This window comes from Dasypus novemcinctus, chromosome 23, assembly GCF_030445035.2.
Source record: "Dasypus novemcinctus isolate mDasNov1 chromosome 23, mDasNov1.1.hap2, whole genome shotgun sequence".
Taxonomy (NCBI): Eukaryota; Metazoa; Chordata; class Mammalia; order Cingulata; family Dasypodidae; genus Dasypus; species Dasypus novemcinctus.
Window position 1 is genome coordinate 63391443 of NC_080695.1, and position 72089 is coordinate 63463531.

The 72089-nt window shown below is 41.4% G+C and overlaps 1 long non-coding RNA gene and 1 pseudogene across 1 annotated transcript; one reads left to right on the forward strand and one right to left on the reverse strand.

The window, feature by feature from the left end:
- The first annotated feature begins 2189 nt into the window (after nucleotides 1-2189).
- On the forward strand, nucleotides 2190-33042 carry LOC111764700 (uncharacterized). Its single transcript, XR_002797250.2, has 5 exons — nucleotides 2190-2410; nucleotides 17538-18139; nucleotides 21291-21340; nucleotides 21804-21920; nucleotides 26990-33042. It is a non-coding gene; the product is annotated as an uncharacterized lncRNA (long non-coding RNA).
- On the reverse strand, nucleotides 25943-26642 carry LOC101414229 (ras-related protein Rab-9A-like; annotated as a pseudogene).
- Nucleotides 33043-72089: the final 39047 nt, after the last annotated feature.

A 72089-nucleotide genomic window follows, 5' to 3' on the forward strand; every position in this document is an offset into this window, starting at 1 on the left:
CACTTTATCTTTGGTAGAATCAGTAGGTCAAGATCCTCTTTGTCCCAAAGACTGGATCATTTTGGCTATGGCTTGCCTAACAGAGGACAATTTTCTTTTATGGAAAGGTAATTGGTTTAAAGAATGCAGTGCTCAGGCTGAACGTAATCAGGCTCACAATATTGCTATTACCTTGGACTTGATTATGGGCACTGGAGCCTATGAGCCTTTGCAACAAATACAACATCCTGCACAGGCAAAAGCGTAAATAAAGCCCTTGTTAGTGAAATCATGCTTATAGGAAAACTCTCTGTTAAAGTGTTAACTAAGATAAGAAAAATATTCTGGCAGCAACTGTGCAACCCCCCTGCTGCCTACATGATGATGTGGCTGTGGGTTGGTGGGGGCTGGTAAAATTAAGCCATTGGAAGAGGAGAAAAACATGGCAACACTGATGTTCTGTTTTATTTCTGTGCTGATTCTGATTGGGCCTATTTAGCCAAATTAATAAAATTTGTACAAAATTTTTATCAAGGTGTTAAAAGGAATTTTCAGTTTTGAATCAACAGCTTACTCCTGAACTTCAAGTCTCAGTGTAGTCTTAAAGAGTAGGAATCAAAAAAATGTGTGTTAACTATCTGTCTAAACTGATAAATAAAAAAACTTAACTGCATTTATACTGCTCAAGTTATCCTAACTCGTTGCTGATTACTAATAAAAGTGTTTCCAAGAACAAGCTTGCATATTATAGGCAACATGATTCCAGAAGAAATCTTAAAAACAGTAAAATCTAAGATTTGAAATGATGGAGAGCTTAAAAACAACAATACCAAAAAGTAAGAATTATGAGTCAAATTGTAAACTTTATGTTTCTGTTGATGTGCTGTACTTGTTTTTGTGTTTGTCTGTTTGTTCAGTGTCAGCGTATATTTTGATACCTCCAGATGGTAATGTAAATTGATAAATAAAAATTTCTAAAAGAGCTCTACTCAAACGGCCAAAAATTATATAAGTGCTTATATTAATACATAAGTCTAAATGTCAATAAGATCTCTACAATGATAAAAATTGTAAGTCTTGATTAATGAAATTACTATAAGTTTCTTCATACACAATAGTTCTTGCCTAAATTGAAATGAATAGTTTCTTTTTCTTCACAGGATAAAATGAAAGATATAAAACTTAAATGAATGTTTATGAAGGTATAAAGTTTGTGGGAGTGCTGACTAAAATTTAATGTTTATTTAAAAAAGTGTGTTTTATCCTAAAAGAAGATGGCTAGTTTTCATAAAATCAGAATGAACCTATGCAAGACATGACTTGAAAACATGTGGCAAGTTGTAGAAGCTATTGTAGTAACTTTAAGTAAGGGAATGTGTTCTGTGAGGATAAAATTTGTTTTAAAATAAAATAATTATAATCTATATGGTTATAAATAATTATAAGAAGTTTGTGAAAGCATTGTTTGAATTAAAGTGTTTAAATGGCTAATTCCAAGAAGTCATTATTAAACAAAAACTGAATTGATAATAACAAAAAGTAATTTTGTAACAGGAAAACTTGTTGGCAACCAGCATCCCTGCCAACTTGAGTCTAAAAGACTTTCTAGTATTGCATGTTACTAGGTATTTGAAATAAAGAAAAGTGATATTTGCAATTAACCAAATTAAGTCATTGTTTTGACAAGCTTGTTTTGATATGGGCTATGTGTGGGGGCTCTGTGTTTCTTCATGAATAACCTGGGCTGTGTGTGTAAACTTTCTAAAACTTAAGATTCCAGCATAAGCCATGTGTGTATACAAACAATAAGAACTGCCCCCCCCCCCCGCCTTTCATAACCATGCCAACCACTCCAGTCTGCCTACTTCCTGGAAAGCCAATTAAGTGATATAGTCTCTATAGGCTTTGGATATTCAGGGAGGATGCAGACTAAAACATAGTAATTCAAGCTTACCTGAAATGTGGGGGATATGTGGTAATTCAAGTTTACCTGGTACTCAAGCAAAGCATCATTTGACTCCCCACTCCTACAACCTCTATAAAAGGGACCCTAGAATCCTATTCTGGGCTTGGGTTTTGGACAGGAGTCCCTGAGCCCAGCCAGTTGTAATAAATCTTTTTCCTTCTCAAAAATATTCCTGGCTCCTGGCCTTCAATATGCAATCCGTGACTTTCTGCTTCCACAACATTTCTTGGGGGTGTGTCCAGGATTGCAATGAAGGCCAGAGGTGGCTGCACTTCCCTGCCCCTTTCAGACTTCTCTGAGGAAGCTGGGAGGGCTCAGGTGAACCCCAGATCTGTGCACCCCTGGACTCCTTTCAGTCCAGAAAGAGGATGTGGACTCTACCAGAGTCCTCCCAGGGAAAACTGGATGCACTGGAAGTTCTAAAAGGAAATTCTGGGAATGAAAAACACTCGGCACACCAGACAGGTAAGACCTCCTGGGGGGCATAGTGTCAGAAAAACCTAACTTCAAATGTTAGAAGGGGAGCCTGATCAGCTCCCAAAGAAGACCCTAATACCTCCAAAAGTTCAGGGGGAAGCCGTCTTCTCCAGGTCTGAAAAGAAAAGAAAAAAAGCCTCATGCTTGGTTTTAGTTTTAACTGCGGGTTGGCATCTGGTTTTGCCTTCATTAAAATGGTCATGGTTTGGTTACAGTGGGAGAGGCAGTGGTGGATTAAAGTTCTGCTCGCTCCCTCACTTTAAAATTTAAAAAAAGGGAAAAACAACCTGCTGTTGCTTGCGCCCTTATTATAGCTGTTCTCTTTCTCTCTTTCTGCTGCCATATAAAATAAGGCATCGGTATCCCAGTGCTTTCCACTAGAAGCATCCTGAAAAATCGGTCTGGATTTGGAAAATCTTAGTTACAGAAAAATGGATTGGTTTTGTAATAAAGCTTGGTCTGAATATGAGTTAAACAGTGGAAAGTTTTAGCCAGAAATAAGTCTTTGTTTTGGTGCTGGATTGCAAATGAGCTTGTTTTAGAAACAACTGGACTAGGCAAAAAGTCCTGTTAAAAGTTTGGCATTAGAAGTTCCCCCTTGCTAGGATTGCAATAATGAAAAAGCTGTAACTTAAAAACGGCCATACCAGAAAAATGGAAATTATAAGTCAAATTGATGGGCTTTGTGTTGCTGTCTGTATGCCGTGGCTCTTTAGTGTTTGTCAGTTTATTCGATGCCAGTGTATGTTTTCATGTGTCCAGATGGTGGTATTGAATTATGTAAAATAATGGACTTTGGTTAAGCTGGAACCCCTCCCCTGCCACTAGCAAAGGAGAATAATTAATAGTTTATAAAGCAGACTGTGGAGCCTGAAGGTGTGCACGTTCCGCTCTCTTGCCTCTGAACCCATTCCTGCCCTTTGTGCACCGCTCTTGCCATTTGCCAGGGCTTGGGAATTCTCCACATCCACATCTGTGCTGTGCACCCAGGCTTGTAAAATCTGACCCCAGTCAGGATGGCTGGGTCATAGGGCAGTGGCTTGAATCACAAGTGTTTTGAATGCCAAGACAGAGGTCCCCCGGGAAAGCATCAGGCCCTGCAAAGCTTCTTCAAGCCATTTTAGCAGCCAATCTTTGTCCTCAGGCTTGCCTGCCACTGCCTTCTCCTGCCCTATCCCCTATGGGGGTGCATGACAATGGCAGAAAGCCGAAGGCTTACCCCTCCCACTGGATCCACACCTTTACAAGCAGCATTCCTATCTAACCACACTCAGCTACCTGGAAAAATGAAGTAAGAAAGCTGTGGGCAAAAGCCAAAATGGATGCCACGGAAGTTCCTTTCCCAGGGTGGTCACAGGATACCCTGCATAATTTACCTTTACCTATGTTTTACCTTTCTACTTCTTGCTACTGAATGTCTCTTTGCAGTTTGGTGTCAGAATGCTTTGGAATGTTTTTAAAACTGTAAAAGTAAAAATTCCTTTGTCTAGCAAGAAGGTTATTGTCTCAGAACTCCAAATCCTGTTAGCTAGAGCAATTAACCTGTGATCACTTAATAGACTTCTTTTTTTTTTTTAAGATTTATTTTATTTCACGCCCCTTCCCTCTCTCCCCCATTGTCTGCTCTCTGTGTCCACTTGCTATGTGTTCTTCTGTGTCCACTTGCACCCTCGGTGGCACTGGGAAATTGTGTCTCTTTTTTGTTGTATCATCTTGCTGCATAAGCTCTCTGTGTGTGTGGTGCCACTCCTGGGCAGGTTGGTGCTTTTTTCACGCAGGGCAGCTCTCCTTGCAGGGTGCACTCCTTGCGTGTGGGGCATCCCCACGTGGGGGCATTGTACTCCTTGGGTACAGCAGCTCTGAGCGTGGGCCAGCTCACCAGATGGGTCAGGAGGCCCTGGGTTTGAACCCTGGACCCTCCATATGGTAGGCGGATGCTCTATCAGTTGAGCCATGTCTGCTTCCCTTAATAGTCTTTTGATAGCTGGTTTAACTGGAAAACTAACAGACAGTAAAGTCATAAAACTGAAACTACATCTAAGAATTCTGAAATAATAGGAGAAAAAGCACAGTTTGGCTTGCTAGCTTCAAGTTAAAATCTAGTCAGCCTGTCTCCCAAGTCTAAGACTGCCCTGGAATGCCTGGTGGCAGGAGCTTTATGATAACCTGGAATAACGGGAATCGGAAAGCACCCTCTGTACAGAATCCTGAATTCCAGTTAAACCTGCGTAAGGAAAAAAAAATAGATAAATCTGAAACCCAGAAACCTCTGTTGGTCTCCTTAAATAAATTAAAAAAGCAAAACAAAACAAAACACCTCATGTGCCATCAATTAAGGTAAAAAAATTCCTAGAAATGCTAAGTATATAAAATTTTTCTGTTCTGATAAGTGCATAACCTTGTGTTCAACTTTAAAATCTGTATTTAACTCTGTCAGTTTGCTTGTGCCTAGAAAATCAGATTTGGGGTTCACCTGTTACAAGTTGGGTAATGGTAAAAGGTAACCTAAAAATCAGTCTGTGCTGCTAGTGAATTTAATGCATAGCTCATGAGTGAAATTTATTTAATTGCTGGAAAAGGCAGAAAAACTGCACAGAGCTGTTGCTAATAAAATTGTTTTAATTGCATAATTAATAAATAAAGATGCCCAAATTAATTTTAAGTAAAAACTTTCTAGAAATTAAGAGTTAAAATCATTGTATAAGTACCTTTATATATATACGTAAATTAATAACAAATTATTACAGTGGAGTAGATGTAACTTAAATTTCATCTATTATAATAGTAATCTTAAACTAATTTACTTTTGTTTATTACTACTTCAAGTTTATTTAGTGCTTACTATAGTAATAGTAATTATAACTTAAATTTGTCTTTAATTATAGTTATTATATATCCAACCTCACCTATCCTTAGACTTCAATTATTGTGATGGTAATCATAAACTGAGTTTGCTTTTGCTTATGGTTACTGTCAGTCTAGGCTCATTCCTTGCCTCTGCTTATGGTTCTAAGACAAAGAAAAATTGTATCATAGCATTAGAAACATTTTGGTTATAAGCCATTAACTAAGAAAGCCACAAAGGGGGAAAATCACCAACCCCTAGACTGGAGAAGCCAGCAAAAAAAGACAAAAGCCTTTGAGAAAATCTTTCAAGTGTGGTTTTACAGTGAAACTTGTTTTGTAAAAAAAAAAAAAGTTTTAAGCAACTAAGTTGTGTTTCCATGTCAAACTATTCATGTCTGCCTATTTGCTCAAATTGTTAAAATTAAATATGCAGTTATATATGTGATAAATATTCCTAGAATCCAAATTAGACTAAGCAGTATGGAAAAGTCATATAGAAATCTGAATATAAAAACTATTGGAAAAGCTATGAAAAAATCCTTACTAAATTATAATTAAAGCAAATTAAATAATTATAGTATATTCCAAAGTCTAGAAGTCAGTATGCTTTTAAGATTATTCAGTTTTAAAGTTTTAACAAAGACAAGAAGTTTTAAACCCCTGTAAAGAAAAAAGAAAAAAAAAAAGAAAAGAACATTTTTTGTTTAAACAATAACAGTTTCAGCTTATTTAGCCTGAATGTTATCTCTTAGGTTTGTAAGATACCAGGTTAATAAGTTAACATTATATGTATTAAATCTTTAAAATAGTAAAAACTGTAAGTTCATGTTTAATAAAATTGAGTTAAAAAATGTAAATCTGCCCTCTTCTAAGTGCATAAGGTAAAATCCATTGGTTGCTAATTATAATTTAAAGTAAATTAACCGGTGTATGTAACTGTATTTAAGTATAAAAAGTTTGTAAGAACATCTTCCAAATTAAAGCATTTGAAAAAAGCCATTATTAATTAAAAATCTAATGGTATTAATTTAAAAAAAACTTTGTAATAATAAAACGTGTCTAAAAGTCACCTCAATGTGCATATTCAAGTGATGGTAGAAAAAAGTTTCTTTGATTCCATTAGGAACCTTCAATTTTCATTTTAAAAATAAAAAAGTGGTTTTTCTTCAACTGCTAAAATAAAATACCTGTGTAATTAATGTCTTCATGGTAAAGTATGAAAGTAAGAATCAAAATACTAAAAGTTCATTTAATATATGACACATTGTATTAAAAGTATTTAAAAGATACATAAAAATCAAAAGATAAACTTCAACATTGTCAAAGTCTCTTGTGCATTCAAACCCAGTGTCTGATATATGCAGGGTTCTTCTCCATGTGAGTTATTGGCTATTTTGGTCACAGACCCCTAAAACAATAAAATTATCTACTACACCTCTGGTTGTGCTCCTGAAGTGGATGAAAACTACTTGGCAATTTCGAACTCCTGCAGCAGCCAACAGTAGCTAAGTATAGCCAAATGTACAATAAATATTGTCTCCAAACTGGCACTGTTTCATAGTGCCAGAGAGTGCAATTGTTAGAAAGAAAGCTGTACCTATAACAAAACAAAAGCTTACCTGATTGTGGAGGAGAAAAGAATTTTATTAACAATCTTGTAAGAATGGGCACATGACCTGGATAAAATGGCCAGCATGCCAAACAACAAGAAACAGTGATATTTATAACCTAAACCTAACACATGGGTTCCTCCCCTCTTTCCCATTGATTGGGTACTTCAGAGGTTACAGCCTATCTTAGAGATCTAACTAACTTATGTGTTTTCGCTTTGATTCCCCACTCCCCTCTTCCCTACACTCCAGCGGGCTGGGCAGGCTCAGTGCTGCTTTCATTCTCAGCATGCTTTTCAAATTTGGTGCCATTTCCACTCTTGGCCCCACCCTCACTTCTCACCATTGGCCCTTCTCGCTCTGGCCCTGCCCCCACCACTCACCATTGGCCCTCCTTGTTTCGGTGCCACTTTTCAAATTCCTGGTACACCAAAGCTGCTAGAATCCCTACCCTCCCTCCTCAAGCAGCAGGACTGGCTCTGGCTTCCACTTTGTGAAAATTAAACATAATCCACTATGCACCAGGCCAGTAAAATCTGCTCCCTAGTTTCTCTCTAGAGTCAACAGTGCTGCAGCTTCTGTGAAGAATATACAAAGTAGAGCAATGAATACCAGAATACTATAAGTAGGACTTAAACACAACTGGCACTATAGCTTGCTCCCATGGAAAAATAACCTGTATGGTATTACAAACTTGAAGCTAAAGCTATTAATTGCATCTCAAAAAAATAATAATAATAATAACTTATCCATTGAGTAATACATTAATTAGTATTAAGTACTGTACCTATATCCTACTCTAGATATATGTCTGATAACTATGGTAATGCTTCTAGTAAATCATATGCAGAAAAACATGTTAAAAGTCCTGATCAACTTCATTTTCTGAATAGTTTTTAAACATGGGTTCTGCTGTCCAGAACAAAGACTTCTCCTGGGAGCAAGGAAAAACCCCAGATATTCCCTAAGAACTTTATCATTGAGCCCTCACTGGGGAATTGATAGGTGGGATAATCAATCAAAACTGCAAACAGCTGAGACTCCTCCCATGCTCTCTTCATACTTTCCTGCTTCCTTCCCTTAATAATAACTAGAGTACGCACTTTAATAAATGATGTGGTAAGAACACAGACAGCCATTGACTCCATGGCTCATGACTCCAACAATAGTGATGCCAAAGCTTAACAAGTTAAGCTGGCATCAAAGAGGGGAATGATATGGGCTATGTGTTGGGGCTGTGTGTTTCTTCATGAATAACCTGGGCTGTGTGTGGACTTGCTAAAACTTAAGATTCCAGCTAAGCCATGTGCGCATGCAAACAAAAAGAACTGCAGTCCTGCCTTTCGTAACTATGCCAACCACTCCAGTCTGCCTAGTTCCTGGAAAGTCAGTTAAGTGATAGAGGCTCTATAGGTTTTGGATATTCAGGGAGGATGCAGATTAAATATGTTAATTCAAGCTTACCTGGAATGTAGGGGATATGTGTTGATTCAAGCTTAGCTGGTACTCAAACAAAGCACCATTTGACTCCCCACTCCTACATCCTCTGTATAAAAGGGACCCAAAAATCCCATTCTGGGCTTGGGTTTTGGACAGGAGTCCCCAAGCCTGGCCGGTTGTAATAAATCTTTTTCTGTCTCAAAAATATTCCTGGGTCCTGGCCTTCAATAAACGATCAATGAATTTTTCTGCTTCCACAACAGTTTAGTGTTAATGGTAATTGTATATTGTAAGAGGTTTGATTGGAAACAGTTTCCAAAATCATTTTGGTAACCTATGTATGTAGGATGTATAGAATGTGTTTTTAGGCAGTGGACTTGGCCCAGTGGTTAGGGCGTCCATCTACCATATGGGAGGCCCACGGTTCAAACCCTGGGCCTCCCTGATCTGTGTGGAGCTGGCCCATGCGCAGTGCTGATGCGCGCAAGGAGTGCCGTGCCACGCAGGGGTGTCCCCCACATAGGGGAGCCCCACATGCAAGGAGTGTGCCCCATAAGGAGAGCTGCCCAGTGTGAAAGAAAGTGTAGCCTGCCCAGGAATGGTGTTGCACACACAGAGAGCTGACAACAAGATGACGCAACAAAAAAAAAGAAACACAGATTCCCATGCCGTTGACAACAACAGAAGTGGACAAAGAAGATGCAGCAAATAGACACAGAGAACAGACAACCAGGGTGGGGGGGGAGGGGACAGAAATAAATAAATAAATAAATCTTTTTAAAAATGTTTTTATTATTAAGAAAACAAAATAATTTTGTCCTAAGATAAAATGATTATTAAGAAAGAGTAAAATGTGGGAAAAAACCCAATGAATACAGAAAATGGAAATTTGTGGAAAAGAAATTTTTATGGTTAAAGTTGAGTAAGATTTGATGCGTCTATCTATAAAGTTTTAAAAGCTTTAGTATCAAGTAGTATACTGATACAAAGTTAAAATCTTATTCTTTCTCAGTTTCTCAAATAATTAGTCTGTTTCAGGAAACGTTTATAAAGAGTTTTTCTCCGTAATAATCAATATACAAAAAAAGTCTGTTTTATCAAAATAGCTTCTTGTAATTTAACCTTATCCTTTCCTCGGTTTTCTAAGAAAAAGCAAGTCTTGTCACTTTTGGAGGAATGTAGTATTTAAACCTGCTTTCTCGAAGCTGGATCCTGAAAAATATCTTTTTATTTCAAACTATTGCAAAATATTTGTTCTTTTATCTTAAAAAAATTAAAGTAATAAAATAGTTAAGTTCCTTTGTTATGTTGTGGATTGAATGGAAAATGTGTAAAAGTGTTATAAGTGTTAAAAAAAATTCTTTAACCCTCTGTTAATTAAAGTTGTATGAGTAAAAGTTTCATGTAAATACTTAAGGAGTATATAAAATTCCTGAAAATGTGATGGTGTTTCACCATAACATTAGATAAAAGTATAATGTGGTTAGTCATGGTTTTTAATTATTATTAAAAAGTTTGTGTCACCAAAACAACCTCTTATCATAAATTAAAGTAACACTGTTGTAAAATTGGAGAGAGATTCAATTATTTGCGTATAGAGAGGCTAGGACTCAGGAATGATTTTGAGAAGGAAAAATGGTTTATTGACGGCCAGCCGGACTCGGGAGCTTTCTGTTTCAATCCTCAGCCCCAAACAAGATTTCCGAGTTTCTTTTATACAGAGAGGAAAGATTAAATGGTCCTTTTGTTTCAGTTCTCAATAGGCTTGAATTAATACATATATTTTCCACATCTTAGGTAAGCTTTTAGCATGGACTTCATACATTCTAGATAAGCTTTTAGCTTATCTTGGTTTGCATTTCCCCTGAATATTCAAAGTCTATAGAGTTTGCATTGATAAACTTTCCTGGGACTGGAGTCGTTTGCCGTGGTCACCAAGGGCAGGACTGCAGCCTCTTATCAGCCCACACCCACAAGTCACAGACAGCTTAGGTTATCTCTTAAGAGACAAAGAACCTCCCACCCATAGCCCACATCAACACCACTGCTGTATGCAGCAGTCCCAAATATTGCTACTTTGTTATAAGAAATTAATATCAAATTATATTATTATCACTTTGTTTTAAAACTTGCTAAGACTTTCTTTAGTATCTTCTTAGGCAAAGTCAAGACAGCCCCTATAAAAAAGTCAACAATGTGCTTTTGCAGTGCTTCCCCAAGGTTGTGTGTATAACCCAAACATCTGTCCTGGCCTGGTGGCAAAAAACCTGTGGCTCAAACCTTACTGATTACGTGACGAACTGTTGAGGCAGATGTGTTTGTGAAAATCCAGAGCCCTACCATTAAAAGCTGAGAAAAGGCAAAGTGGCTCCACCAAAAAGGTGAACATCATGAGTACCAAATCTTGTGGTGCCTAGCCCAGCAGTTCCGGCTGCCTGTTACTTGCCAACAACTCACAGATATCCCCCATAAGTTCCTTCATGCTCACTCCAATGACTTTTTTTTTATTTATTTCAAAAATAGACTTTCATTAAGTGCTGTAAGTTTCTTTTCATCAGCAGTAAGAGAACAACATACCAATTTCCATCATAGAACAACTTCTGAGACATTCACATTCCTTTCTGAAACTTCCATTAATTCCAGCAGTTTCCCAAAAGAAACATCCATTAAAACTTACATTAATAAACTAACTCCAGTGACTTTGACATCAGATCCCTCCTGCTCTTGGGAGGGATGAGCCCTCACATGCATGCTATAAACCCTCCAGGGAGCCTGGCTAAATCCTTTAGAGGAAACTGTAATCTCCCTGGATAATCAACTTGATGCTTTACAATATTGGATGCACCTACAGTGTCATCCTCAATGTGCTTCTATTTGTATTACCCTGTATTATTCAATGATACAAAATGGAACTGGACAGCTGTCCATCTCCATTTACAAGGGATTTGGAATCATGAAAATATTAGTATAGATTTATGGAACCTACATGATGAGATCCTAACCCTTCAATCGGCCCATCTCACTGCCTTAAATCCTGAAGCTATTGCTAACAGTCTGTTAAACAGTTTGCAAAATTTTGCCCCTTGGAACCTCCTCAGTCACAGCTTTTGGTATCTGTTAACTGTGGCCTGTCTTTTGCTACTTCTCTGGTGCTTATTGCCCATAGTGCAGGCATGTTTACTATATCAAATAAACTGCCTACAAACTGAAAGCACCCAGTTACGTCTAACTCAAAAGGCCTTGTGGGATACTAAGATGTGAACAGCCCCCATGAAAAAGAGCTGCTTAGGACAAATAAACTGTCCTCGCTGGCTGGTAGTCAATGACAGGTAAGAGTCTCTGCAGGGGCCAACCTAAGACAGGCACAGTCATACCTGGCAGCCTCTTTTTCATTATATAAAGAAAAAGGGGGATATGAGCCTGCAAAGCAGGCTCCAAGTTCACAGGAAGAATGGAGATAAAAAAGGAGGCACCCCTGGGCAAGGTTATGTGCTGAACAAAATATGCTAAGTATGGATAAGAATTCCAGGAGAACTGTGTTATCAGAGGGCTAATGAAAAGAAGAATAACTATTGTATTTGTAGTGACCTAGAAACAAGAGCTTCCCGTGAGAACTGCTAAATGCGCTAATGTCACTTAAGGTATAAAATAAAGCAGATGATTAAGCTGGCTGCCTGAGGTAGTTGCCAGCTCCTGCAAGCTCCTCATGGTCCACCTGGTCCCGGCTATTTTGTGTCTTTCATTTCTTCAACCTCTCAACCCCTCTCCTCCGAAACACAAGGCTGCGATGCACAGGTCTGGCATTGTCCTTGAGGCCTGGTTTGTTGATTAGTAAGCAGGATGTTGATGTACAATTGTGGCCACTTTGTGAAGATCAGCAGGCTTTGCTGGTGTCAGCTTGAACTCTGTTACAGTTCTTCCTCCCAAGCTGGGGCAGGGGTTTTTATCAACATGGGAAAGGATTATTGGTATGTGAGCCTGCTTCAGTCAACCTCCATTTCTGCTTTATAATTCCCTGGATAAAATGGGCAGCTCTTATCTTAAAGATAAGGGAAGGATATTCCAGGGGAGAACAGAGATGCCAGATGCTGGCACGTTATCTGCACTTCTAACAGTCCAAGTGATGGTGACTCGTTGCTACAGTAGCAGCCCAGTGAAGCAAGAACTTATAAGAAGGCGTGTGAATCTGGAAAAGAAGCCTAAGGATGCAAGCACAAATGTTTGGTACGTGTCTGGGGGGGGGGGGGGGGGTTTCTTGTGAGTAATATGAGAGTGGAACTTTCTCCCATAGGCCTAGGACATTTGTTTAGAGTTGGCAAGATCCAGGCTCCTAATAACACACACGGTAACCCTCCAAAGGAGCAGATGTAATGCCAATTGTGTTTTACTACCCCTTGGCCACTCTTTTTGTGTGGACATAGGGCTGCTGCTTTATTGTTTTAACTCTGGGTTCCTGGTGTCATATAGGTGCTTACATTCTGGGGAGCTATTAGGTTATATCTACAGAGCAAAGCATCTCAGGATTTAGAAATAAGAATTAGAGAACAGAGCCTAGGGATAAATGTGACTGCTGCAAGAGTTTATAATTTAGGCCCTAATTTCCTAAATAAAGCTGTTTCTAGAGATTATTAACTACAACCTGTAGTACAAGTTTTGTTTTATTTTACTTTATACCTTTACTAAGATTATATTAATTAATAGGTATTTTACTTTGGCAGTACAGGAGAAAACAATTTTCTTAATTATTTCGTGAAAACTCAAGATTTTCAGTGGAGTCAAGATTATCTTCCCCCTACCACCACTTTAATATGCAGATTGAGGTAGCTTCTGAAAGTTTTCTTTGTTATGAAGTTACTTTTTGTTATCAGTATTAATTCAGATTTCTACTTCATAATGACTTCCTGGAATTAGCCATTTATACTGAAATACTTCAGTTTAGAAAATGCTTTTACAAACTTCCCATAGCCATCCATAACTACATAGTCTAGTTATTTCACCTTAAGGTAAATTTCACTTTTAAATAAGCTTATTGAATTATAGTCAGCAATAAGCAAAATTCACTTCTACTAACCCTTTTACAACTTTCCCTATGCACTCAAGTCTTGTCCTACATATTTCTACCCTGATTTTATGAAAACCAGCTATCTAATCTTAGGACAAAACACCCTCCCTTAAACAAACTTTCACAAATCTACTTCTTTCATATCCATTTATGTCTTGGCTTATAGCCCTCATTCTGTTCTGTGAAAATCTTGTCATTTCAATTTAGGCAAAATTATTTTTTTTAAAAAGACATTTGTAACAATTTAACTAAAAACATATTTTTATCATCTTAAAGGTTTAACAGACTTACTCCTACCTTATTTTATTAGTATCCATATAAACCCTGAGTAGAATAAAATTGAAATGATGATAGCTTACAAAAGAAATGTTTTCCTTTTTTCTTTTCCTTCATAGGTAAAAGCTTTTTGTTTTCATAATATCTTTAAATTGTGAACAACCTCGAAAGCATTCTGGCTATCAGACACTGGAGAATATATTATACTTGTTTCATTTTAATCATAATTTAGAAAAACCTTTTCATAGCTTCCAAGGTCTTTTTTTTTTTTTTAAGAAGTACTGGGCATTGACCCAGGACCTTGTACATGGGAAGCAGGCACCCAACTATTGAGCTATATCTGCTCCCCAATGAGAGTTGGCCTTTTCATTTGTTTGTTTGTTTTTAGGAGGTGGGACTTCGTATATGGGAAGCAGTTACTCAACCATTTGAACTACAACTGCTCCCCAAGGACTTTTTCTTTGCTTACTGAAATTTAGCCATTGGATTATCATGTTCATCTCAAAGCTGTTAAAATTTAATTGAGGAATTACAAGACAGACTATACAAAATCAGGTGTATTCTATAACATTTCCTCTGTCCCTATCATTCTTAATTTCCAGGCCTAGCAGACAGAGCTCTAAGCTAAACTTACATATCCCTATCTAATTTCACCTAGGCCTTCCCTGCCATAGCTCTCTCAAAAAGAAGGCCCTGCAAGGGCAGGGTAGTTTAAGGGGACAAGGAAAAACATTTTTTTTCTTTTTTATAAAGCTATTCAGTTTAAAAATTACTAAACTTAAGCAGTACCAACTTTATTAATATGGTTATCCAGCTCTAATTGGAACGAACGTGGAAACAGAACAGAGAACATTAATATTGTTAAGTTTTTTACTATTATTCCTTGTTTTCTCTAAATAATATAGAAAAATTATACAAATGAAACTATGAAAACAAATTTTGTACTAGCAGATTTGTTCAAATACTTAAAACACTTTAATATACTTTGAAACAGTAGTAAACAAGTTTTTTAAACAATTAATGGCACATATAGGTATACACTGTTTCCAAGAAAAACAATGTATAAAATTTAATTCCATATGAATTTTGAAACTTATCAAAGTATTTTGTCTTTATGGTTTTGTTAAATCCTTTGTAATTAGATATAGATACAAATTTAATTTATACAAAGCCTGGAGAGAATTTTTTTCCTTAAATGAATTACTTTTATTTATGAGCACATAAATAATAAACATTTAAAATATTATTTTAGATTATACTTTTTTAATTATAAAATTCTTAGATTGCAGTGTGTTGAAAAGCACTTTGCTTTGTTTTTCCAAATAGTTTTATTTATCTAAATTTTTGCATGGCTTTTATACAGAGTCTTGTAAATAATTGACAAAGGTTTGAGTATCCAGGCTGAATGATAAGACTGAATTCTTTACAAGGCCCACTGAATCTCATTAGGATTTGGGAAATCTCATTACTAAAGAAAGGGAGTTAACTAAATTAGAACCCAGAAGGAGAAGACAGGAGGATTTTAAAGAGCACCAGAAGCTCAGCTTCTCCAATTTCTGGGACTCTAGGAGCATTACTTTATCTTTAAGCAATTTGAGTAGTGCTCTTTTAAGAATTTTTATTTGTTAATTTAGTATTACCATCCAGAGCAAGGAAATTATACATTAAACAGACACAAATCACAGAAACACAGAACTACAGAAATAGAAAACTTACTGACCTTTTCCCACAACAGCAGAGAAAGCGTAAAAGAAACAGCAACAGAAGAGAATTCTCTTATCTGAGGGCTGAGGACAGAGGCTGGGATGGAGGCCCGACCAGACCTGAGCTCAACAAAAGGCTTTTGACCTCAACACGGCAGGAGTTCAAAGATCCGAGGGGCTAGCCGGGGGAGCCAGGGGACGACCCCAGAGAGGAGGGAGCACAAAGGAGGCCTGCAGGTACTTTGCTCCTCTCTGAGGTGTCTGAAGCGTCGTCTCAGTGTCCACCTTCGGATCCCACTTCTGTACACCAAGTAGTGTGGTGCTGAAAATAAAATAGACAAAAAAGGGGGTGCAGAGCAAGTTTATTGAGCCACAGTTGCGTTAATGTGGGAGCAGCACCAAAAGAGGTTTCTGCTCGAAGGCGTGAGCTGGAGGAATGGCTTATATGGCTGCTTGAAACAGAGGGAATGGGGGGGATAAAGGGGACATGATTTATGGTTACTATGGGGGCTATAGGGGCTGTTTGGGCAGGGTACCCTTGAGGCCCAGTTTGTTAATTAGCAAGCAGGATGTTGATGTAAGATTGTGGCCATTTGGTGAAGACAGCCCACTTTGCTGGTGTCATCTTGAACTCTTTGTTTCAGTTCTTCCTCCCAAGCTGGCGCAAGGGTTTTTATCAGTACTGCAAAGGATTGTTGGTATGCCAGCCTGCTTCAGTTAACCTCTGTTTCTTCTTTATAATGTTGTAGAAATCAAGAGAGGTTTAATTATTTGTATATAGAAAGGCTAGGACTCAGGAATAATTTTGGGAAGGAAAAAGGATTTATTTATGACCGTCTGGACTCAGAGCTTCTCATTAAAAATCCGAGCCCCAAACAAGATTTTTGAGTTCTTTTTATATAGAGGAAGGGCCAAATGGTTCTTTGATTCAGTATTGAATAAGCTTTAATTAACATATATCTTCCATATCCTAGGTAAGTTTTCTGCATCGACTTCATACATTCTAGATAAGCTTTTTAGCTAGCATATTTGGTTTTCATTTTCCCCGAATATTTAGGGTTTATAGAGTTTGCGTTGCTAAACTGTTTCTCCGGGCCTGGAGTTGTTGTCATGGTTACCAAGGGCAGGACTGCAGCTATCACTGTCCCAAACGCACAGCTCAGGTTATCTGCGAAGAGATGAAAAGCCCCTCCCCCCCAACACACACACCCATAGCCTACATCGATAATTCCCTGGATGAGATGGAAGCTCAAGCAAATCAAAGATGGTTAGTAAAATCATTGATCATTCCAATTTCACACCGGGAACCCTGGAACAGAGTGAGCCATCTCTACCTCAAACACGCCTGCACTCATATCTGAGTGTGTGCTTTCCCCTTAGTAAACTCTTTTCTATCTTTCTTATAATTGTGGTGCATCTCTGACTTCTTTCTTATGACATGACAAAGAACCTGGAAATCAGCCCTGGCAACAGATGGACTTTCTCATTAATATAGGAGCAGCCTATTCAGTGCTGAATCAGCAATTAGCTACAAAAACAAAGAGAAAATAATGATAACTGGAGTAAAAGGTCAGAGCTCACCTAGAGTGCTTTTATAGCCCCTGGAACGCAAAATTGGAAAGGAATATTTACAGCATTAAGTTTTGTATGTGCCTGTGTGTCCTATACCCCTCTTGGGAAGAGACTTGACCAAATTAAATGCTCAAGCTGTGCTTTCAGAAGAAGAGGTGAAAATTCAAATACCCCCTGACAAGCTGCCCTACTACAAGTCCAAGAACCTAAAACGGGCCCTGTACCAGCCCACATTTTGGAACAAGTCGCCTCTGAGGTATGGTCTTCTGACATCCCAGGGAAGGCTGTAACAATCTCCCTGGTAAAGACTGAGCTCAAAACAGGAGCAAATCAACCCAAGGTATACCAATTCCCTTTATCATTGTAGGCTAGGAATGGCATTTAACAAGTAATCAAGACATTAAAAAGAGCAGACCCTATTTGGTCTTGCCAGTCTCCGTATAACACACTTTTACTTCCAGTCTTGAATCCTGGCACTAGTAATAAATACAGGTTCATCCAGGACTTGAAAGCTGTAAACATGAGTGGAGTGTAAAAGGTATTTACCCAGTTGGGTCTAATCCTTGCTCTTTGCTAATCACATTATTTTATTTTATTTTTTTCAGGGGATCTGAGAGCATTGAATCCTCAAGCTCATCGGACAAGTTTACTAATTTCAGGGGCTTCTTTTTATACCCCTTCAGAGCATGAAAGCAGGCAATTATTCCTAGTTAGTTATTACCATTACATCAACCCATTCCATTAAAAGTAAATATACATCTAATGTACAGTACCTACATGATTACACCTCTAGGTACAAAATCACTGTGTTCTTTAACACTATTCTATAAACAAGCCTATAAATCTTGTTGCTCACTTTGCCTCATTCCACCTGAACACACACATCTCCTTGCTGGCCTCATGACCTGCACGTAAAGCCATGGTGACAGTATGTCTCAGTGGTCAAAGAAGTAACTTGCTTAATAGAAACAATGTGCCTTTGTTTCCCACACTTCTACATTTTGGTTATCGTGAATAATGGTAACATAAACATTGGTGTACAAGTATCTGTCTGATATGCTGCTTTCAATTCTTTTTTTTTTTATTCTTTTTTTAAAAAATATTACATTCAGAAAATATGAAGTCCCATTCAACCCCACCGCTTCCACCCCCCACTCCGCCCACAGCAACACTCTCTCCCATCATCATGACACATCCATTGCACCTGGTAAGTACATCTCTGGGCATCGCTGCACCCCATAGTCAATGTTCCACATCATAGCCCACACTCTCCCACGTTCCATCCAGTGGGCCCTGGGGGGATCTACAATGTCCCGTAATTGTCCGTGAAGCAACACCCAGGACAACTCCAAGTCCCGAAAACGCCTCCCCATCTCATCTCTTCCTCCCATTCCCCACACCCAGCAGCCACCACGGCCACCCTTCCCACACCAATGCCACATTTTCTCTGTGGACCTTGGATTGGTTGTGTCCATTGCACATCTATGTCAAGAGGGGGCTTAGATTCCACATGGATACTGGATGCAATCCTCCTGCTTTCAGTTGTAGGCACTCTAAGCTTCATGGTGTGGTGGTTGACATTCTTCAACTCCATGTTAGCTGAGTGGGGTAAGTCCAATAAATCAGAGTGTAGAAGTTGAAGTCCGTTGAGGTTCAGGGCATGGCTATCATATTGTCAGTCCAGAGATTCAAATCCCCTAAATATATCTTAAACCCCAACACCAACTACAATTCCAGTAAAGTAGCATGAAAGTCTTGTGGAAAGAGATCCCATCTGAATCCAGTTCCATCATGCAGAAACACCAGCTCCCAAGAAGGCCCAACTGACATGGCAGTGAACCCCATCTGCCATGACCATAGAACCCGTGGGTCTCTTTAGCCCTCAAAAGAACCAATACCTGGGGTTGTATCTACTTTATCTGTCTCTGAGACTATGCTCAGGTGTGCATAAGGGCAATCCTTCTGACAACCTCCAGACTCTTTTTTTAGAGACTCATAGCCATATAAACTCATTTCTCCTTTCCAACGCCCCCTTACATTAGGTCAAACAGCATTTTAAAGTCATGTTATTATATGTAGACAGGGATATTCTGCTGATCTGCATTGAACCTTAATTCAAGGTCATTTTCTAATTGCATCTTTAGCTGGTATTTGGTAGTGATCCCTCGGTGCCAGGGAGGCTCATCCCCGGGTGTCATGTCCTACGCTGGGGGGAATGCACTGCATCTACATGCTGAGTTTGGCTTCGAGCCTGGCCACATTTGAGTAACATGAAGGCTGTCAGGAGGAAACTCCCAGGCACAGTGCTGCTCTAGGCCTTGTTCTTATTTCAGGCATATAGGCTCACAAGCATAGTCATTAGTATCAGGAGCCCACTGTTGGACCCTCATTCCTTCCTGGTTCTTACCATTGCACCTGGGGGACTGCTGCTGCTCCCCTAGGGACCATGACAGAGCCCCCCCAGCCAGTAACCCAGTACCCCCCCAGCTGTTGTTTTTAATTGTTTCCACTATGAGTATATCCAAACATTACCATTCACCCTGGACATATGCCCTGTATAACTCCCTGTCAACCATATATAGCCTGTCAATAACATCCCATACCAGTATTCCTTCGCCGCCATTGTTGAACCACTCTGTGATCCAAAACTTCCTGTAAAGCGAATCCCAATATAATGTCAGGTTCCCTTACTAGTAAAATGGAATATAGCGATGAGTTTAAAGGTTAGATCTAGAGTAAGTATTGATTGAGAACTGTATCTCTCGAGAGAAAGGGTAGCTCCCAGGGCATTAGGGCAGTTGAGAAAGTCAGGCCCTGAACACTGTTGCAAGTATCTCTAGACGTGGCTCCTCGGGAAATGGAGTTTGGCTGTCGCTGTGGGCCCCAAGGGTTGGGGAAAATGGATGTTGAAGGGATGGAACCAAGGTAAATGTGGGGGCAAGAGAAGAGTTTCGCAAGAGTACACGAGGATGAATATAAAACATAATATTACACAAAAACATATAGGGGACGACAGACTAATAATGTAAACCATAATGTAAAACATAGGATAACTAAAAAATTTAGAAAACTGTATATCCTAAAGTATGGACCACATTGTAAGCACAGATGTCACCTTGTTTGAAAGCTATTGTTTCGGAATCTGTACATCAGTTTCAGTAAATATGATACGAATAAGTTAAAAGATTATCGCTGTGAAAGGGAAAAGGTTTTATGGTGGATGTGTGGGAGTACTGTATATTGTATATATGAATTACTGTTATCTAAGACTCTTGTGAAGAGAAGCTCAATAATTAGGAAAAAAGAAAAGAAAAAGATAGGATGTAGAAATTTTTCCAAATCAATATGTTAATCACTTTAACTGGAAATTTTAAATGGTTCTCTGTATTGGACTTAAAAGATGCCTTCTTTTGCCTATCCATGGTTTTTGTGTCAAGGAAATATTTGTCTTTGAATGGGAAGACTCAGACAGGAAAACTAAAGAACAAGTTAACATGGACTGTTTCACCAGAAGGGTTTAAGAATTCTCCCACTCTTTTTGGGGAAGTCTTAACTAAAGATATAGGTGATGTGCAATTGCATAGAGGCATCTTACACCAATATGTAGATAACATAATAATAGCCCGTGAAACTGCAGAAGATTCAGATGCAAATGCCATTAGAATTTTGAATTTTCTAAATTCCAGGGGATACAAGGTATCTCAAAGGCTCAAATGACTAGATCCTGTGTCAAATACCTAGGGTGTTTGCTCTCCCAGGGCCAGAGGACCCTGCTGCCTGATAGACACCAAGCCCTGGTGACTATTTCTGTCCCTAAAATGAAGATGCAATTGCAGTGGTGGGCTTTAGCCACATCTGGACCCCCAACTTTGGACTTGCTGCCAAACCCTTGTATAATGCTGTGCAGGGCTCAGACAGAGAAGCCCTTGGGTGGACTGGAGAACGCAATCAGGCCTTTCACCAGGTTAGGGAAAAGCTGAGCACTGCTCCAGCTTTGGGACTGTCTGATATGTGTAAACCTCTTGACCTGTGCATACATGAAACACAAGGCATAGGGCTTGGTGTTCTCACACAAATTTTGGGAGAGTGTCAAAGGCTTACTTCTCAAAGAAACTGAATTTGATGTGCAGGGTTGGCCCCCTTGCCTTTGGGCTGTGGCTGCTACCTGCAGTGTTCAGCATGAAGCTGCAAAGTTTCCCTTGGGCCAAGAAGTTACAGTGCACGCCCCACATAGAGTGTGTTCTCCCTACTCGAGCAAAAGGGTTAGTGGCTGATTGCTGGCAGGCTAGGAAAATAATAGGCTATATTGTTGGATAATCCAAATGTGTGTCTCTTCGGTTCTATCATTCTAAATGCAGCTATGCTGTTACCAGAATCCAGTGGACCTGCTTTGTGTGACTGTCTTCAGGTGAGTGAGTAGGTGTTCTCTAGTCCACCAGACATGGGGGACATCCCTTTAAAAGCATCTGAGTTGGAGATGTTCCTGGACAGGAGCAGTTTTGTTTTTTTTTTAAATTTCTCTCCCTTTTCCCCTCTTCCCCACCCCAGTTTTTCTGTTCTCTGTGTCTGTTTGCTGTGTGATCTTTTTTGTCCGCTTCTGTTGTTAGTGGCATGGGAATCTGTGTTTCTTTGTGTTGTGTCACCTTGTTGTGTCAGCTCTCCGTGTGTGCGGCGCCATTCCTGGGCAGGCTGTGCTTTCTTTCACACTGGGCGGCTCTCCTTACGGGGTGCACTCCTTGCGCGTGGGGCTCCCCTATGCAGGGATACCCCTGCATGGCACGGCACTCCTTGAGCGCATCAGCACTGCGCGTGGGCCAGCTCCACACGGGTCAGGAGGCCCGGGTTTGAACCATGGACCTCCCATGTGGTAGATGGACGCCCTATCCACTGGGCCAAGTCCGCTTCCCAGGAGCAGTTTTAAGAATCATGGACATCGACGAGCTGGATACGCTGTGGTGCCCTGAACTGAGCCTTGGTTATCAGACAAGGTAAGAAAGTAAATGTGTACACGGACTCTCACTATGCTTTTCCATAGCACCATGGTGCAGTTTGGAAGGAAAGAGGGCTTTTGACCATCAATAATAAAGAGGCTAAATACCCAGAGACTAGTTCTGCTAGAAACTGTATTGCTTCCCATAGAAGAAGGGGTAATGCACAGCCCAAGGCCCAAGGGTCTACCCGCTATTTAGTAAAAGGGAATACGAAAGTTGATTTGGCAGCAAAAGAGGCTGCACTGGCACAGTTCAAAGTTCAGGACCTGAGAGAATTAGCTCTGATCCCAACTTTAGACTTCTCCTCATTTACCCATCCTGTGAACCAAAAGATCTGCACAGAGCTAAAGAATGGGGATTTAATGTCAAGTCAGAAGAAGGATGGCTACAGTGGTTTTGTTACCAGAAAAAATAGTGGAACCTCTACTATCATATTTGCACCAAGGAACCCACTGTGGAAAGGCGGCCTTTGCAGCATGGATTAGAGACAAATGTGTTTTTATGTCACAGAAATAACCCAAAGACTAGCAGACCCATTCTGACAGCAGGGATGCAAAGCTAGAGGTTTTTCCTCTGGAAAAGGTTGTTAGAGAGACTACGGCGGAGCCCTGGGCAGCCAGGGGCTTCTGCAGGCTTCAAGTATGGGCTGATACGTTTTTAGGACAGTAGATGCCTTCCTCACATGGAAAGAGCAACTGAAGTCACAAAAGTTTTGTTAAAGGAAATAATACCTAGATTTGGGGTCCTATTCTTCATTCAAAACGATACTGGCAGTGCCTTTGTTTAAAAAATAACTCAAGAAGTTTCAAAGGCACTTGGAATTAATTGGAAGTGACATGCATCATGGAGACAGCAGTTGACTGGAAAAACTGAAAAGATGAATTGTACTTTGAAGAAAACTATTGCTGAAATATGTCAGGAAACTAACCTCACTTGGGACAAAGTGTTGCCTATTGCCCTTCTCAGAATTCAGGTTGCCCCTAGAAGCGTAGGTTTATGGCCTTTTGAAATGACTTATGGGAGGCCTTTCCTCAAAAATATAACTGGGAATATGTCTATACAAATTATGTATGATAAAGTGCAGAAAGATGCAGTCATTTCCCTAAGAAATATTATAAAAATGATATATTTTTTTCCTGCTCTTCGTGTCCGCTCGCTGTGTGTTTTCCTGTATCTGCTTGTATTCTCATTAGGTGGCTCCGGGAACCAATCCTGGGACCTTCTGGAGTGGGAGAGAGGTGCTCATTCTCTTGTGCTACCTCAGCTCCCTGGTCTGCTGTGCTTATTATTTTCTCTACTTTGTGTCTCTTTTCATTGCATCACCTTACTGCCAGGGCTCCTGCACAGGCCAGCACTCCATGTAGGCCACCAGCTCTCTGCTCAGGCCAGCTTGCCACGCAAATCAGCCTGCCCTTACCATGAGGCCCCAGGTATCAAACCCTGCATCTCCTCTATGGTAGACGGGAGCCCAGTTGCTTGAACCACATCCACTTCCCAAAAATGATTTCTGAATTTGCAAGTAATCAACTTTCCCTACAGACTGGACTTATATCATTATAAACCAGGAGGTCTGGTATTATTAAAAACCTAGAAGAATAAGCACCCTGATGACCAGCTCATCCCTAAATGGGAAGGACCTTATGCTGTATTATTAACTACCCACTCTTCTCTAACACTACAGGGCATTAGGCTGTGGATTCACTACTTGCACATTAAGTCAGCTTCCCTAGGAGAAAAAGTAGAAAAAGACACTTCCTCCTCATGCTCCCCCACTGCTGACCTAGCTGCTTTTTTTGTCGTGCAAATCTGGAATTAGCATTCTTTTCCTTTTCCTCCTATCATAGTCTATGAAGGTGATATCTTTTTAAAATGGATTGCAGCAGCAGTTGCCCTTCATCAGAAAAATGACTGTTGTGTTTGTAGCTATTTGCTGACTGCTGGAAGCACTGATTTGCCCTGGGCTCTTTTGCCCCTGATTGATGGTCAGACTGGAGAGTTGTAGCCTCTCCTATACCACCATCACCTGTGCCTTCCTGCTATTCCAGGGTCTGTGACCCTGGTCTGTGGTCCTAACTCACACGTGCACAGAACCTCCACCTGTGTGTTGAGACTCCCTGTACCAGATTTATAATATAACAAGTTTAATTATATGACTACTAATGGAAAGTATAGAGTTTCTAAACTAGAAGATTATTTTCAGGTCTCCCCAGTGTATACTTCAACCTGAGATGGGCAAGATTAGCCTACAGTGATGTGGGCTATGGGTGGGATGCTCTTTGTCTCTTCAGAGATAACCTTAACCTAAGCTGTCTGTCCTGACTTGTGGGTGTGGGATGGTAAGAGGCTGCAGTCCTGGTCTTGGTGACCATGGCAACGACTCCAGTCCCGGGAGGCCATTTAGCAATGCAAACTCTGTATACACATCAGTCAGTCCAGGGAAACTCTGATGGTGGTGATGCCGAAACTTAAGGGAACTTGGACTTGGCCTCGAATAGGAACTATAATATAGCCTGTGCATAAATTCAAAATCATCTAATTCTGTATCCAAGTGTGCCTAATCTCTAGACATCCAGTTAAGTGATATGGGCTTTGAATGTTCAGAAAAGATGTAAGACTGAATGTGTATTCAAGGTTGCATCCAGACAGAATGTGGGCAAGATGCTAATTCAAGCTCACCTGAGCTGTGGGCAATATGTTAATTCAAAACCTACCTGGTACTCAGGCAAAGACTTAACTAACAAAGAAAGTAGTTTTCTTTGAAAAAGCACCATTTGACTCCCCACCCTGTATAAAAGGAATTTGAAAATCTTGTTCCGGGCACGGGTTTGCAACAGAAAGCTCCCGAGTCTGGCCGGCTGTCAATAAGCCATTTTTCCTTCTCAAAATCATTCCTGAGTCCTGGCCTTTCTATACGCAAATAATTAAACAGCTCTCAAATTCTACAACAACAGGCTGCAGAATTTTACATGGAAATGCTCCCGTTTGCATGGAGCAGCGAGATATCTCCACTCAGCCAAGCCCAGTAGGTGATCTACCCCATTCTAAGTGGGACTGAATAACTTTTCCATGAAAAAATGAATGGCCAGTTGTTCCACTGAAGGAATGTGATGGCTCAGAGTGCTGGCTTATTTGCCTCCTGATGGACTGGTTGGCTTTGTGGGTCTAACTTCTGGCTATACTTGCCCTATAATTAGGTAGGGAGATGCACTATTGGGTATCCCTTTCTACTTGGACAAATACTCAAAAATTTACCTGAGGAAGAATATGTGTAACATGAGGCATTTTGGGGACATTGGAGTTGTTCTGAATGACACTGCAATGACAGATACAGACCATTATACATTTTGTCAAAACCTATAAAAATGTGCAGTTGCAAAATGTAAACTATAATTTAAACTATAGTCCATGGTTAGTAGCAATGCTTCAATACGGCTTCGTCAATTGTAATAAATGTACCACACTAATGAAAGATGTCATTAGTGGGGAACAGTATGGCAGGGGGAGGAGTGGGGTATATGGGAATCCCCCTATATTTTCAAAGTATCATTTATGTAATCTAAAGCTTCTTTAAAAATAAAATGAGGGGGAAAAAAAAGAAAAAACTTTACTTGTTAATATCTAACATTATTGCTTTAGGAAACTTTCTCTTAACCAGAATGGAATGCTAATTACATAAAAATATACATATATAAAAAGTTGCTCCCCATTTTCCTGGAAAAACCACCCAACTACTAGACTTTTCAAGTTTTTGTTTTAATCATAATTAGAGTCTTGGCCACCTCATTTATTAGCTCTGTATCTTACATATTTAAATTAAAGAAACATTATTAGATAACGTTTACCATGTATAAATTCAGGTGCCATTATTCAGTAAATAGATTCCTTCCAGAGAGGATGTGTCCCCTTCTCCCACCCACTGAGGAAGCAGCAATATACGTTAGTTTCGTTTTATTAGTAGAGGATACCCTGCCTAATTCTCTTATCCACCCTTATCTTTAATTTGTTTGTATATGTGAACTGGTTAGAATGCACCAGCAATCTCCATGACAATCAACAGCAAGATGAGCTAGGCCTGGGCTTCCTGTGAAGATTGATCGTTTTTGTCTGAATCAAGGGCTCTGACCTATCCTCAGTAGTGAGAACTCTTCGAGCTGCTTCCTCAAAGGCTGCTGTGACATTAGTGGCATCTTTTGCACTTGTTTTGAAGTAAGGATAGTCGCTGTTATCCCTGCACCAGGCTTCAGCTTCTTCTGCAGACACTTGCTGATCACTTATATCAACCTTGTTACCCAAGACCACAAAAGGAAAGCTTTCAGGCTCTTTCACATCTGCGTAACAGATGAATTCTTTCTTCCAGTTACTCAAGTTCTGGAAGCTTTGAGAATCATCAGCACTAAAAGCAGGCAACAGTCAGAACCTCTGTAAACAGGGGTCCTCAGGCTTCTGAAACGCTCTTGACCAGCTGTGTCCCAAGTCTGCCTGGTAACAAAATGTTCATCCACCTCCAATTCTTTATTTAAAAATTCCACACCTATTGTGTGGAACAGCTGGGCATCAAATTTATTTGTTACGTATCTGTTCATAAAAGAACTCTTTCCAACTCCACCATCTCCAGGGAGAATTACTTTAAAAAGCGATGGCTTTCCTGCCATTGTATATCACAAGATCTTTGATTCCAGAACCCTCGCGGCCCCGTGGAGGACAGCCCAGGTGCTCGGGGCCGGCCCGTCCAGGGGCGCTGGGGACAGAGAGGCTCCGGGCCGGGGCGGGCAGGAGGCGACGGCGGCGCCGCGTGGCTCAGGTTCCAGCTGCTCCCACCCAGCGCCCCGGGAACAACATGGTGTAGTGCATTCTTGGTTATCAACATACTCATGACTTTGGGACATTGAGTTGATTGGTATATATTCCAATGAGTGAAAACGTATGATACATATTGTTTAACGTCACCCACCTAAAAGTATATGCTTAATTATGGGCCTACACACAAGATCTCAAAGGACACATCAAACTGTAAACTGCTTGTGATTGTGGATGGTTTTAACTTCTTTACTTCTTGTGTTTTTCAGATTTCTGTAAAGCCCATATTCAAAAATTTGGGGAAAAATGTTTAGAAATGACACCCCAACACCTCAGTGATGTCCAACAAGAAAGGCCAGTCCCTTGCTTTCTGGAGTTGTTCACGTGTTGCAGGTCAGTGGCGGCTGTTCCTGCTGGATGAGTCTTTCCGCTCCTGGAACTGGGACTGAAGGAGCAGCCCATCCTTAGCCTACGCCAGGCCTGTGGCAGGAACAACAAGAGCAACTTAGAACAGGCCTTCAGCGGAGGCATGGCGTCCAGTTCCAGAACATGTCAAGTTCAACCACATGACAAGTGTGATCACATGCCCCACTTGCTCAGCCTCACAGCTTCCTGCTTCAGGTTGTTTTTTATTCAAAACTGCCTCACTTCATGGTCTTGGAGTGCCTCTTAAGAATTCACATATTTTAATTCCTTTTTTTCCTTTTAAAAAAACATGATTTATAGTCATTCTTCTTTTTTATAAGTTAACTCTGACAAAAATCTCTTCTATCACTCCTGTGAAAGCCCACATCTTTAAAGAAGTCTGAATTTTTTCTTTAAGAATTCTGATGCAGGGCAGATGTGGCTCAAGAAGTTGCCTCCCACATGGGAGGTCCCAGGTACAGTTCTTAGTGCCTTCTAAAGAAAATGAGCAGATGTTGCAACCAGCAGATGCCACAACCAGAAATGCTGCAACCAGCAGACGACACAGCCAGCGGGAGCGAATGTGGCTCAGGCAGTTGGGCACTTACCTCCGATGTGGAAGGTCCCAGGTTCAGTTCCTGGCACCTCCTAGAGAAGACAAGCAGACATAGTGAGCAGACAATGAACAGACAGACAAGGGAGCCATCCTGGGGGAGGGGAATGAAAAACATATGTCTTAAAAAAAAATTCTGATGCATCTTCAGCTGATTAAATGCAAGACATACATGGCAAAAAAATCTTTGCATTTAAGATTCTTTCAAGATAAGAGATCAATTTCTGAAATATGTTTGGAATATGACAATATTTGGGCCACACATAAACTTTTAAAAATGATTTCACTTAAACTTATAAACATGTTTAAGTGGAATATTTGTGTAATGTCAAACCTCGTGTTGCTGCATGTGTTGGTCTAAGTATGTGATGGTGAAGGCAACAGGAAAGGAAAAGGGAGTTGCTTGTTCTAATCTACATCCATGTTGCTGAGCAGCCTGAGTGGAGGTCTGTAGCTGTGTCATATTGTCACTCTGAATGGTAGAAATTGCATAAATATTTGCAAGAACTGGGTAAGGGGTTTGTCACACCTCTGAACTTCATTATGGGTAACGTTTAAACTGAAACTTTTTTTGTCTCTGTATTGAAGTTAACTTATTCTGCTTCATGTAGGAATGGCCTAGGGATGTGCCATAAGCACCTGAAAACATCCTCAACACAGTTAGTCATAAGGGAAATGCCAAATAAAACCATAATAAGATGCTACTCCATGCCCTCTAGAATGGCAAAAATGAAAAAGACTGACAACACTAAGTGTTGATGAGGATATGTAGTAATGGATTCTCATGCACTGTAGGCAGGAACATAAAATGGTATAAGCACTTTGGAAAACAGTTAATAGTACTCTTTCTATTTTTCATCAATTGTAACAAAGGCAATTACAGTTTTAAGAAAAAGTACAGTAAAAAAATTCCTGTCATCAACTGTAACAAATGTTCCACATCACATCAATGCAAGGTGTTGGTGGTGGGGTGGTATATGGGAATCCTGTATTTTATGCATGATTGTTCTGCAAACCCACAATTTCTCTAATAAAAAAATTAAACAAAAAAGAATGCATGGTGTCAGTGGTGGCCATTATGCAGTCATTAAAGAAAGCAAGGATGTTTTAAAAGAACACATAAATAGACAACCAGCAAGATGGCGGCTGAGTAAGGCGCTCCTAGAGTCAGCTCCTGCTACAGGGCAGTTAGCAAACACCCAGCTCTCTGGAGCTAGCTGAAGCACCTGTTTGGGGGCTCCAGGAGGCCAGAAGAGCATCCTGCAATGTCCTTGAAGGAGTGGAAGGAGGAGGCTGCCCATCTGCAGAGAAGGCTCATAAGTAGCAGCTTCATGCCACGGAGGCCAGTTCCCTTCCTCCACTGGAGGCACAAGCCAGCTCGGGAGCTGTTCCATGGCTGGAATCGAAAGCTCCACTTCCCAAAAACGGGGGAGGAAGAGACGGTTGGGCACAAATTTCAGCTATTGATGAGGAAACTCAGTGGGCTACAGTATAATCGTGAAAACAGCTAAAGCTTGAGCCTGTCCAAGTCAGAAAGAGCCAGGAGCCGCTGTCTTAACTCCACACCTGGCAGGAGGGGAAGCAGGGTGGACTGAAAATCCCAGTGCTCATGAAGACCAGCTTCTTCCCATCCAGATCATATTGCAGGTCTAGCCTAGGCCCCAGTGCCACCTCCAACAGGAAGGAAGCTGTGGGGACCTGTGCCAGCTTCTCCGGGAAATTACCAGCCCAGCCATGGAAGCCAGTGACTATCCTACTCGCGTCACAAGCCGCCCCAGGAGCTGTTCTGTGATGGGAATTGGCTGCCAGTTTCGGCTACTGATTGGTAGACTTGGCTGGCTGAGAGATAACCCTGGGAACGGGAGGTGGGGCGGGTTGTGTGTATGTGAACCAGCCCAAGTCAGGAGGCCAGTAGCCACCTTTCTGACTCTGCCCCCAGCCTGAGGGGACCGGGCCAACTGAAACTCTCAGTGTCCACAGGAACCAGTTTCTTTCATGCAGATCAGTCTGCAGCCTGTCTAGGCTTCAGCCCCATCTCTGGTGGGGGGGAGGCTGAGGAGCCCTTCACTGGCCTATATAGGTAACTGCAGGTAACTTTGGCTGCCATAGACTGAAAATCAGAAGTCTACCAGGGCAACTGAGGTCATCTTGGACCTGCACTGCATAAATTGCTGCCCCCACCTGCAGCTCCATCCTCGCCCCAGGCAGGGAAGAAAGGGATGTAAAGCTTCATCAGTCTCTCTGGGTAACTACAGTCTAGGCCTGCATGTGGATTTTTCCACATAGCTGTGACTCTGTCCCTACTCCCGGCAAAGGAGAAAGTTGGTCCCTGGTGTAATGAGGGCAGCTTGAGGTTCCACAGCTTACAGCACCAACTACATGCTTAGCTCCTACTGCACAAACAGCAAAGGAGAAACAACAGGAAGGCCTAAACTAAAGAGAAAAACTGCACCCAGAATAAATACACTAGGAAGCCAGATGCGAAGACACAAACCAAAAATTACAATCCACACCAAGAAACAGGAAGCTATGGCCCAGTAAAGGAAGATAATAAGCCTCCAGATAACATAAAGGAGCTGAGACAACTAATTATAGATGTTCAAATAAATCTCCTTAATAAATTCAATGAGATGGCTAAAGAGATTAAGGGTATTAAGGAGACACTGGATGAGCACAAAGGAGAATTTGAAAGCATATGGAAAAACAGCAGATCTTATGGGAATGAAAGTTGCAATAAATGAAATTTAAAAAACATTGGAATCATATAATAGCAGATTTGAGGAGGCAGAAGAAAGGATCGATGAGCTTGAAGAAATGGGCTCTGAGAGTGAACATACAAAAGAACAGATGAAGAAAAGAATGGAAAAAACTGAACAAGGTCTCAGGGAACTAAATGACACCAAAAGACATTCAAACATATGTGTCATGGGTGTCCCAGAAGGAAAAGAGAAGGGAAAGAAGGAATATTTAAAGAAATAATGGTAGAAAATTTCCCTACCCTATTGAAGGACATAGATATCCCTGTCCAAAAAGCACAACATACTCCCATCTGAAAAAATCCAAATAGAACAACTCCAAGACACATATCATCAGAATGTCAAAGGCCAAAGTCAAAGAGAGAATTCTGAGAGCAGCCAGAGAAAAGCCATGCATAACATATAAGGGATAGCCAATAAGATTAAGTGCTGATTTCTCACCAGAAACCATGGAGGCAAGAAGAAAGTGGTCTGATATATAGGGTATTTAAGATACTACAAGAGAAAAACTTCTGGCCAAGAATCTTATATCCAGCAAGACTGACTTTCAAAAATGAGAGCAAAATTAGAATATTCACAGATAAACAAACTGAGAGAATTTCTAAGCAAGAGACCAGAATTTCAGGAAATACTAAAGGGTGTGCTAGAACCTGAAAAGAAAAGACAGGAGAGAGAGGCCTGGAAGAGAGTCTAGAAATGACAATTATATCAATAAAAGTAACTAAAAGTGTCAAAAGAGTGGTGAAAATAAAATATGACAGATAAAACTCAAATAGACAGGAATAAACTTAACCAATGGTATAAAGCACTTGTATTCAGAAAACTGCTACTCAATGTTAAAACAAATAAAAGAACCCTAACCCCCTAAATAACTGGAAGAACATTCCATGTTCATGGATTGGAAGACTAAATATCATTAAGATGTCAGTTCTACTCAAATTGATATACAGATTTAATGCAATCCCAATAAAAATAACACCAGCGTTAAAGAAAAAATTGAAAACACGATCATTAAATTTATTTGGAAGGGTAAGGAGTCCCGAATAGCCAGAAACATCATAAAAAGGAAAACTGAACCCTCATCTCCGAACTTTACATCATACTGCCAAGCTATAGTGGTAAAACAGCATGGTACTGGCATAAAGACAGACACATAGACCAAGGGAATCAAATTGATGGCTCAGAAACAGACCGTCCATGTATGGTCAAGTGTTTGTTGACTAGCCTGTCAAACCCATCAGGCAGAAGAGTCATACAGCAAAATGGTGCTGAAAGAACTGGATATCCATAGCCAAAAGAAGGAAAGAGGACCTCTATCTCACACCTTATCCAAAAATTAACTCAAAATGGATCAAAAACCTAAAAATAAAAGCAAGAACCATGAAACTTCTAGATGAAATTGTAGGAATATATCTTCAAGATCTGGTGGTAGGTGGTGGATCATTAATGGAGATAATAGAATGACTGAGATGGACTACTGATGTTTAATATATGTAGAAGTTTTAATTAGCTTTACTGTAAAAGTGTGGAAATGTGTAGAATGGATGGTAACACACAGTGAGTAACAGCTAGTTTATAAATGGGGATGTGACTGAAAATGGTAGTCTAGTTATATAAATGCCAATTGATAGAATGCTTAAGAATAATCTAGGAACTGGATAGTACAGTAAACCAAGAGGTGGGTGAGAATTGTGGTTGATGGTACAGATGCAAGAGTGTCCTTTGTTAGCTAGATCAAATGTATATCACTACTGCAGGGTGATGGGAATGTGGAGAAGCATGGGAAAAATACAGCTGGAGTGACCTATGGACTGTGGTTAGTAGTAATATAATCTTGCATCTATGCAAAAGATGTACTGTGTTGATACTGAGGCAGTATGAAAAATGTGAGCCAAATGTACACTATGGACATGGTAACAATCAGATGATATTATTTTATCTGTAGCAAATGACACACCACATTGTGGTGTGTTGATGGAGGGGTGTTGTTTGGGAATTCTGAACATGTGCATGATTGTTTTATAAGTTTACAACTTCTGTCATAACAAATATATTTAAAAAATAATAATAGGGTGGGTTGGGGGGAAAACACACCAAATGTAAGATAAGGACTATGATTAGTAGTAAGATTTTGAAAGTGTTCTTTCATAGTTTGTAACAAACGTCTCATGACAATGCAAGGTGTTGGTGGAGGGCTGATGATGGGACCCCTGTATGATGTTATGCATGTTTGCTTTGTAAGTTCACAACCTTTACTATACACTCAATTGTTCATGCATGATCATATATGAATGATATAAAGATAATAACAATAGGATTGGTTAGGGGAAAACTACTTTGTTTAGTAGTAATATTTTGACAATGTTCTTTAGTCATTAGTTAAAAAAGTTTAAAAACACTGCATGTTATTGGTGGTGGGGTAAGATGTTATATATGTTAGTTTGATGTTATATATGTTTGGTTTGTAAGTTCACAATTATTATACACTTATTGTTTATGTATGTTTATGTATGAGTGATGTATTTCAATAAATTTTAAAAAAAGAACATATAAACACCCTGTGAACAATCACATATGTGCATACTGGAATGTCCCTGCGTGGCGAGACATGCACCATGAGAGGCCAGAGGGAACTAAAACCCTCAGAGACAAAGGCAGACTGACGTCTCACGTTGACCTCCCTGCAGAGCAGGCTGGCAGGTGTTATATTGTGGTTACTCTTTTCTCGCCGGTAGTTTATTTAGGTAAATTTAAGTTAAATTCTCTATTTACCCCCAATACTCTAATTTTTAGGGTATTTTTAGGTTTTGGGGGTAAGTGATGGAATGTTTAAAGCCGAAACTGTCTTAGAAAAGTGGATACGCTTGGTTATTTTAACCATAGATTAGCAGAGCAGATTTATCATACTGAAGTTAGAGGAAGGTATAATTTTTTAAAGTTTTTCTATCTTATTTTGGTCGGTCTTTTCGTTTATCTAATTATGCTTAATAAGCAAAGTACCTCATCAATATTTTATTGTATATATGAGTTGTGATGACTTTTGGTGTCCTCAGTTTTCCAATTCCATGGCCACTTCTGCCTAACCTGGTGTGCCACCCATGCTGCCCAAATAGGAAGGAAACCTGACAAATGATCTCACCTAGAAATTAGATAGAAGGCCAGGAGAGGAACTGTAAAGGTTCTTGCTGGGACGAAACTCAAAGCCTGAACCAGCTGACATGGGCTTCACACACTGTCATTCATTTCTTCATCCATTCATTCAGCATGCATGTACTGAGCGCCTACAGTGTGCCAGGGCTGCAGGGAACAAGACCCAGCCCCTGCAGCCAAGTCAGGTTTCCTTTCGCCAAACTGCCAGCCTTACTCCTAGTGCCCACCCATTTCCACCCCTGCCCAACTACCTTGGAACTACTCTTGCAGCCTTGGGAATGCAGGGGAAGATAACTTGGGCTGCAGGGGGAAAAAAGGAGAAAAGGACAACAACTTCAGAGCAAGACTCCCAACTGGGTAGCTCCCTCTCCTCCTTCCCTGCCCTGACAGACTCCAGGTTCCCAGTTACTGTGAAGGAAAACTTTCCTCCGTCAATTTCTGGACCAGTTAAACGGCTGCCTGTCCTTGGTTTCCATAGAATTTTACTCTCCCCTACTGTAGTTGCCCCTGAATGAAGTCCTCCTTGCCTGTTTCACATTATCCTGGGCAGATTTTTCTTTGACAGTGCCCTCAGGAATTTGTCATCTGATATCTATCTATCTATCTATCTATCTATCTATCTATCTATCTATCTATCTATCTATCTATCTATCTATCTATCTATCTATCATCTACCTACCTACCTACCACCTATATATTTAGGAGGTACTGGGGACTGAACCCAGGTCCTCATCCATGGGAAGCAGGGATTCAACCACTGAGCCATATCTGGTCCCCAGTGAGAGTTGTTTTTTTCATTTGTTTGTGTGTTTTTAGGAGGCACCAGGTACCAAACCTGGGGCCTCATACATGAGAAACACGTGCTCAACCACTTGAGCTGCATCCACTCCCCTGTCATCTGATATTAATGTAGACAAGTAAACAGACAATTTCAGTACCATGAGGTCAGTTTGCCTGATGTGATGCAGCTTCCATTTCACTAAAGAAACTGCTGCGTGACTGCCCTTGGCACTGGAGCACTGCTCAAGCTACTGAAACAGCTGTAAGAAGACTTATTAACTTCTACTCATTGTTTTAACCAGATGCTTAGATGTTTCCCTAGACCCTTACTTGTTATTGTAGTTGTTATTATAGACCCATTGTTGTAACAAGATTCTTCCCTTGACCCTTACTTGTTTATAGTAGCTGAATACTCCCATGCCCGGTCTTTTCTATCCTGTTTATTTTGACCTAACTAGTTTCAACAAGTTCTCAGAGGTTCACTGGTCTTGTGCATACCCCACTAACTATGACTGAAAGTAACCTAAATTAGTCTGCCCTGCTAAATCTCCACCCACTCTTCACACTACAGACTGCATTTTTATTTTTATTTTTTTAATTTTTAATTTTTAAAAAGATTTATTTTATTTATTTCTCCCCAGCCCTTCGTTGTTTGCACTTGCTGTGTCTGTTCATATTCTTTGTTTCTTTAGGAGGCACCAAGAACTGAACCCAGGACCTCTGGTAAAGGAGGGAGACACCTAATTGCTTGAGCCACCTCCACTCCCTGCTTTGCTATGTCTGCCATTATTCTTTTCCTCCTGTGTCTCCTGTTACCAGCTCACTGTCTTGCTTGTCTTCTTTAGGAGATACCAGAACCTCTGCTCCATGCTTTCTTGTGCTCTCATTATGTTTTTCTTCTTGTATCTCTTGTGTCATCTTGTTGTGTCAACTTGCCACACCTGCCCATTGTGTCAGCTTGCTGTCTTCCTTAGGAGTTACAGGGAACTGAAACCTGGACCTCCCATGTGGCAGGTAGGGGCTCAATCACTTGAGCTACATCCACTTCCTGGACTCCATTTTTAGATCGTGTGATATATGAATAAGCATGATGTCCTTCTGTGCATGCTCCCTGCCACCACACCTGCTGTGGAAGGCTTTCCCCTCCTACTCAGATGGTTCTATAAGTAACCAATCAGTATAGTAGGACCTCATTTTTACATGAGATAATACATACGAATTCAGGTATACATGATTGATAGTTGGAAAAAATAAAGGCCGAGAGAATTAAAATTTTAAAAAATTATTTCTATGATTAATTTTGTTTACTTATTGTTACTAGAGTGTTTATTTACCTTATTTGTTCAAAAAAATATGTGATCAGTATGTTCATTTCAACAACACTTATTAAATAATGTGGTTTGCGATTATGTGCAGTCTGTATAGAGCCAGGGAGCATGGTGGCAGCCAAGGGGCACACAGGAGGGACAGAATGCTGACCCAGCCAGGGTCTCCAGGCAATGCTGCCAGATGCCTGGCCATCGTTAGGTGCCTTCCCAACCTCCCATTGACTGCCGCCAATTTTTTCCCCTGGTAGATGGGTAGAAACCTTGGGGTGGGGCAGGCTGTTGGGGCACTTGCATAAGAGAGAATTTTAAAATGTTTAAATTGTTTCTATGATTAATTTGGTTTACTTTGTTTCTAGAGTGTAATTTGCCTTACGTATTTTAAAAAGTATGATTGCTATGTTCGTATAAGAAATACTTATTATTAAACAATGGGATTCATTATTATGTGCAATTTTCAACTTATGCGAAGTGTCTTGGAATGTACTGGTCATGTAAAACAAGGTCCAACCGTATATGCCAACTTAAATTTCATCACTATCTCCACCTTCATTTGTTTGAATCCCATAAAAACCCTAAGTTCTTTAGACTCAGGGAGACAGATTTGAGTTTTGCCTCCTGTCTCCATGTTTGGTTGCCTCACAATAAAGCTCATTCTTTTCATGAAATCCTGTTGTCATGGCATTGACTCCTGTGAGCATCAGGCAATGAGCCCACTTGCTTGGTAACACAAATGGAACCAGGATCCTTAGCCCTGAGAGAGGCTAAAATTTCGCTAACATGGTCACTGTCAAAACATGCAGTAGAAGGACACTCTAGATCAAAGGCATGAGATCCAGATTGTTCTGCTTTCCCAGTTCAGCCAGGGAGTCTTTTGCTCTAATATCGATGTTGTAAGAAGTGAATGTATTGGGATGGAATTCTGGGACAACCTCTCTGAGGAGGTGGCATTCAAACTGGCAATCTTTCTGACTGGCAAGAAGGGCAATGGCTAGTACAGAGGTCCTAAGGTAGTAGAGAAACTGAAGGAAGGCCACGCGGCTACAGCAGAGTAGGTCTGGAGGCCAGATCGCGGTTGGGCTCTCTAATTTGGGGCAAGGAGTTTGGATTTTATTCAGAAGTCAGTGGAAATCCATTGGAGTTCCTCAGGCAGGGATAGGATCTGATTTACATGGTCCCCATAGAGGTGGGGACTCACATGTCATTTCTCACTTTATCCAACTTCTTTAGTAAGGCAAAGTATATGAATGCTCAAAGCTACCACACTTTTGTGGTTAGCAGTAGCTGATAAATACAGAGTTACATCTACTTCCATAATTCAGAAGAGTGGAGTCTACCGGCAGTTTTCTTAACTCTCACTTCCCCTTTTTCTCCTTCCCCCTCAAAAAAAAAAAAAAAAAGATTCCAAAATGGGGATCTTTAAGATAGCTCAGCTCCTTAAATTGGGTATGAGGGAAATTTGGGGGGTACTATCTTGATGGTGGTGATTAGTCAGATGTATACATTTGTCAAAACCCATGAAATTAGAAGCATTAAAATGGAAGCATTTTATTGGATCTGAATTATACTTCAAATTTGTGTAGAAAAGGAAATTCTCTCTACACTCATGCTGTAGGTAAACACAAAGGAGCACTTCGCACTGTTTCAAGGGATGGGGTTGCAGCTTCTACTTGAAAAATGAGTAGGGGTTGTGTAGCAGTTTTAAATCGAAGTCCCAGGATTCTCTGATACCCCTCCTACCAACATCTGTGACTAGTCATTTGTGACTATTTGACCACTTGAATAAGGTAGCGGTGATGCTGTGCCAGTTTCTGGGCCCATGCTTGAGAAATGGGCAACATCCAGTTCCTGTCCCTTGGGAAGCTGCTGGGTAGTCTAGGACATACTCATTGCTCCCCTGCCAATTAGCTTCCGGCAATGACCTTGGGGATGCACTGCACGTAGGTGTGGCAGAAGCTTCTTACGAGAACTGCCTAGTCATACCCCTCAGACCCTGGCCTTGTGGTTCTGGCAGGTGCTCCAGGGCATGCACCATGGCTGGAAATTCCCCTCCCATGGGTATAAAGAGAGCCGTGCCACAGGGGCCTAGGGTCACTCTTCTCCAACGCAAATTGGGGCATGTGAAGTCATGAGAGTCTGAAGTGAGGCACGTGGAGTCGTGTGTGTCACCCACCCTTCTGCTGCAGAGGCCTTCCGGGGAGACCTACCGTGGTGGATATTAGGTTCAAGGAGAAGCCAAGGAGGGGAGGCCTTTTGGAAATCAGATCAGGAGCCGGGGCCACTCCAAGTAAAGTTTTTAACAAGAGTGAGCCTAGCAGGTAGGCTGAACCTGGACAGACTTCAGCCCTGAAGGAGGGGGAGAAGAGGGATTTTACAACTCATTGTGGGGTTTAGATTACAAAAGCTCAGGGCTAGGTTGTAATAATTTGTACCTTTGTAGTTTTTGGGCGAGGATGTGATAATTCCATGGCTCTGTAGTTCAGGGATAGGTGTAATTGCTCCTCGGTTGTGGGTTGTTACTTTTGCAACACCAGAGGAGCCTAGCTGCAGGGAAAAGGGGTAAGGGCTGGAGAGGGGAGGCAGGGTGGCAGCTCTGGGCTTAACATGGATGAATCGCTGTGCTCCTGTTGGCCGTCGTGCTGTGAGCAATAAAGCCAACTTGCTTTAATGCGAGTACCCACCAAACCTCAGCGGGAGCAGTGGAGAGGGAGGGGTGGGGTCCCTCATTTGCTTTGTGGGGAATTGCCGTCCTCTGGTGGCCCTCAATTAACCTCTCTCTCCATTGCAGGCTCTCACCCTGCTGCCGTGCTGTTAGGAAGGCTGGACGGCCCTGGAGGAAGGCCATGTGGAGGGGAAACGGGCCCTCATTCTTGGCTGAGTTCCCAGCCCACAGCAGCCCCAGCTTGCCAGCCATGTGGGTGCCATCTTGGAAATGGATCCTCAGGCCCCTTTTGAACCACCCCAGCTAATGCTGCCTAGGGCAGAGGCATGCTAACCCCGCGGGACCCGGAATAGCAACAGATTTATGAGTTACATAGATGATTGCAGTGTTAACTCACTAAATTCTGGGATGGCTTGCTATGCAGCAATAATTACTGAATCTGTTAGACAGGTAAATAGGGTGGAGGTAAGGTGAGCTTTTCAGGCTCCAACCCCCACTTCCCCTCTTCTCCACCTCCTAAATTCTAATATTTGTTACAGGTCCACAATCCCTTATTCCTAATCCTTAGGGTGAACTGTGTATCAGAATTCAGAATTTTTGATTTTTGAATGATTATACAGTATACATCCTTTATTGTTCATAGCATCCCCAGTGGGTAATCCTATGTATGAATAAACTGTGGAAAAAAATGTATGAATTTGTTCACTAAATGCCACAAATGAAGACCATGAGTACCTCACCTAGTGAATTTGCTGCAAGAAGAAGAAGAAGGAGAAAAAGAAATTATTTCAGATTTGGATTTGGATTTGGATTTGGATTTTGGAATTGCACTTAAGGGATGATGGACTTGAAGTCTTCCTGCCTAGGAAGCAGGAGAGGGAAGGGGTGGTGGGCAGAGGGAATACAAGAAAGGTGAGTGGATGCGGAAGAGCCTGGTAACCTGGTATTGAAGAGGGGCGGGGTGGTCCTGCACTGGGCTCTTTTGTTCGGTGCAGCAGAATATTCAGATACACTGAAGTAGGCAAAGAAGGAAAAAGGGGTTTATAGACCAACAGGAGATGAGAGATGTACAATCTCAAATCAGCCCCTCTATGAAGGATTTTTCTTACAGATTTTATAACAGTTGAAACCAAGGAAGTTAATTATCGGGATGACATTCCTAAGAAGGGTCCAGAAAAATTAGTTTTTTGCTTTAATTTTAAAATACACATGGTACTTGATCTGATAATCTGGGGGTGATAAGGATGGGGGCGTGATGTGGATGTGAATATACAGATAATGGCGGATATGATGGTACAGATAATGGTGGATGTCAATAAAGATGAGGAAGTGCAGAGTTATACATTCTTAGTGGAGCTAAATCTGGTTAATATTAAACCTGTAGCTCTGTGAGCCTCCTGACAGGTGAGCAAGAGTTATATTTAATTTTTCTAACACTGTAAAATAACATACAATGTCTTAATATTTAAGCTATATTGAATTTTTCTAGTATTAATACTACAATACCCTCAGCCTCGAGAGAGAATGTTATCCTGGGGATTAATGGGGAGGAAGGGAAGTACTTGGTGAGTGGAAAGATCCTTGGCTCCTCCTTGGGACATGGAGTAGACCAGATGGCTGGAGGCAGAGGTGAGGTGCAGTGGGTGGCCAAGGTCTGTCAACCATCCTGGTTGCAGTGGAGATGGACTTTCCAAGTTGCAGAGCACATGGAACAATAATGCTATTTGTCCTACACTTTGGGGTACAAGGAAGAGGTTGCTCACTGCTTGAGGACACTGTCTGGGGGATCTGCCCCGAATTTCCCTCAGTCAGCCAAGTTGCAAATTGGCAACTCAATCCACCTATCCTGGTTGGACACCAGCCAGGGCCTGCTGACTGGGCAGTTCTGGATTTGAAAGTCACTGGTCTTAGCCTTAGATTTGCTGTGGGTGGCCAGAAAGGAGAAAATCCAGGATGATACTAGGCTTCTGTTTAGACTGCCCTGTAAATATCACACTAAGCTGGATGCTGTTGGTTATATGATGTCGATTCTGGGGGTGGGGTGTTTTGGGAGTGATTATTACTGGTGTGGCCTTGGAATGTGTGAGATTGGCCAAGAAGAGTAATTTCATTGAGAAGCCGGAAGGGAGGGGGAGTGAGGCACCCTGGGCCTCCTTTGGTTTTAAGGGATTCATCTATGCAAGCTCAGAAACCTTTAAATCAGTTCTACCTTCCAATCACATGCCTTCTTGATCTATTGATTGAGTTTTTGTCTAGCAAGGTTGGGAAAATTTTGATTTTCAGATAAGTAAGATCCTCATAAAATAAATGACCCTCAAGGCCCTGATGGCTTTCACCTGAGGGAGCTACCAATTTCAGTTCAGAACTTGAAGAGGCAAGAGACCCAGGAAGCCAGAGGATCCTGTTGAGCCTGTCTGACCACTTCTGTCTTTGTTTCTTGAAATGCACAGAAAAAAAGTCAGGTTCACTTCTAAAGAGAGAAGGAGTGGGTTGGGGTGGTGGGGGGAAGGGGGAAGAAGGGGGAAGGAAGTTTTATTTTTTAATGCTATATACTTTGGTAGTTTTTGCAGGAATGCAGGAATGCAGGAATTGCATTGCAGGAATGTAGTCATGCATTACTTCTGTAAACATATAAAAATATATATCATATAAAATGTGGCCATCAAATATGACCTCTCTCTAAGCTAAACTCAGCATTTAAATGCATTACCTTCCCCCTGGCATGGGACAGGACTCCCGGGGATTAGCCTCCCTGACACTGAGGGATTACTACCAAGCACCAGCTAGCAATGCAACTAGAAAAAGACCTTGACCAAAAGGGGGAAAGGGTAAAGACAAATGAGTTTATGTGGCTAAGAGACTTTAAAATGAGTCAGGAGGTCATTCCAAAAGTTAATGCTTATGCAAGTCTCAGCAGGATCTCACTGACTGCCATAGTAAATATTGCCTCAAATATCAGGGCTCCTGAGGGCTCTGGAGACATTCAAACACTATAGGCAGGGCAGACAGCTCAGGAGTTTGGCATTCTGTCAGTGGGCCCTACTTTGGCTCCCAAAAGTGGCAGTCGGACTCAGTTGTGGTTTCCCTACACATGACTTTTCTGCCTTTTCTATTTGAACCTATAGTTAGTACTAGTGTTGATAGGTTTATGCCCAAGAGACTTAAATCTTTGGGCTGTCCATGTACCTATTGGGCCCTAAATCTCATCAGAGTTGCAACACCTACTTTCCAGTATATTGGATTCACCCAGTACAACTAACAAGGAAATGATGATGGACAATGGCCATCCCAAGGAACAGAGAGAGTCTACAGCTGCGAGCAAGATAGTCTCATCTATCTGCCCCATGAGATCTAAGATCCCTCTCAATTAGAGGTGGAGTGGGCATCACCATTCCAGAATCATCAGGATTGGAGAATGAACAATGGACTAGAGTAGACATACTCTTATTCTACTATAGACATACTGTTATTCTAGCAATGGAAGAACTTTTATCATTGATGTGGAGGCAGTGGCTACTAGAGGTTCTGAGGGGAAGTAAAGGGGAAAAATAGGTATAATATGGGGGCATTTCAGGATATTGGAATTGTTCTGAATGACATTGCAATGACACAGACCATTATATATCTTGTCATAACTTACACAATTGTGCAGGGAGAGAGTTTAAACTATAATATGAACTATAATCCACACTTAGTGGCGATGCTCCAATATGTGTTAATCAAATCTAACAAATGTACCACACTAATGAAGGATGTTGTTAATGTGGAAAAGTGTGGGAGGGATTGGGAATGGGGCATATGGGAATCCTCTATGTTTTTTATGTATCATTTATGAAATCTAAGTATCTTTTAAAAATTAAAAAATATGTATATATATATATCATACAAAATGTGATCTGGAAATTTTCTCATAATTTGCTGTTACATTGTCATATGAAGAAAACAAATCCAGACTTGGTAAGGAGAGATTTTATTCAAAACGATTACTGCAAAGGAAGAAAGGAACTGTTGCAACAGAGAGAGGGGTCTATAGCAAGATGGAGGATGCTCTGACCACAAGATCCATACACATCTCAAAGGTGAGGTAAAAAGGGGTTTTTCTCTTGTAGAGAGGAAAGAACCCAATGTGGGGAGGTGGTATGAAAAGTTGGTGTGATCAGATAGTAGATCTGAGAATGTTTTATGCTAAAGCAGCATATTATGTGGGAGGCCCCCTTAAAGTGCAGGGGTCTGGAGGAAGGAGAGGCGTTTGGTTAGCGAGCATTTTGCTTGGATTGATCAGCAGGGATGAGCAGTTCAGCTAACCACTTCTGAGGCGAAGTGTGGGAACATGGAGAGTCTGTTCCTGGCCTTGTCATAGGAAGATGGGGGGTAATCTGTGAGTCTTAAATAAGTCACGAGGGAAAGGGTGGGAGGATACTTTAAGCTTCGCTGTTTTTCAAGACCACAGGGCTCAAGTAAAAATTTAGCATTGTCAGTCCCTGTTTCTGTTCAAGACAAATGATATTTGTTTGCCTCTGAGCAACTCAAAGGGATCAGAGATCTGAGTGGGGCAAAGTAGGGTCTAAGAAGTCTTCTGAAGAAGACTGTTACAGGCCTTGCTCCTGCGAAATCAGGTGGGCCATCTCTTGAGAAGGGGTGGGAGTGTTTAGGGGTAAAATCTTCCAATCATACAGAACTGCTTATAGCATTTCTTTTTTTTTTTTTTTTCAGGAGGTACTGGGTATTGAATCCAGGACTTTGTACATGGGAAGCAGGCGCTCAACCAGTGAGCTACATTCGCTCCCCAATAAGAGTTGGTTTTACATTTGTTTTGTTTTTCGGAGGTACTGGGATTGAACCCAGGACCTCATATATGGGAGGCAGGTGCTCAACCACTCGAGCTACATCTGCTCCCCTCGTTGTGTTTTTGAAGCAAAGTTGTTGATGTTCTTGGTGCTGTTATCTGCAGTCATGGTTCAAGGTCAGCCTTTTTTGTTGCAGGACTTCTTCAGATTCTGGAGAAAAGAGCCAACCTAACAGCTACCTAGAGCCCTGATAAGAATCTGGGAGAGGCGGTCAGTGACACCGAGTCAGGAGTGTGGGAGAAAAATTGGAAATTTCGTTTGGAGAGTTCTAGCCTTATGTGGAACGAAACTGCCAGAATCAAAAAATTAGTCAGGGTTGTGAATATGTCCAAGATGACAGGATCAGTTTAATTTACGTTTGTCACAAAACTCAATTACCTGCAGTTTACAAAGAGGTACAAAAGAGCTGCAAGACAAGGCACAGGAGCACGCAGAATCTGATAACCTGCAGGAATGTACTATGGTTTTCCATGGAAACACATGATTGATTTTTCTCTACAGTCACCCTCCTTTGATCAAAGATAATCCCGGAGAAAGATTATTCTTGATGGTAAATTAAGGCTGGTTTTATTTAATTTGGCCTCATATTTGCATAGGTGCAGCAAGAATGGTAATTGACCTTAAAGGCTTTTTTTTTTAATTTGCTTGTTGGAAGTTTTTTATGAGGAATCTCAGATTGGATTTTTAAAAGCCTTCCTAGGCTAGGAAGCCGAGCCAAGAAATTGCCACCAAATTTCGCCTGCAGTACCTAAACATTTGGGTGAATTCCTCTCTTCCCAAAGTCCTGCCAAGAAGCAACCTTCCTCACACACCTGTGAGACTGGGAAACCTATAAGACAGGTACCAGATGGTTTTTCCAAGGGGCCTTTAAAGCCTTGGCTCTATTAAGTCAACCTTCATTTCTTGAAAATGTCAGGTCATATCTAATTACATGGGCCTCATTCTTCAAAATGACTTTCCAGTCAAACCCTTGGTTATGTAATCAAGGTCTCCAAATATGTCCTGATAACATAATATTGAACCTATGCAAATAATTATATTGCCATGAAAAGAAGAATACACAATAAGAGTTTCCGAATTCCAAGGGAATCTGGTGGGGAGAAAAAGAGAAATGTTTTATGAGTTATTGATCATTTAAGGGAAAAGAAAAAGGGGTTTCTTATATTAAAAAAAAATAAAACATTAAAGCATTAGCAGTATTTCAAATAAAACCCATAATCACCCTGTGCCAGTTCATTCCATCCTATATAATTAATCCTTGTCCTGCTCAATCTTGGGTCTCATTAACCTATCATCTTTTTCACTAGAGTTCTGGAAATAGTGACTCAGTCAGTGGTATGGTCTCAAAGTTATTTAAGTGATGTCATTAGAAACCTGTGCCCCAGAGTACCTGGCATAGTCCTTTCCATGTGTCTTTAAGCGAGTTCCCCCACTGTTTTTGAGCGAAGCCCTGACCTGTAGCGGATTACAAGCACTTTCAAGGAAGTATTACAGTTAAAACAAAGAAGTAGCTGTAGATGAGAAAGGACTTAAAATGGCCATGATTATTTTATTACTGTTTCACAAAGTGAAAAAGGAGAATTCATTACAAAAATAATGTAAGTGATAAGGAAATTGAGTTGTTTCTGTGGCACATAACATTTTTAAGAATAATTGAATGTATGACTGATAACATCATGTTGCCATCTAATATTAGGCAAAGCAGCACCAGGATATATTATGGAAAGTGAGGACATGGAGCTACTCTAGAAACGTTATACAATTTCTGAATTATTTATATTAATAATATTTTACCTAGGAAAGCTTGAACACCACTTTTAATTTGACAATGCTTTCCTTGCAACTCATAACATAGCAAATAAAACTATTTCTAGCACCTCTCTTTTTACAAGGTGAAAGAGTAAATCCTTGTGATTTTCCAAGGGCTTGAGATCAAGAAGACATCATTTAGTGACTGGATAAACAAAATGTGGTCTAACCATACAATGGAATATTATTCAGCCATAAAAGGGAATGGCGTTCTGATGCATGCAACAACATGGATGAACCTTGAAGACATCATGTTGAGTGAAATAAGCCAGACGCAAAGGACAAGTACTACATGAGCTCACTGATCCAAAATAATTAGAATAAGCAAACTTAGAGTCAGAAAGTGTCATAGAGGTTACCAGGGGCCAGAGCAGGGTAGGGAGCAGGTAGTTAGAGTCTAAATTGTGCAGAGTTTCTATGGTAGAAATTTTTGGTAATGGATGGTGGTGATGGTAGCACAATATCGTGAACATAATTAGTAACCCTAAATTATATATATGGATGTGGTCAAAAGGGGGAAATTTTAAGTTATGTATATGTTACTAGAATAACATTAAAAAAAAAATACCATAGGACTGTACACACAAACATTGATCCTGAATGTTAATGCTGGGCTATAGTTAATAGTTCAATTACAATAATATTCTTTGACCAATTGCATCAATTGTAGCACACTAATGCAAGGTATTATTAATAGAGAGATATAGGAGAACTCTATTTCTGCATTGTTTTTCTGTAAATAAAAAACTTGTCTAATAAACATAAAGAGGGCATTATTTAAGGTTTAATTTGGGAAGGCAAAATGTCAAAATTTGTCAGGTTTGAACATTTGAAAACTTGGTTAAATAGTATTGCTGAGAAATAAGCATAACCTTACAAAAATACCTAACAAGTCCCTCCTGCCCCCACTTCTGTAAATCAGCCTGTGAAAACATGGCCTTGCAGGAAGATATCAAGTGAATGACTCCTGCCCCCTGCTTCTGCAAATCAACCTGTGAAAACATGGCCTAGCAGGAAGATATCTAACAAGTAATTCCTGCTCTCACATCTGTATGAATCAGCCTGCAAAAGCACAGCCTTGCAGCTGCATTCCAATTCTGTAACCCTGCTTGCAAAATTTTGCTTAGCAACGTGTTAGGCAATGAGTGAAAGTTATGCTGACCCACCTGAAATCCTATATAAACCTATGAAAACTGAAAAACAGACCTCAGAATTTGAAGATTGATTCTCCTCTGGGCCCGCACATAATAAAACTGTTCATCCATCTCTCTGGAGTGCTGGTTTTGGGTTTTCCTGAGGTTCAGAACTCCTGGCTTTGCTGCAACAGTATCATAGGCTGCTGTGAAAGAATACTCGATTATCTAAGAAAAAGTGAAAAGAGAGATTTTAAAAGTAAATACAGAAGGTAATACGATTGTCTGGAAAAAAAAGAAAAGAAGAAACTCAGTTCTTTTAAAAGTGAGAAGACTTGGTTCTCTTAAACAATCAAGGACATGGGAAAGCCATCATAAAGCATAGGAAATTATTGTGATAAGATACAGAATCTTGGCATTTTATACCGATTTCTCAAAAGGTAAAAACCAAAACCTTTCACAACCTTTTATAGAGCAGACCAATTATCAAGAAAATTTTGTCATTTTAAGAGAGAAAACCAAATTTTTGTGTTGCATCAGTATACTATTTGATGCTGAGATACTAAAAATCTTACAGATGAACTCATCAAATCTTACCCAGCTTTGACCATGAGAAATAAAATCCCTTTTACACAAACCGTTGACAACTTTCAATTATCCATTCAAGTTTGTCCTACACCTTCCTCTTTCTCATTCTGTATCAACCAGTCATTTTACTTTAGGACAAAACTATTCTCTTTTGCCTTAACAAAAACATATCCTGCATACTTAACATACTTAATTTGGCATAAGGCTAAAGCTTTAAGGTACCAAAAAGATCCTTGAAACTCCTGGGAAGCTGACCTCATAGAAAACACAATTACTGTTGAAATAGAGCTTGTCAGAATGACTCAATTTGGTTAAATGCAAACTCACATTTTTCATCATCTTAAACATCTAGAAGTAATGGTAGCTTATTTTGTCAGCAAAACTGTGTAAGTTTAAGAACATCTCAAAAATGGTATGCTCATATTGTATTTAATATCGACAATTCAGAAGACGTAGCTGTTTTTATTAAATTAGCAGTAGTCAACTAGTCCCATTTGCCAAAGATGCTTGTAAATCATGGGGACTTGAATTTTTAAAACATGTGGGTTAGTTTTTATAAGAATACCTTTTTAAAACATTAGAAGTATTAGAAGTTGATTTTCTTTAATTTTGGGGAGTTTTAGGAATATTTAATTTATATAAGCATTTATTTAATCTTAAAGCTAATTAGAATAGAGCTACTTTAAGGGATTTTATAAATTAATTCATTAATATCATCTGGAGGTAGGAAGATATTACACATAATATACATAGCTATATAAATATATAGACAATAATAGAGAGCTTATAGCTTCAATTTTAAACACTTCAGCCATTAGGAAGACATAAACACAGAGATACCAGGCTCACTAGTTTATATGAAAGAGTTGGCTTTCCTTCCTGGTCCACTCTTACATTTTTACTATTATTGCTTTCCTGGCTGATGAAACGAATTGAGTTCACCTGTTCAACATGAGGACTAAAGCTTCCCCACCAGTATTTGTGAAGAGATTTTTAAGGTTTTCTTTGCCCTGGAGTGTAATCTTACAGAAACTGAAACTGAAACCACCACCCACTAACCCACTTTTTGCTCTAAAGTAGCCTCATCCCTTATAGGCTTGTGGAAAGTTTCCTTTGTCTGAGCTTCCACTTCCTCACTGAGGCAGGCTAGAATAGGGACTTGAGGAGTAGGGGAAGAAAACCCCAAAAGCTGCACAAACACCACATGGCAAGAGAGGCAACAGCCTGCTGCCCTGCACCAGCAAGTTATCAGGGGGCAGCTTGCAGCACACACCCAGCAGCCGCAATATCAGAAAGCAGTTTGGGGCAGTTTGGGGCAGGAAGGACACCACCACCACCACTCACCCACTTTCATACCACCTCGTGCAGCAAACTCCAGCAGAGCGCATGGACAGCAGTCAGAAGCCACTGGACAGCACCCCTAGAAATCAAACCATCCAATAAATCTTCCCCCCCCCCCCCACACTTTGTTTCAAATACTCCAGTCAGCACAGACCCTACACCCCTGGGGAAGCCCGCAAAACCAGGAATCCCAGATCAGAGTGAGCACATCTCTACCTTGAGCACACTCACACTCATGTCTGAGTGTGTACTTAATGTTTACGCATCTCTTTTCTAGCTTATAACTGCTGTGTCCCTGAATTCTGTCTTACAACATAACCAAGAACCTGGAAACCAGCTCTGGCAATGTGTTTGTGGTGAGCCAGCCAGGAGATAGTCTTTGGTAACTTCCTTCTCCACCTGACAAGACCAGTGAGTTTTTGGCTTCTAACTAGAGCTTGCATCTCTCTCTCTGCCATTCCAAATGGGTCTCCAGCCCTGCTCTCAAAGGACATAATCGCGGTTCACTCAGAGTGCTCCAGCTCTCTCTTTGGAGAGAGGGGCCAGCCCCCATGTCATGCAGATCCAAGGAGAATCTGGGTGATGGGGGACACTGTTCTTGGAACCTGACTGGGGACATTTCCCATCCTCCCAGAAGTCATGAAATCAATCTTAGGCCACTTAAAAGTAGAAAAGGGTCTACGGAAGAACAGTGCTCCCTTATGGGCCAAGTCCCTAACCTGCATTTTCTAGCCATTTGGACAATGATCAAACTTTTACACCTTGTGTGAGTAGATTTAAAAACTGCTGGGGAGCTCGCCCTCCTTTTAGGGGAAAGTCTTGGCTTGGGGGCTTCAGTCTGGAAGTCCATGCCAGACATCTCCCAAGACCTAGAGTGCCACAGGGCCACCCGGCCACCTGGCCTCTATGTTCTTAGGACACCAGGAACCAGGGCGATAGCTCCAAATGTCTCCCGGGACGTAAGCGACTTGGGGGCTTTGGTTAGGAGAGCAAAAGTTTAGTCAGGCCAGAGCCTGGGATGTCAGATCGGCTGACAAACTCTTCTCCATTTTCCCTAGAACAGTGGGCAGAGCTCCTAGCACTCCAAGACTTCCTACTCGGGTGCTGTAGCAGTTTGATATTGTTTATGAATTCCAAAAAGAGATACTGGATTATGTTTGCAAACTGGTCTATTCCTCTGGACATATTAGTTTGTAGTAACTTCAGAGGTTTCACTTTTGCTTGATTAAATTGTGATTAGGACTTTGATTGGGCCATGTCAGTAGGACATTGAGAAAACTGCAGGGCAGAGGAGGGAGTTTTGTTCTCGAGCCCTGGGAAATAAACACACAGGAGAAGAACACAGAGGAACAGAGATGACTCCAAAGACACTGCAGAGGCCCCAGGAAGAGAGCCTGATAGTCTACAGCTGACCTTGTGGAGAGACTACAGCAGCTGAAGCCAGAGAGGAACAAGTCCCAGGAGAGAGATCAGATTTATCGCAGCCTACAGCTGATACTGGAAGAAGCTGGGACCATGGAGCCTTAAGAGGAAGAGGGAGGCTGAGCTCTGGCAGATGTGGACAGTCATCTTGCTCCAACACATGGCAACACACTTTGGGGAGGGAAGTAAATTACACTTTATGGCCTGGTAACTGTAAGTTTCTGCTGCAAATGAATACCCTTTAGAAAAGCCAACAGATTTCTGGTATTTTGCATCAGCACCCCCCTGGCTGACTAATACAGGTATATATTTAAGAACTGGACAACCCTGTCCACAGAGGGGTTGAAAAAGGAGAAACTGATCTCTTGTGTAAAAGGCAAGGGAAGCCAGTCAGAAATTCTGTATGTCCAACTCCTTATGGCTGTATATCAGGACACAGGTCTGAAGAGGCATTGCAGGTTGTGTTATGCTCAGGAAGGGAACCCGCCCCCAGAAAAGAAGGAGCCAGAAAAAAAGGAAGCTGAAGAGAGAAAACCTGAGGAGGGAGATACCTTATACGATTCCCTCCTCTGTTCTCCCTGTGTTATAATCCAGTTCTCGAACCCAAGGCCCCCCGTAGACTAACCTCAACCCGTGGCCTCCACACCCCCACCTTATGTACCCAGAGCTAGTCCAGCAGGACTTACCAGAACTGGAGCCTCTTTCCACCCTCCCAAAGAACCCCGAAGCTGCATTTATCCAATAAGAGAGGTCGCAAACAGAGATGCAGGGACACTTAGAGTCCACGCCCCTTCTTCTTAACAAATCTAGCTCGATGCAAAAAACAACTAGGGCGATTCTTGGAAGATCCAGCAAAATTCGCTGAGGAATTTCAAAACCTAACTCTAAACTTTGAAGTAACACTGAGTTATAGGCACATGATCTTAGCTACCTGCCGCACCCCAGAGAAAAGGCACCACATTTGGGAGGAGGCCCGGCAACAGGCCGATAAAGTGGCCTCAGCAGCATGTGGGGGGAGCCATAGCGGTCCCAACCACTGGCCTAACTGGGACTACCAGAAGCAGGAGCAGACCTAAGGAAAAGGGACCCCTCGAGAGCATGTCTATTAGAGGGAAGGAGAAAATGTGTCACCAAGCCTGTTAGCTGTAATAAATTGCAAGAAATAACCCAGGAAGAAAAGGAAAACCCTGCCCTGTTCCAAAGAAGGTTAATGGAAGCTATGAAAAAGTATACCCGGGTTAATCCAGACTCACCAGAGGGCAAATTATGTTAAAAACCCATTTTATTGGCCAGTCAGCTCTGGATATTAAAAGGAAGCTCCAAAAATTAGCTCTCGGGCTCCAAACCGCAATGAACTCTTTTTTAGAGACAGCTTTTTCCATCTTCAACAAACATGTGCGGTCACCCCTCGGGCTGAAGTGTGGTTTGCTGGCCTGGCGGGGGAGCGGCCGCGGTAGGCCTAATTCCGCCGCCCCCATAATAGGGTGGCTGGTCGGACTCACCGCCACCCCTGAAGGAAGCTCAGCATGGGCGCAGAGTGCCCTTGGGTCTCCCCTTCTCGGCAGCCATGCTTCCGTGGCCGCCCCTCCTCCCAGATAGCGCCACATGATGCCTTCTTTCTCCCTGCGCAGGTGCAGGGCGGAAAAATCCAGTCTGCCCTTTTCCCTCCCCCCGACAGCAGCAACAGCCAGGCGTGGGTGGGAAACTCAAGTCTGCCCTCCACCCCAGCAACAGCAGCCACCAATCCCTAAACCCTGCCCCTTCCCCCAGCAACAGCGACAGCCAATCCCTAACCACCACCCCTCCCCCGTCCAGTACCGCCCACTGACCTTTCGCCAGCAACCAATCAGAACATGGCGTGGCTTCGACCAATCAGCCTTCCCCAGCCCCTATAAAACTGTTGCCTCTCCCTCAGTAAAGTGGACTTGGGTGTTTACCTTGTCTCCGCGGTAGTTCTTCTGCCGTGCGCCCTCCAGTCCTGAGAGCCCCCGACAAGGGCCTGGCCTCCCTTGTCCCCAGTTCGTCGCCTGCTTCTCCGGGCAACCCCTTCGTCGCCGGCTTCACTGGGCGACCCCGTCAGCCGAACCGCGCAACCCCTGTGAGACCAACCCCTCGTCTGCTGCCGGACCGACCGCTCGTCCCAAGTGGGACCGACCCCTCGTCCTAAGCTGGACCGACCCCTCGTCCGCAGCCAGACCCCACCTCTACCGACCGAGCAAGCTGCCGCAACATGAAATGGTCACCAAGGAAGCAAAGGTCAGGAGGGACAGGCAGGAGGCTCACCTCGTAGTAGTCGCCGTGGGCGGCAGCCCGCCACCTCGGGGCCGCTCTGGCATGGGTTCCAAAGCATCAGGACCCTGTTTCAACTGTGGGGAGCCTGGCCACTGGAGGAAAGACGTCCCCAGATCATCAAGACCCCCAGGGAGCCCCCTGGCCCTTGTTCCCAATGTGAGAGAACAGGCTCTTGGTCTTGGGAGTGCACCGTGCCCTGAAAAGAGGACGATTGCTGGACCTTGTGGCAACCACCGGGGAGGACTGACTCTCTCGGACAGCTCCATGGAACATGAACCTGGAGTAGCCCCAGGTGACCTTCAACGTGGCAGGTAAGACAATGAACTTTTCATTGATACGGGAGCCACATATTTAGTTCTGACCTGCCACTCCAAATCTCCCTCTTCTAGAACCTGTCTGGGTTGTAGGAGCTGATGGTAAATCTAAAATTAGATCCTTTACTGAGCCCCTCTGCTGAACAGGGGATCTAATAGTAAGCCATCAATTTTTAATTGTCCTGGAATGCCCAACCCTGTTACTGGGACAGGACTTACTTTGTACCCTGGAGGCGCACATCTACTTAGTACGAATAAAAAAAAACAACCCTAAGATGTCTGTAGCCCAGGGCCCAAAAGAAGAATGTGGAGCCTTGTGCTTGGCCTTGATTCTAAATTAGGAAATAGACGCCATGTCAACTGCTATGTTATAGAAGCCATACCCGAGGAAATAAGTAGGAAAGTAGATCCTATGGTCTGGGAAACCAGGTTGCCTGCATGGGTTCTCTGGGTTCCCCTAGTTTCCATCTCTTATAATGGCCAATTACCCCATAAAAAACAGTATCCCCTGAAGAGAGAATCAAACCACCCAATGAATCTCTCCCACTTTGTCTCAAATACACCAATCAGTGCAGACACTTACCCCTGGGGCGGCCTATAAAATGGGGAACCCCAGAATAGAGGGCACATGTCTCTATCTTAGGCATGCCTGCACTTATGTCAGAGTGAGTACTTTATCTTGATTAAACTCTTCTAACTTTCTTATAACTGGTGTGTCTCTGAATTTTTTTTTTTTTTTTAGCTACTAGGGGCCACGGATTGAACCCAGGACCTCATATGTGAGAAGCCACCATTCAACCACTGAGCCATATCGACGTTCCTGAGTTGGTTTTGTCATTTGTTTTGCTTGCTGTTTGTTTTTTCAGGACATACTGGGAACCAAACTAAGACCTCCTTTGTGGGAGGCAGGCCCTCAACTACTTGAGTTGCATCTGCTTCCTGAATTCTTTCTTACATGTAATCAAGAACCTGGAAACCAACTCTGCAACATCATGCTTATTCAGAAGAAGCTTGTTATACCAGCAAGAAAGTTGCTGCTTCCTTTCCTTTTGCAGCACTTGCTAAAGCCAGCTCTGACTGGTTCTAGCCACAAGGGCATGCACATTCAGGAGAAGCCCTGACCTAAAGTCATCTTTGCCTAATTATAATAGTAAAAATCACACCTACTGATCATGCTCAGCCACCATTATTGCACGTGTGACACATGAAGAAGCATGATTTAGAACTCTGTGTGCTCCAGTTAAGTCTCCCCCTTAACCCACACCACCTTGTCTTATCCTAAACCACTCCCTTAAACCCACCTACCCAAAAGTGCATAAATGCCTTCAAAGTTTTCTGCTCAGGGAGATAGATCTGAGGCTTCTCTCCTATCACCCGCTGGAATGATCTTGCAATAAACTCTTCCTTTCTCTAAATCCTGGCTTATGGCATTGACTTCTGTGCTCACTGGGCAATGAGCCCTCTTGAGAAGTGTCAAAATTTTGCCCTACTTTGGGCCTTTTCTCAGATTTATTGTGGAAAGAGGTGCTGAGATCAGCTCAGTGATAGGTTGGCTTGAAGGGAAGGCAATGCAGAACTTTAAGAAAAAAAAGGACAGAGAGAAAGACACAAGAGAGGAGATAAAGATGGGACCAGGGGACTCACACATTCTGGAACTGAGAGCCTTGACCCTAGTTTCCACATCGTGTTTACTGGAAACCGAGCAGCTGTGTGCTATCAGAACTGCATCATCTACAATAGGGAACAACTGCAACATCTACAATAAGGAACAACTGCAACATCTACAGGTCATACAAAGTTCAAATACAATTTAAACTTTTTCCCACAAAGAGGGATCCTGTGGGTCAGTCTGATGAACTTTGCCATCCAGTTTTGACCATCTGAGGATCTGACAATACCTTGGATCAGGTATACCCAGAAGAATTCTAAATACTTTTATGACTATCTGTTGGTCTTGTTTTGTTGTAGGGAAACCTTTTACTATTGCTCTTAATTCAATTTGGGCCCAAGGTTTAAATTTTCAGTTCCTTGCATACTCAGCTCACGTGACAGATGAATCTTTAAAGGCAACTGACATTTGGGGTTTTAGGAGGGTTGTTGGGAAAAGGTAGGGGGTCTGGACAAGGAGAAGAGAAGAGATGAGTTGACAGAGGTGAAGAAAGATAAGTGGGAGGAAGGAGAGCTGGAGATAGGAAGGCAACCACAGGACAAGCAGGGGGGACATTTACTTGAGAAATGAGTCTAGTTTATTGTTGCTTAGATTTGTCAAACTGCTTATTAGCTTTGGTCAAAGAATCTCTTAGTGAAGAAATTTTTAATCCAGAGTTTCATTTGGAGGCCTCCACATACCAATTAAAAACACTGCCCATTGGGCCGAGTTCCTTTCTTTTCTAAAGCACCTCTCAAATGTACAATTATTTTTCAAGTCAAATTGGCCACTGAAGGCCCAATTCATCCCTGGTGAATTATGCCATCTACAAAGACAGTTACAAGACTTTGGCTGTAATGAGACTTAGACATAGCTGTAAAGTGTAATGTAATGCTTGTGCACCATAAGGTGGACCACCTCCAAACACAGGCCCAACAATCTGCAACCAGTCAGCAGGTGGAAAACCAGAGAGAACATTCTCTCTGCACCAAAGTCAATCAATCTCTCAGGACAATAATCAAAATGGAAGGAGAAACTGCAAAATTTGTCCAAATGAATGTTCCTCCAGTAAGAACCATCAACCCACTGATCTGTAAAGCTGGCTCGAACAAGTGGATTATAGTATAGGGCCTGTGCCCGTGTTCTACCCTATGATTCTCTTTCTTATGGCAGTTAACACCTTTAGACAGCACAATACAACACAACACAGAAATACAAAAGATAGCAGAGAGGGAAGAAGAGGAATGGACCCACAGAGGATACCAAACAAATAGGAATCAAAAACAAAACCTGGGTACCAAACTTAGGACAAATTACTGGCAACTCAATACACAGGGAGTGGAGTTGAGACTTGGTGCTGACTTAGCCCGTTGGGCTGGCAGAAAGACACAAGGGGCCTCTGCGGGTTCCACACCCGGTCAAAGCTGAGGTTCGCGGTGACAGGTAGTACAGACTGGATCTCGCTGGGTCTCCAAAGATAACTGCTTCAATGGGCGGATGTCAGAGCACTGGATCAGGAGTCATTCTCACCAATGAATTCCTGCTCAATCAGTCAGATACGAAGACAAAGGCCTGGGTGAAAGTTCCAGGAGTCTTGTGATGAAGCTGATCCTACCCAAGTTCCAGGAACCATGGTCAAATAAAAAACAAATCCAGACTTTAAGGAGAGACTTCATTTGAAAGGATTGTTGCAAAAGAGGGTGATGTTCCAGTTGCAACAGAGAGAAAGGACTCTTGCAAAGAGGGAGATAGCACTAACCATAAGATCTGCAAGCATTTCAAAGATTAGGCAAAAAGAAGTCAATTTACACAAAGATGTCCAATTGTATTTCCTACTTACCCCCTCCTCTACTTCTTGAGATGAGGATCCTGGGCATGGTGGGAAGCTATGGTTTTGGTGGTCTCTTCTACTTTTCTGTATAAATTTATGTCAAATAAATTTGTACAGACTTTGTAGCCACTTTTGTGCTACTTTAATTTCCTCAATATTAAATTGTATTTTCTTTCTCTTCTATGTTGGGGTTTTTGTTGGCAGGGTTCTTTCATTTCCCCCAACAATTGCTAGGCAAACTGTAAAACAAGCTAACTAAGTGAAAGCAAGACTGTAGGCAAAGTCCCATGATGGATATTCAGTTTAAGTGAAGAGGGCTTGAAAGAGAGAAAGAGAGAGAGAGAGAGAATAGTGGCAAGAATGCTGTAACTGTTGCCAATGATTCTACCCCACCTACCAGTCAATGACTCTAGCCTGAACTTGAATTGGAGACTGGAAATCTGCTGTTTCCCCAAACCTCACTTCCCAAGTGCTTGTTTTAGGGTGACCATCTCACCACCCTGATTGTGATTTTAGCATGTACAAAGTGGCCATTTTTTGGGGGGATAACCCCAAACACAAGCTAAGCACTTCCTCTGAGAAAGCACAACCTACTCTAAAGTTGACAGTTGGTAGTTTTGAAAGAAGTTATGTCAGTCTCCAATGTAGAGCATCAGTCTAGAACCAGATGTCGAGGGGGAGAACTGGCCACCCTTCCGGGGTTTCCTATTGGCATTGTTCTGCTCCCAGCACTCCTGGTGCCTTAGGGTACCCAACTGTGATTCCGTACCCAATACCTGCCAATACACTGAAATCTTCAAGAATGGACCCAAAATCAGAGCCTAGTGAGTCCTAAAGAGGCTTTGTCTTCTATCTAGGCCTTATACGGCTATGAATCCAGGTTTTATTCAACAGCACTGAAAGCATATGCTCACAAGTAGAGAAACATGATTGACTCATTGACCCTCATTACCATAAATGATACTTTCTGGAATAGACCATGAATCCATGGGCTATAATTCTGTATTAGTCATCCAAAGGGGTGCTGGTGCAAAATACCAGAAATTGGTTGGTTTTTACAAAGGGTATTTATTTGGGGTAGGAGCTTACAGATACCAGGCTATAAAGCATAAGTTACTTCCCTCACCAAAGTCTATTTGGAGCAAGAAGGCTGCTGACGTCTGCGAGGGTTCAGGCTTCCTGGGTTCCTCTGTTTCTGGGGCTTGCTTTTCTCTGGGTTAAAGTTTCCTTTTTTCCTGGGGCTAACCTCTCTTTCCTCTGTGAGTTTACTTCCCAGGGCTCCAGCTTAAGTCTTCAGCATCAAACTCCAACATCAAAACTCCAACATCAGAAACCCTCAACTCTGTTCTTTGCCATCCCTTTTATCTGTAAGTCCCCACCCCTTGGTGGGTGGAGACTCAATGCCCTAATCCTAACTCAATCATGCCCAGGTACAGATCAGACTACAAGCTTAACTTTAGGCAGCGGACTTGGCCTGGTGGTTAGCTGTCTCCTACTACCACATGGGAGGTCTGCAGCTCAAACCCTGGGCCTCCTTGACCCGTGTGGAGCTGGCCCAGGCACAGTGTTGATGCGTGCAGGGAGTGCTCTGCCACGCAGGGGTGTCCCCGCGTAGGGGAGCCCCACGTGCAAGGAGTGCACCCCGTAAGGAGAGCCGCCCAGCATGAAGGAAAGTGCAACCTGCCCAGGAATGGTGCTGCACACATGGAGAGCTGACACAACAAGATGATGCAACCAAAAGAAATACAGATTCCCGTGCTGCTGATAACAACAGAACCGGACAAAGAAGACGCAGCAAACAGACACAGAGAACAGACAACTGTGGTGGGGGTGGGGGGCTAGGAGAGAGAAATAAATAAATAAATAAATCTTAAAAAAAAAAAAGATTACAAGCTTAATCCAATATCTATTTTTGGAATTCATAACCATATCAAACTGCTACATCTTCCCATGTGAACAAATAGCCCTTCCCAGATGGCCTTGAGTGAATGTGATCTGAACCCTAGAGTGGTCACCAGGCTATTTCCTGTTTTCCAGGACCTCCTTCCAGGATCCCACAACTACCTTCTGGCTTGGCAGTGGTTGCTGTAAATGGTATGTTGCAGCAAAGCTAGGAGTACTGAACCATAGAAGAAACCCAAAACCCACACTCCGGAGAAATGGAGGAACAGATTTATTACATGTGGGCCCAGAGGAGAGTCAATCTCCAAATTCTGAGCCCTGTTTTTCTTTTCCATAGGTTTATATAGGATTTCATTTGGGATCATCATGACTTTTACTCATTGGCTAACGCATTGCTAAGCGAAATTTTGCAAGTGGGGTTACAGAAGCAGAATGCAGGTGCAACGTTGTGCTTTTGCAGGCTGATTTACAGGAGTGGGGTGGGGCAGGAGACATTTGTTTGATATTCTCCTGCAAGGCCATGTTTTCACAGGCTGATTTACAGAAGCAGGGGCAGGAGTGGCTGTTAAATTTTTATTTTTGCAAGATTATCCTTTTTATTTCTCAACAGATACATGATGCTACAACTTCATGTGCTGCTTCATTTCTGAATGGGAGGAGGGGGTGGTTAATGTACTAATGATATCTCTATGAGATCTCTCAACCCGCTAGATCAAACACCCAGTGGAGGCACTCAAGTCTTAGGATCCTACTAAACCACTCTGAATGCTTTGGCCAGTGACGTCTTAGACAACAGAATTGTTCTTTACTATCCTTTGGCCAACCAAGTGGTATACAGTACCCAGTACCCTGGCCAATACTATGCTGTGTTTGGATTAAGACCCAGCAACTGGATTCCTGTTTATGGAAACAGGTGGAATGGCTGACTAAGGTGCCTCAATCAGCAGCCTGGGAACTTCTCTTATCTGGAATGGTGGAATCTGTTGGTCCCTGGATTTGGGGAGGGTTTCATGTTTATTCATGGCCTTCCTTTTCTACTCATTGCTGTAACCATCCTTCAGTGTCTCCTACAGCAAATCCAGAGACTAGCCTCACAATCCTATGGGTTCAACTGGGATAGGGTGTTTGTTTTTTTTTTAAAGATTTATTTATTTCTCTCCCCCACCCCCCCGGCTGTCTGTTCTCTGTGTCTATTTGCTGCGTGTTCTTCTTTGTCCACTTCTGTTGTTATCAGCAGCATGGGAATCTGTGTTTCTTTTGGTTGCATCATCTTGTGTCAGTTCTCCTTGCGTGAGGCACCATTCCTGGGCAGGCTGCACTTTCTTTCGTGCTGGGTGGCTCTCCTTACGGGGTGCACTCCTTGTGTGTGGGGCTCCCCTACGTGGGAGACACCCCTGCGTGGCACGGCACTCCTTGCACGCATCAGCACTGCGCACGGGCCAGCTCCACATGGGTCAAGGAGGCCCGGGGTTTGAACCGCAGACCTCCCATGTGGTAGATGGACGCCCTAACCACAGGACCAAGTCTGCTGCCAAAGATAGAGTGCTGATGGAATAGAGTATGGCACGTAGAAGCTCTTCTTTGATATCAGCAAGTCGACTGAGAGGGTTCACTTGTCATGAGACTGTTCCCCAGACACCCAGGCAGGAAGTTGGCTTCCTAAAGCACTAGTCTGTTTGGATTACAGAAACTGGTCAAAGCTTGAGTGAAAAGAATAAACTTCCTGGCAGAATGCTGAAATGGTAGAACAGGGCTGAGGTGGTATGTCATTTCAAATGGCTGCCATCCACCAGGCTTGGACCACAGCCCCAGATCATATCAAGGAGAGGCTGGTGCATCCTCAACGGTAAAGCTGGTATGCCCACAGGCCAGGGTCCTATCCTGGGCTCTCATCTGGCTCTGCTAAGTCTGTGTGCTTCCTCATACTGCAATGGGCAATGGCATGGGGGAGGCGAACACCACACCTGCACTGCCTTAGCTCTATTACTCCCCAATCAACACTGTTTCAAGCTTGCTCTGTGTGCTGTCAGCCATTTACCTCATTTGCTCAGTCATGCCCATATGCCCAAAGAATCTTTTTTTACTTTCATCCTGAATTCTTAGCATCCCAGAACCAGCCAAGACTCATCTAGGAAAATAGAATCCATCTATTTCTTATGAGCTAGAAATGGTCTGAGATGTTCCCTCCACATAAATTAAGTAGGAAAAAATAGTGGAAAGGACATGGCCACATGGCATCAAACAGGCTTAACAGGGGAAAAGGGCACAGGGCTAAGTCACTCGATGAGTTAGAAAAGACTTTTGTTTTATTACTTGCATATTCTAGAAGGAAATGAGAGGCAATACATGGTAAATACAAAGATAGTACTTGCCCCCATTCACATGTGTTATGAACAAAATTATTTTTACATAGCTTTCCAACAATATTTTAATTTTTTTGTCCAAATATGTCAAAGAAGGTGAATTTCGCAAGTGAAATTTAAGCCATTATACTGCAACCTTTTTGTTTGCTGCCTAGTACCCATTCCCTTTAGTTCATACCAGTCCACTGGATTTCCTTGAGCAAAGTTAGCCAAACAGTTTAGGTAGGATGGACCCCACCTACAGATTCAGGGGTAGTACTTGATTAGCTTAAGGCCATCAGCAAAAACAATTTCATTCCCCAGGACTCTTTGAGCTACTTGGGAATGTACGTGTAACCAGATTTGGACTAATGGGAGGCAATGAAATGCTGGTGAATTCTGGGGAAAGAGGATTCCTCCTTTTGCCAAGAAAATTTTGAGGAAAGTAGTTGCTATTTCTTACAGGAAAGAAGCATGCAGCCCTGGAGCTACAGGCAGTCATCTTTTGACCACAGTGGATGGCAGCCTGTTTGACACCAATTTTGGGCAAGACTGGAGAAGAGAGCTAGAAAGAAGCCAGCTCTTTGGTGACATTGCTGAGCTGCTGTTTCAGGTCTCAGCTACAGTCTGCTCTGTTGTTGGACTTAATAATTTTGTGCGACAGCCTTTCTCATTGTTAAGACAGTGTGTATGGATTTCTTGCTATGCAGAGTATGCTAACAGATACAGCCATTATGTTTGATGTAATGACAAGAAAACCACTAAGAGTAGACAAGAAAAAAGGAAGAAAGGCAAGGAAATTATGGAGAAAATTTGATGTGTGCTGCTATCTGTGTAGCATTAGAGTTATAAAATGTAAATGTGGTTACTTGGTAGAAATGATTTTGTTTGTTTTATGATCAGCAGGGTTTTTAAATATATTTTTTTTACTAGATAAGCTGTGAGCTTATGTACAATCATGCATAATGTGCAGAACTCCCATACATTACCCATCTACTAACACCTTGCATTTTGTGGAACATTTGTTACAGGTTATGAAGGAACGGCATCAAAATATTACTACTATCTATGGTCTATGGTTTAATTTGGTATATTTTTTTCCATAACACCCCTTATTAACACCATGTTAGTATTGTGTGGGAAAATAGTTTAAATTGCATATGAACTTTGTATGACCTGTTCTCTGTTAGTAGATGTTGTACCTGTTCCCTATTATAGATGCTGCAGTTCTGATAACCAGTGGCTGTTTGTTAGTTTCCAATAAATGTGATTTGGAAACTAGGGTTGAGGCTATCAGTTACAGAAGCTGGGAGTCCCCTGGTCCCATCTTTGTTTCCTCTCATGTCTTTCTCTCTGTCCTTTATTTCTTTAAGTTCTGTGTTGCCTTCCCTTCAGGGTAACCAATTGCTGAGCTAGCACAGCAACTGGCACCCGAACAGGGACTCAAGGGAAGAAGGAACACCTTGAGCAAAACTAAAGTTGGAGTAACAGCGCACAGCCTCGAGTAGTTTAGAAGGTCTTCGAAGTCCTTGGTAAGTAAGGACACTCTTGGGTATATTTGCAGGGTTATGATGAGAAATAGAAACAGTTCAACAAAATATTGCCCTGTATGTCTGTCTCTAGTCTGTTTTATCAAAATAGCTTCTGGTACTTTAACCTTATCATTCCCTTGGTTTTCTAAAAAGAAACAAGTCTTATCACTTTTAAAGAAACATAATGTTCAAACCTGCTTTCTCAAAGTCAGATCCTGAAAACCAGCCCACATTCTCCTACCTGTAGAAAAGCCAACAATGAACTTTTGCAGTGCTTCCCCAAGTCTTTGTGCATAGTCCAACCATCTTCCCTGGCCTGGTGGTAAAGAATCTGGCTGTGTAGAAGAAATCTGTGGCTGAGACCCTACTGATGACATTACGTTTCCCAGTAATCCTGTTTTCCAAAATAAAAAGAAACATCAGAGACAAATTATCTTAAGAGCCTAAAATAGGCAAACAATTGGGACAGAGTATGAAGTCCCTACTGCTCTATCAATTTCTTAAATGTTTGGTTGTGTGACAAAACTATACTTTCTGCTGTAATTGATAAAGTACAATGTTTTCTCAGGTTAATAGAGTTTGTAATATTGTTGGGATGCTGGGAATCTTTTATCCCTCATTTCGATGTGTTCATTCCGAAAGGTCCTTCACAGGAGTAGGAGGACCTTCAGCAGGCTGCTTTGAAAAAAAAAAAAAAAAAAAAAGAGGGAGAAGGTGGCATTGACCTAGCCTGTGAATTGGATGTGGTCAGCAGTCATATTGGCTTTGGCTGGGGTCTGTGACAAAGGCAACATTCTAATTGAGTACCCCTTGGGTTTTAATTATGATTGTGGGAAGGGGCCAAAAGTACAATATAAAAAAGCAATTGTGTGCCACATAGGAAGCTTGTTGAAAGTGAAGGACTTAACCCAACAGTGTCTGGTCACTCTGAAGACTGTCCTACTTATCCAGGGGTGAACTGCAAATACTAAAAGCAAAACAGAAACAATGGACTGTTGTGAATCACCCTCTTTGGGGGAGAGGTCTGTGAAGAACCTCTGGACCCCTGCCAGCAGTGACAGGTAACTGTCTGTCATGTCCCTGCCCACTCCTCTAACATTCCTCCCAGGACTGCTGAGGCCGATGCCTTCATGAGGATCCAGAGCCATACAGCTGAGACCCAAGAAGCGGCATAATGGCTCCACTGGAAAGGCGAACATCATGAGGACCCATCCTTGCGGTGCCTAGTCCAGAAGTTCTGGCTGCCTGTTATTCACCAACAGCTTGTGGATATCGCCCATGAGTTCCTATTGATCACCTCAATGACTGTGACATCAGCCCCCTCCTGTTCTTGGAAGGGGCAAGGTATGCTTTCCCTGCTGCAGACCCTGCATCAGGACTCTTATAACAAGCCATCTATTATTTTCTGCCTATAAACTGAACCCTCACAACAATGGACTAAGTTTAAATTCAACACTGAGTTGTGGCCCCAGGTCCAGTGAAGATGCTAAGAGCAGGACCAAGGAAGGCATTGAAATTATGCGATGGACTTCCAGCTGCCCCACAGCCCAAGATGTGGGAGTAACAATAATTTGTCATTGCCTATGCTTCAAACTGTACAAACTGGGGAAAATGAGGTCATTTTTGATCAAGTACTGGCCTATATAGCCTTGGTTGGGAATTTTAAGCCCATAGGAAATGAAAATCTATTCATTAAATATGTGCTAACTGGAAGTCTTATTGTTGTTGTATAATCTACTGCAGTTATGGATTATGTATAAAATGCTTGGATACTAATCAGAACTTTAATAATGCAACATATTGTATACTTAAGTGATTTGATGAACTGTGATATATAAATGGACCTTGTTGAATGTATATGTAAATCTCTTGTTTTAAGTTTGAACAATCCTGGGACCGAATGTATTGAGAAAAAATTTAATGAGTATTGTTCAAACCTAAAAGTGAAAATATTACACAGGAAGCTTTGCTAATCAGTGAACCGATGCCTTATGGGTCAGCATTTTTCCTATTTCAGAAACAGTGATGAGAACTGGAACAGTGGGCACATTGGGCATGTTTTGTAACAAATAAGAACATATAGGGTACACTCTGGGGAGTATTGTGGTCCTTCCTGGGAAGGCTGGCCACTTGCTCAGGAATTGATGCAGCACTTGTAAGTTGGCATCTATGGTATCAAGTTCATTGATTATGGGCTCAATAAAAGGGACAGTCTCTGGTCAGGCCAGTTGAAGTCCCACCCTGGGACAGGGTGCTCTGCACTTGTTATTTTTCATCTAGACTTTGGTATCGGCTGCTGGTTTGGGGCTTCCTAGCTGTGAGCAAGGTGTTGCAAAATATTAGAAAAGCATTTTATCTAGCAGAACATTTATTGGAGAGTAAGAGTTGGAGAGGGGGGTCTTCTAGGAAGTATATTAATTATTTGTTCCTGTCTGTTTTGTATGTAGTCCTCAGATGCATGCTATACACCCTCTGGGGATTAATACAACAAGAAACCACCCATTCATTACTGTATTCATTACTTAGCAAAAGCAAAATGGGGGAAATGTGGGAAAATAGTTTAAATTGCATTTGAACTTTGTATGACCTGTTCTGTTAGTAGATATTGCACCTGTTCCCTATTATAAATGTTGCAGTTCTGATAACAAGCAGCTGTTTGTTAGTTCCCAATAAATGTGATGTGGAAACTAGGATCAAGGCTGTCAGTTCCAGAAGCTGGGAGTCCCCTGGTCCCATCTTTATTTCCTCTCATGTGTCTTTCTCTCTGTCCTTTATTTCTCTAAGTTCTGTGTTGCCTTCCCTTTGAGTAACCAATTGCTGAGCTAGTGCAGCAGTATTGTAGATAAATTTCTTATAGTTCATGAGAAAATGCTCTCATATTTGTGCTGTTAACCAGTCCATTATCTACCACATGGTTTTACAGCCCCGTGCCTTGTACCATCCATCCAAAGTGTACACTCAGGGACCCTCACTTTCATCACAGAGTTGTGCAGTCATTGCCGCAGTAAATTTTTGAATGTATTCCTTAGTCCAAAAAAAAATCCCGTATCATCCTACTTAGCATTGGTATAATAACTTATTTGATATTGGTGCAAGAACATTACAATGTTGCTGTTAACTGTAGTCCACAGGTTACATTAACTGTATTTTCCCCATACATCACCATGTTCTTACTATCTTGTAATAGTGAGGTACATTTGTTTTAGTACCTAGAAGAACATTCTTGTATTTGTACTATTAACCACAATCCTTATCCACCACCAGATTCACTGGTATACATTTCCTAGATTTTTCGTTAGCTTTCTTTCAATTGACATTTATGTCCTTAGACTACTCTTTTTAGCCACAATCACATTTATAAACTAGCCATATTAGTTATAGTGTGTTCCCATCAACTCTATTTCCACATTTTTACGATCAAGCTAATTAAAAGTTCTACATACATTAAGCATCAGTGCCCCTTCTCAGCCCTCATCCTATCTCCTAATAACCTATATTCTAGATCTTAATTCCATGTGTTTATTGTTCATATTAATGAGAACATACAATACTTGTCCTTTTGTGTATGGCTTATTTCACTTAGCATATTGTCCTCAAGTTTCATCCACGTTATGTGTCGCAACGTCATGTTTTCTCACAGCAGCATAATCTTCTATTGCATGTATATGCCACATTTTGTTTATCCATTCACTGGTTGAAGGACACTTGGGTTATTTCCATCTTTTGGCAACTGTGAATAATGCCACTATGAACATCAGCGTGCAAATGTCTGTTTGCATACCTGTTTTCAGTTCTTCTGGATATATTCCTAGTAGAGGGATTGCTGGGTCCTATGGCAGTTCTATATTTAGCTTCCTGAAGAACTGCCAAACTGTCATCCACAGAGGCTTCACCATTCTACATTCCCACCAACAGTGAGGGAATGTTTCAGTTTCTCCACATCCTTTCTAGTTCTTGTAGTTTTCTGCTTTTTAAATAATGGCCATTCTATGAGGTGTGAGATGATATCTCATTATAGTTTTGATTTGCATTTCTCTAATAACTAGTGATTTTGGGCCTTTTCTCGTGTACTTTTTGGCCTTTGTATTTCCTCTTTGGAGAAATGTCTATTTATGTCTTTTGCCCATTTTTAAATTGGATTGCTTGTCCTTTCATCATTGAGTTGTATGATCTCTTTATATAGCATGGAAATCAAACCCTTATCTGTTATGTGGCTTCCAAATATTTTCTCCCATTGAGTAGGCTGCCTTTTCACCTTCTTGACAAAGTCCTTTGAAGCACAAAAGTGTTGAAGTTTGAGGAGGTCCCATTTATCCATTTTTTCCTTTTGTTGCTTATGCTTTGGGTGTAAGGTTTAAGAAACCATCAGCTACCACTAGGCCTTGAAGATGTTTCCCTATCTTTTTTCTAGAAGTTTTATGGTTCTAGCTTTTATCCTTAGAACTTTGATCCATTTGAGTTGATTTTTGTATATGGTGTGAGATAAGGGTTCTCTATCCTTTTTCCCAATATGGATATCCAGTTCTTCCAGTACCATTTGTTGAATAGATTGCTCTGCCCCAGCTGGATGGGCTTGACAGCCTTCCTGAAAATCACTTGACCAGAAATCTGAGGGTCTGTTTCTGAACCATCAGTTTTGTTCCATTGAGCTATATGGCTCTCTTTATGCTAGTACCACACTGTTTTTTACCGTTGTTGCTAGGTAATATGATTTAAAATCTGGAAGTGAGAGTCTTCCAACTTTGTTCTTCCCTTTTAAGATTTTTCTGGTTATTTGAGACCCCTTACCCTTCCAAATAAATCTGATAATTGGCTTTTCCATTTCTTTAGAAAAGGAATCTTTATCAGGATTGCATTGCATTTGTAAATCAATTCGGGTAGAAATAACATCTTAACAATATTGCATTTTCCAATCCATGAACATGAGAATGTCCTTCCATTTATTTAGGTCTTTGATTTCTTTTAGCAATACATAGTAGTTTTTGGAATACATGTCCTTTGCACCCTTGGTTCAATTTATTGCTAAGTGTTTGATTCTTTTAGTCACTATTGTAATTGAACTTTTCCCCCTGACTTTCTCCTCAAATTGCTCATTCCTAGTGTATAGAAATACTGCTGATTTTTGTGTAGTGTTCTGGTATATTGCCATTCTACTGAACTTTTTACTAGCTCTAGTAGCTTTGTTGTTGGTTTTTCAGGACTTTCTAGGTATAGGATCGTGTTTTCTGTGAATAGTGAAAGTTTTACTTCTTCATTTCTAATTTGGATAACTTTTATTTCTTTTTACTGCCTGATTGCTCTAGCTAGAACTTCTAGCATTTTATTGAACAACAGTGGTGACAGTAGGTATCCTTGTCTTGTTCCCAATCTCAATGTGAAATCTTTCTGTCTTTCACCATGTGTTCAACAGGCTTTTTTTCCCCACACATGCATAGTTTTAATATATTTATTTTTGAAGTATATCATTCATACATGACTATATATAAACAATAAGTATAGAGTAAAATTTGTGAACTTACAAAATAAACATGTATTACATCATACAGAGGTACCATACATCACCCCTCCACTAACACCTTGCACTTAATTTTTACAATGACATATTTATCCAAGAAGCCATCACATAGGATGTGGTTGGAGGATATAAAGAGGAATATGTGTTGAGAAGATTAAAAAAATTGTCCCAAACTTGAGAAGAGGCCAAGTTATATTGTCAGATAGCTGATAGCAAACTTAAGCAATTTATTGATAGTCTGATGGTTGTAGAACTTTGTTGTTTGTTGTCTTTGCTAATTCGTGGTATATCTGATTACCCAGCCCTGTCTGTGAAGTTAGAATTTAATCTAAACAACTAATAAAGCCATGAGTCACTTACAGCTTAGCAATCTTTAACCAGCTTTGTGACTATATCTTTAACCAGTTGCTTCATCTTGCCATATAATTCCTCCCATTTTTCCTATTAAGACCTCCCTCTCTAAATGTACTCTCCCCTCCCCTCCCGTTCCCTCCTCTCCTCTCCTCTCCTCCCCTCCCCTCTCCTCTCCCCTCCCCTCCTTTCCTCTCCTCTCTTCTTCTCTCCTCCCCTCCCCTCCCCAGTGAAAGTACAGCTATTTAATTTTTAGTGTCTGTTTTTAGCTTGCTAAAAGGTGTGGAAAGCAATATATCAGAAATAAGTTGGCTTTTACAGTGGGGATTTATTAACTTATAAGCTTACAAATCTGAGGCTGGAAAACTGTCCAAATCAAGGTATTCCTGAAGACTGGTGGCTGGTGATCCTGGACTCCTCTGTCAAATGGAAGGCACATGGTGGTGTCTCCCTTCTCCTCTGAGTTTTGTCACTTACAGCTTCCTGTTTTCCATTGCTTCCTCTCTCAGCTTCAGCGGGTTTCTCTGTATCAGCGTCTGGGGATTTCTCTCTGTGGACTCATCCCATTTATAAAGGACTCCAGTAAGAGGATTAAGACCTACCCTTGGTCAAGCCCTAATGAAGTAATCTAATCAAAAGCAAGGTCCCACCTGCAATGGATTTAACACCCACAGGAATGGATTATCTCTAAGGACATGATTTGCTGGGGTACATACAGTCTCAAACCAGTACAATATCTAAAACTGGAATACAGAGCCCAAGCTGTTCTATAATTGTGTAGCAAATTCATACCCATCACTATTTCACCAACTTTTATAATCCCCATCTAGAACATACTGTACTTTTTTGGACCCAACTAAATGTATCCTCTCTTCTCAGCCATTATGACACATAATGACACTATTTTCAATGAGTAATTATCATGGGTTTTTCTCTTTCTTATTCTCTTCATCCCTACTAAAAGACAGCAAGTGAAAAGGAAAAAATTGGCAGTCATTTCACCCAAATTATTTTAAGTAATTCAGCATCTTTCCATCTGACCCCTTTCCAGATAAAAATTACTTATTTAATAGGAGGTAGAGGCCACTTATTCTAATTTTGTAATTTTATTCTAATTACAATGGGAAGCCAGTGGGTGGTTTTAAGTGGGAGAGTATCATGATCAAATTTTGGGGTTAAAAACATTAGTCTGGCTGCTGTGTGGAAAACAGACTATAGCCAATAAAAAGTGGAAATAAGAATAACAGTTAAAAGCTATTGCAGTAGTATGAGTAGGAAATGATGTTAGCTTGAACTAAGGCGGAAGTGGTAGAAATGGTAAAAAATCGTAAGAATCAATATACATCATAAAAATAGAGCCAGCAGGCCTTCCTGATAGATTAGATATTATACATTAGGGAGAAAAGAATCAGGATTTCTGGCTTGAGCAATGCACTGCATTGCAATGGCATTAACTAAGAGGAAAAACTAGGGGAGAAGTGCGTTTGGGAGGGAGCATCAAGATTTTGGTTTTGGACATGTTCAGCCTGAGATGCCACTAGAAATTTAAGTTGAAATGTCAAATAGGTAGTTGGATACATGAGTCTAATGTTCATGGGGATATTTTGGGTCGGACGTGAATTTGGGAGTCGTTAAAACCTCTTCCAACTACTTCTTCCCATTAGAGCAAAACTCCTTAAAAGATTTGTCTAAACTTGTGCCATTTCCTCTCTCCTCACTTTCTCTTGAACCCATTCTCATCAGGCTTTCTTCCCTGGTACTCCACTGAAACAGCTCTTATCAGGGTATTTAATGAGTCTACCTTTCTAAATTTAATGGTCAGTTGTCAGCCTTCATCTTACCTAATTTATCAGCAGTAATTGTCCCAATTGATCACATGCTCCTTGAAACACATTCTTCATTTTATTCCCAGGATATCAAACTTACCTGGCTTTACTCCCACCTTTCTGGCTACCCCTTTCTCAGTCTCTTTTATTGGTTTCTCTTCATCTACCTGATTCAACATTCTAGGGTTCAGTCCTTGGACCTCTTCTTTCTCTCTACCCATTTCTAGGTGATCTCACCTTACTCTCAAGCTTTAAATACCATCGATTTAGGCATAACGTCAAGGTTTTTGAACTACTGGAAAAATAGAATTTCCATGAACTGATATGAGGAAGATGGTAGGAGGAACAGATTTGGAGTAAAAGATCAAACATTTTATTTTGGACATATTAAGATTGAGATACCTATTAGATATCTAGTGAGATGTTGAGTGGGCAGTTTGATAAATGCACTCTTTAATTCAACTTTCTTTTTGTTGGTTCCTTTGTTAACAAGTCTAATGAATTTTTGACACATTACAGTAGTTTGTAAAAATGGCTGCAACCATCCCTCCTGCTTGGTACTTGGGCACATTTGCAAAGTGACACTCTTGGTATCTAGAAGTGGAGTCTTTTTCCCTACTCCTGACTCTAGACTGGCCTCATTATGAGACTTGACCAATAGAGGCAGTGACTGGAACCTGTGAGTCTAGGCCTCAACAGACCTGGTAGTTCCCCACCCTGTTGGAACACTGCCCTGAGACCACCATATGAGGAAGCCCACTGGAGGATGAAAGGCACCTGGAGGAGAGCCAACGCACCCCAGCCAACAGTCGCACCAGCTTCTAGACGTGTGACTGTGAGGCCATCCTGGGCCCTCCAGTTGAACGCTGCTGCATGAATGCATCCAAGTGAAACCAGAAGAGGAATTGGCCAATCATTTCATAGAACCATGAAAAATAAGAAACCATCATTGTTTTAAGTCACTATATTTAGGGATACTTTGCTAGACAATAATAGAAAACTGAGGCAGTGGTCTGGATCAGTCCAGCAGAGAAGATGTTGGAATGTAAAGGCAAAGTTTGGATGCCAGATGTCTTAGCCTGCTAGAGCTGATGTAACAAAGTGCCATGGACGAATTGACTTAAACAGTAGGACTCCATTGTCTTGCAGTTCTGGAGGTTAGAAGTGTGAAGTCAAGGTGTCAGCAGGGCATGCTTCCTCTGAAGTGTAGGGTCTGGGGGTGGCCTTCCAGCAATCAGTCTCTGCCTCTGTTTGTTTCTGCATCAATTGTCTGTATCTCTCTCCAAATTTCCTCTTCTTTACAGGGACGCTAATCATATTGGACTAGGGTCCACCCTAATCCAGTCTGGCCTCATCTTGACTAATAACATCTTCAAAGGTCCTATTTACAAGTGGGTTCATATTCACAGGACTGGGGGTTAGGATTTGGGCAAGTCTTTGTGGGGAACATGATTTATTCTGTAACACCGGACATGATTAAAATCTGAAAAAATAAATTACACATTGCCCAGTGTAATCTATTTTTCAAATGTTTTAGTTGCTAAACCTCAGAGTTGTCTTTGAGACCTTGTAACGTAATTCTGAGCATCAGGAAATGGGGTCATGCCATGAAAAGTGGTTATCTGTATAGATAAATCAGATTTTGAATTGTTTATATTTCATTGTGCGTAAAAGACTGGATGGATTTTTCAAATGTGGAGGGTGCAATTAGATGGAATGACTTGAAATTCTGAAATGAAGAATATGTGGATTTCATTTTGAAAGACCTTGAAGGGTAGATCAAAGAGGTAGTTGGTTATCCTCTGCATTAGTCAGGTTTCTCCTGGGAAACAGAACCAATATTATTATGTATCATTACAAGAATTGGCTGACGTGACTGTCGGGATGGGCAATTCTGAATTCCATAGGACAGGCTGCAAGCTCAGAACTCAGAGGAAGGTTTTAACGAATTCCCCAGAAGAAGTTGGCTGGCTGAAATATAGATAGAAATTCTTTCTTCCTAACTGCAGAAATCATAAGTTCTCCCTTTAAGGTCTACAAATTATTGGATGAAATTTCTCTCATTGCTGAAGGCAGTGTCCTTTGTTGATTGTAGATGTTATCAGCCACAGCTGCAATCAATGGGCTGATGATTTAAATCCGTGAAATATCCTCACAGTAACAATCAGGCCAGTGCTGGCTTGACAAAACTACTAGACACCATGCCCTGGCTAAACTGATACATGAACTTAACCATGACAAGACAGGCCTGGAAAGACAAGGAAAACCCTGCACGTTGCATTCACGTTGGAAAGACCTTTCTAGTAAGAGGGCTGAAGCTCAAGAAAATCTCTGTCATCACCAGCTGGTTACGAAATCAAGAAACAGGTATCTCAGGGCATAGATCCTAGAGTCAACATTTTAAAGTATTAAAATGTACAGTGTGCAACAAAAGAGTACAAGACAAACAAAGAAACAGGAAATGATAGTGCATGCATAGCAAGAGGATAAAATCCACAAAACACCAACAAAGAAGACTAGAACGTGGACATACTGAACAAAGCCTTCAAAAAATGAGCTTAAAAATGCTCTAGCAGATGAAAGAGAATACAGAGAAGAAACTGAAGGATATCTGGAAAACAATGAATGAGAAATATGAGAATCTTAGTAAAGAGATAGAAATTGTAAAAGAGGAACCAAAGAAAACTAATAGAATTGAAGACCACCATAAATGAAATGAAAAATGCCCAGAAGAATGAAGTTGGAGGGCTCATGCTTCCCAATCTTAAAACTTATTACAAAGTCACTATAATCAAAACAGCATGGTACTGGCACAAGGACAGACACATAGACCAATGGAATCAAACTGAGAACTCAGAAATCAACCGTCATGTTCACACCCAACTGATTTTTGACAAGGGGCCAAAGAGCACTCATTTGGAAAAGATAGATCTCACATGGGAGGTCCTGGTTTCCGTTCCTGATGCCTCTTAAAGAAGACTGCCA